The sequence below is a fragment of the Aegilops tauschii genome, chromosome 2, assembly GCF_002575655.3.
Source record: "Aegilops tauschii subsp. strangulata cultivar AL8/78 chromosome 2, Aet v6.0, whole genome shotgun sequence".
Taxonomy (NCBI): Eukaryota; Viridiplantae; Streptophyta; class Magnoliopsida; order Poales; family Poaceae; genus Aegilops; species Aegilops tauschii.
The window spans coordinates 65,597,278-65,669,366 of record NC_053036.3 but is presented as its reverse complement, the minus strand read 5'-3'; the positions used below and the strand labels follow the sequence as shown (position 1 = coordinate 65,669,366).

Here is a 72,089-nt window from a genome sequence, read left to right as displayed (position 1 = left end):
TTGCCTGCAGCACATTCTGGGTTTAAAGGATAAAAGAAAATCTATGAAGAACTTCAGAAATGATTTCACACGAGAAAGGATGTCTTGGTTCCTTTGTTCCTTAAGAAATGTCAATCAGAGAAGCTCAAAACAGCAAAAATGGTAATAGCGTTTTCCATACAACAAAATAAAAATAAGCATTTCAAACAGAATACTATATTCTAAACTCTGCTCTAACAATAAAACTTTTGTCCCACAGGTATTCATGAAATTTGAAAAGGAAGACCGATACACACTATTGGTGCTCGATAGATATAGAAGGAAGCTTCAAATCATCGAACCTAAAGAAACCTCTCTTGAAGAATTGAAGAAGCAAGAATACCTGAAAAATCAACGTGATCGACACGTGCATGATGGCAAACTAATTAAGCAGATTGCTAACATGGAAAACAACGAAGCCATCAAAGAAAAGGAGCATAACAAATACCACAACCATAAAGACAAACTGGTAAGAATTGTAAATAACGCCATCTTTCAGTTTTACAAATTACACTACATGTCTCTCTAAAACAAAAACAAAATGCAATTCCCAGGTTCCAGGTTTAAAGAAGTATACGAAATATTACTGGGTGAAAAATTCGAAAAGGAAAAGACTAGATGGTATGTTGAATTTTTATAGGGCGTTCCAAAGGTGAACAAAGGTGAAACCCTGTTTGTTGTTCCAAGGTTCGCGCATCTCTTTGATGGCAACCACTTCGTCGAAGAGATAGATAATTCTGACGTAAGTTTTCACTTAAAACTCGCAATAAATCTGCTAGATATCATACAACTGCATGACCTAATACTGATGTGGTTTTTCTCCTTTTTTTCACTAAACTTTTTATAGGATGGCACGGAACAATGGAAAGCACAACAACTGTGCAAGCTACTATTTAGCGATCAGAATACAATCGAACCCAGCAAAATGGTCGATGAGATTATAGAAAGATCTACGACGACATCACGGAATAAAAATTTGTTGATAAGCGAATGAGCCTAGCTCCATCGAAACATCAGAAGACGGTTTAACCGCACATCATACTGTAATAATGAAGCAACAGACTATTTTTATTGATGTAGTTCCTTGATTCTTCAGTAACCAAGCATTCGAACACAAGCTGGTGCCCCTAGACACTTCACAACTATCAATCCAGGCGGTTGATGACCATGCCCCAAGTCCGTCCCTAGACATACGTGCATCACGTCGACACGCCGTGACTCTACATACTACTCACGCGTGACCGCCGGTGACTTTGATGTTTCACAAACATTCCCCCTTTCTGAAATCCCTCGAATTGGATCTGACTAAATCCAGGTATTGTGGACATTCCATCGTTTCCATTCCGGAGCATCTTAATCTTAAGTTTCCTGTTTATCAAAGAAAAATTCCATTATCAGCTCACTCTTCATCAATCCCTCTGGATCGATCTAGCAATCATGGAATCTATATTCAGTTTACTAAATCACATGAAATTCTAGGGAACTCCACATACGTATTTCATATATGTATGAAGAAAGGGAAAGCCCAGTGTGTTCGTTCCTCTACTATACGGAATCCTGGATATCTTGCCTTGGTTCCGACTCTAAACCATTCTAAACAGATTCTTTCTGCATACTGATGTTGGCAGTTATGCCTAGGTGATAGATGTATGTTGCTGGGTCCATGTAAATGATCGAGACCTCGCAAACAACAACGTTCCTTCCCCATATGGAGTTCGGGACCCAAGGGCAATCGTTGATAGAAAACTAAAAATCATGAAGTTCCCCGGTGAATCTTTCTCTCGGCAAAGCAGAACAAGAAGCAGCAGAAAGCAAAACAGTATAAGGGTCGTTCGGAGTTCCAGCCGACAAGCGGCGCATTTAAGCCCTAAAGAACTAGCTTCCTGGAAAAAACTCACTCGATCACCGGCTTTCAGGGGATTCCCCCACTTAAGAATAAAGGGGCATAGACTACGAAAGGGCTACGTTCACTTGATGAACGGTAAAAGGTATTCTATTACATAACGAGAGCATACGAGCGGAATACGATACTATCGAGCTTTCCGAAAGTGTGAGCTGAAATTCCAGGGTAATCGCACCCTTCTACAGGTAATTGCAGATATTGACAAAGATGGTGTACATGAAATGGTGATTGCACTTTGACTCAAAAGCACTATTCGATAAGACGCAGTAGAACTGTGCGCCCGTTTTTGTTTGAGTTTGACCGTGTGCTGCCGAATGCCACCAACCTACAGCATGAGTCTGGCGTGAGTACAAACGTGGCTCTCTAAATGAGTATTCAAACAAATGCATGTGGTGCCACCCACTCGCGCCGTTAGAGACCTCACACATGTGCATCCACAATGGTGCCTTCCTACCTCAGTATTAGCAAGCAAGCCTCTCCGGCCACACCACCATGCATCCAGAGGGTTAAGGGCTAGTGATGCCTCTCAAAGCCCCACACCACTCCATGCCTGTGATGCCAGACACGCGTGACTCTCTAGAGGCTTCACAACCGTGACTCCCTAACTGCGTATTCGGAAGCATGCCTCTGGTATCACACTTTTGAACATCCACAGGATTGATAGCTGTTCGCAACAACAAAAAACCCACTTCCGTGCTTCTTGGGTCTTCACCTCCGTGCCTTCCGTAACTGCATCCACGTGCCTAACATGTCATGCCCCGCGACTCTTACATGGTCACGGTACCATGCCCATGTCTCTTCACCAATGTCACAACAGTGCATCTCTAACCGAGCATTCCAACACATGCCTCTGAGACCACACTATTGTGCACCCACAACGTTGATACCAGTGCATCGAGAAGTCGCAATCCCGTGCCTTGCGTACCTGGATCCACGTGCCTCTCTCACATGAAACTTTCCATGACTCTTACATGCCCCATGGTGTCGCACAACCTTGACTCTGCACACTTCCAAACCGTGACCTTGTAACTATGTATTCGGAGCTCAACTCTGCTACTCCGTCCACGTGCCTCCGCCCCTGTAGTAACACACGCCGGTGGCTCTAGAGACTGCAAACCTGTGCCTCTCAAACTGCGTATTCTGACCCATACCACTCTTGCCACTCCTAATGAAGCCGCGCTTGTGTGCACAACTAAAATGTACTCAGCGCAAAAAGACTGCTTTGCATTTTGTTATTTTTAGAGTAAAAACAACATTACTACTTCAAAATCACATGATTGCTGAATAAACAAAGTACTTAGCAAGCTAAATAACTTGCTCAATCACATAAACAAACTACAACTTGACATAAGTGTAGCAACCCGACCTCAAACGGTCAAGTCTCTGTGCTTCAGTGTCATCCCGGGATCGGTAATGCTGACACACACAGTACTTGAGGGAATTATAACAGAGTAGCAATCACACACTTATTACATCGAATGTCTCAAAAGAGAACTTATTACAATAAATATGGCTTAAGGCCATCTAATACGATAACATCGGAAGGCTTGGAAGATAAAGTGAGTCCATCAACTCCAACGGCATAACTGAGCTGCACGGCAACGACCTAACGAACCTTACTCCTCGTCTGAAAAGGCTGCAACATAATACGTTGCAGCCCGAAAACGGGTCAGCACATGGAATATGCAGGCAATATAACACAGTAAAGCAAGAACAGAATAATGCTATCACTACATGCATATTTGGCTGGTGGAAAGCTCTATGGTTATAGTTTTTGCGAAAAGCCAATTTTTCCCTGCAACAAAGGAATAGATTTTATTTAACTATCATGGTAGTTGAAACATTATTGAGAAGTTTCCTCCAACTCAATCCCAATTAAAGTAATTATCAACCCAACAATATTAATTTAGAGTGATGAGATACTTAGGATACTCAAAAAAAAAGATACTTAGGATACTCCAAGTACTAGATACTCAAGATTGTCCATAACCGGGGACACGGCTAACCATGATTAGAGTGTACCCTCTGCAGAGGTTTGCACACTTTTCCCCAGAAGACTCGATCTCCTCCGTTGGATTACTCGCACTACAAGGTGTTTGAGAAACGGATGACCGAGACACAGTCTTTCAGAAACATTAACTCTTTACTCCAGGCAGACCATACCAAACCTACATCCCTCTACCTGCTGATCCACCTCTTTAAGAGCTCATGAAACTTACTCAAGTATGCTAGAGCCCATAATAGCTTGTGGCTGCACACGGAAGTTTCCAGCATGAAAATATCTCAGTTCCCTTTGAGCCTGGGTGGCGGACCTTAGGATGATCACACGGGTACTCCATGATATCCTAGGACAACACTGGATTCTCCAGGTGCCCGACAAGCAATCCACCCAGATGTGTATTAAAGTTGCCACCTTAAGTTGAACCATTAATTAACAATCACACATCTGTCATGGATACACTCAAACCCAATCCACATCTACGAGCATAGCATAGCAATATAAGCAATACGTAGAAGTAACTCCCCAGGTTTGAATATAACAGGGCAATAGGTTCTACCTCATCAACTACTTCCCAACCCACATGTTAATCACATCCTAATCAAGCAATGTTTGAGGATTGAAACTAATGCATTAAAACTGGGTATGGAAGAAGTATGATCAATGTGTTACTTGCCTTGCTGACGATACGCAAAACCTAGGGACTCGTAGTAGCACGCTTCGCACTCCGGGAATTCTATTGCAAACAAACAATAGCATACATAAGCAATCAAGCAAAGATGCACAGGCAAAACTCAAATAAGAAGAATTGACCAGAAAGTTCAACTTAAGAACTCCGGTTTGCAAAAAGAATCAAATCAAACGGAGCAACGAAACTCAAACTGCGAAAGAAACAAGATCCGTTTACTAATAAGAACTAAAGTCAAATTTTACCGTACTAAAATCTTGTTCAAGTTGATTAAACAGAAAGAGGGTTTCGAGACGAAAATCTAGGCGCTTGAATCGCCTGATTCCGATAAACGAGCGAAAAGATAAACTGAAACAAAAATCGGATCAGAAATCACGATCGAAAATAATCGCGGAAATTCCGAGAAAAAGAAAACTGACGAATAGGCTAACGAATGAACGTTTGTTGTCAATAACTAACGAGCAAAAACCGTTCGTTAAAACGAACGTACGGACGAACGTCGGCTATATAAACTAAACCGAGAAAAATGGGCGAACCGATCTAAAAAAATAACGAACTAGGGTTTAAAAAAAACGGTTCGGTTTTAGAATAAAACCGAACGGCGGCGGTGGCGGCGTATACCTCCGGCGAGGCGTGGCTGCGGCGGCAGGGTGCGCGGGGCGGCGCGGGGCAGCAACGACGAGCGGTGGTGCGCGGCAAAGGGCGGCGGCGCGACGCGGCTAGGCGGCGGCGGCGCTGCGGGCGAGGCGAGGCAGGCGGCGGGGTTGGTGGTGGGGGGTCCGGGGCGGGGTATTTAAGGAGGGGGCTTGCTTGGGGGAGGGGGCAAGGCAGCGCGGGGAGGAGTCCCGGCCGGACTCGGGGTCGGGCAGCGGCGGCCTCCCGGTCTCCTGGAAGGAGACGGTGGCGCGGGGCTAGCGGGCCGGCTCGGTTGGGCTTCGGCCCAGTCGAGCGCTGAGATTTTTTTTAAATCATTACGCCGGAACTCAAATAAATCCTAGAAAATAAAATAAAAATCTAAAAATACCAAAACAAATTTTCACTGTCTAAATAAACTATTTAGAACGAGATGAACATTTTTTTGTGCCCTAAAATGCAATTTTGAAAAACGTGCAATTTTTCTAATGCAAGTAAAATAGCAATAAAACCCGAATAAAATCAAATATTTGATTTCAATATTTTTCCTCCAATATTTCAATTATTTTTAAGAAGTCATATTATCTCCTCTCATATATTTTAATATGAAATATTTTCGGAGAGAAAAATAATTAGAATCAAAATCCTCGTTTCAATATTTGATAAAATTCAAATATGAAAACAATGAAATCCCCAACTCTCTCCGAGGGTCCTTGAGTTGCTTAGGATTTTGAGGATCGCGAAACGAAATGCAATAAAATATGATATGCATGAATGATCTATGTATAACATTCCAAATTGAAAATTTGGGATGTTACAAACCTACCCCCCTTAAGATGAATCTCGCCCTCGAGATTCAGGTTGGCTAGAAAATAGTTGTGGGTGGTCTTTGCGAAGATCATCCTCTCGTTCCCAGGTGACTTCATCCTCGGTATGGTGGCTTCACTGAACTTTGCAAAACTTGATAACCTTGCTGCGGGTGACTCGGCTGGCAAATTCAAGAATCCTGATTGGCTTCTCTTCATAGGTCAAATCACTGTCCAACTGAATCGCCTCCAAGGGTACTGTATCTCTTAACGGTATATCGGCCATCTCTGCATGACACTTCTTCAGCTGTGAAACAAGAAACACATCATGAACTCCTGACAGTCCTTCAGGTAACTCCAACTTGTAGGCAACTTCTCCCATACGTTCCAAGACACGATACAGTCCTACAAATGTCGGGGCTAACTTTCCCTTAACTCCAAAACGTTTCACTCCTCGCAAGGGTGATACTCGCAGATATGCTCTGTCTCCAATTCCATAGGTTACCTCCTTGTGTTTCGAATCTGCATAACTCTTCTGCCTGGACTGAGCTACCTTCAGTCTATCTCGGATCAACTTAACTTTCTCTTCAGACTCCTTGATCAAGTCTGGTCCAAACAACTGTCGGTCTCCAACTTCATCCCACATCAAAGGTGTTTTGCACCTTCGTCCATACAGGGCTTCGAACGGTGCCATCTTCAAACTGGCTTGGTAGCTATTGTTGTATGAGAACTCCGCGTAGGGCAAATTGTCATCCCAACTAGATCCATAATCTAGCGCATAGGCCCTCAACATGTCCTCCAGAATCTGGTTGACTCTCTCGGTCTGTCCATCCGTCTGCGGGTGAAATGCTGTACTGAACTCCAATCTCGTTCCCAAAGTCTGGTGCAGCCGATGCCAAAATTTTGAGGTAAATTGTGTTCCTCTATCTGATACGATGGTCCTCGGAACTCCATGCAGACATATGATCTTGGTCATATATATCTTGGCCAACTTCGCACTTGTATAAGTTGTTTTCACTGGGATAAAGTGAGCTAGTTTGGTCAAGCGATCAACTACTACCCATATAGAATCATATCCTGATTTGGTCCTGGGCAATCCGGTGATAAAAATCCATGCCAAGTTTATCCCACTTCCATTCGGGTATCGGCATAGGCTGTAACAATCCTGCTGGCTTTTGATGTTCTTCCTTCACTCTCTGACATACATCACATACGGCTACATACTCGGCAATATCCTTCTTCATACCTGTCCACCAAAAACATTCCTTCCAATCCAAATACATCTTGGTGTTTCTGGGGTGTATCGAGTATGGTGAGTCATGAGCCTCCTGAAGTATTAACTTCCTGATCTCTATGTTATTGGGCACATAAACACGGTCCTCAAACCATAAGGTGTCATGCTCATCCTCACGAAAACCTTTGGCCTTTCCTTTGCTCATTCTCTCTTTTATCTCGGCAATCTCTTTGTCATCCTTCTGAGCTTCTCGAATCTTTCCTAACAATGTAGACTGAACTTCCATTGTTGCAACAAAACCTCTAGGAACAATCTCCAATCGAAGTTCCCTGAGATCCTCTGCTAACTCCTTTGGTAATCCTGTGCTCACTAGGGTGTTAGCATAACTCTTCCGACTCAAAGCGTCTGCTACGACATTGGCCTGGCCTGGATGATAGTGAAGCTTCATGTCATAATCCTTTATAAGCTCCAACCATCTCCTCTGCCTATGGTTCAGCTCCTTCTGTGTGAAAATGTACTTCAAACTCTTATGATCCGTGTACACATCACAACGGTTTCCAATAAGGTAATGTCTCCAAGTCTTGAGCGCATGCACTACTGCTGCTAACTCCAAACATGCGTGGCATAATTCAGTTCTTGCGGTTTTAGTTGTCGTGAGGCATACGAAACAACTCTTCCGTCCTGCATAAGCACACTTCCAAGTCCTAGGCGAGAAGCATCGCAATACACTTGGAAATCTTTGCGTATATCCCGCAGAATCAGCACTGGGGCTGTAGTCAAACGTTTCTTTAACTCTTGAAAACTCGCCTCACATTCGTCCCTCCATTTAAACTTGGTATCCTTCTTCAATAACTCCGTCATTGGTTTCGCAATCTTGGAAAAATTCTCAATGAATCTTCGGTAGTATCCCGCGAGTCCAAGAAAGCTGCGGATCTCGCTAACTGAAGTGGGTGCCAACCATTCAGTGACTGACTGAACCTTGGTGGGGTCTACCGCTATACCTTCTCCTGATATAACATGCCCAAGGAATCCGACTTCCTTCAACCAAAACTCACATTTGCTGAACTTGGCATACAACTAGTGTTCCCTAAGTTTCTCGAGAACTAAACGCAAATGCTCTTTGTGCTCCTCCTCATTCTTCGAGTATACCATTATATCATCAATGAACACCACAACAAACTTATCCAAATATTCCATGAACACTTTGTTCATCATGCTCATGAAATAGGCAGGGGCGTTAGTCAGTCCAAATGACATGACCGTATATTCATACAACCCGTACCGTGTGGTGAATGTTGTCTTTGGTATATCCTTCTCTCGAATCTTCAACTGGTGATATCCTGATCACAGATCGATCTTTGAAAACACCTTAGCTCCTTGCAGTTGGTCAAACAAATCATTGATCCTCGGCAGTGGGTATTTGTTCTTGATTATCACCTCATTTAACACACGATAATCAACAACCATTATTAGAGACTTATCCTTCTTCTCAACCAAAAGCACTGGGGCTCCCCATGGTGATGAACTCCGTCAAATGTAACCTTTCTCCAATAAATCATTGATCTGCTTCTTAATCTCCTCCAGATCATTTGCGAGCATCCGATAGGGTCTCTTTGATATAGGCCCGGTACCTGGCAATAGCTCTATCAAAAACTCGATGTATCGATCCGGTGGCATGCCTGGTAACTCCTCTAGAAAAACATCCGGGTAATCCTCCACTATAGGCACTTCCTCCTAAACAACTCCTGTGAGGGTATTTACTTGGCTCCTCCTAGGCGCATGCCTAGATACATACTTAATCCTTTTGCCCTCCGGGGTGGTGAGATAAATCGACTTACTAGCACAGTCAATTCTTCCCCCATACTTTGACATCCAGTCCATGCCTAATATCACATTCAATCCTTGTGACTCCAAGATTATTAGGTCGGACAGAAAAACATGGCTACCAATGGTTAAGGGTATCGGGTCGCACCATGGACTAGCCATATATTCTGCTCCAGGTGAACTCACTAACAGAGGGGTCCTAAGGGTTTGGGTTGGTAGTTTAAACTTATCCACGAATCCCCTTGATATGTATCAATGCGATGCACCAGTATCAAAAAGAACAAGGGCGGTAAAAGACTTAACCAAAGACTTACCTATAACCGCGTCTGGCTGCTCTTCAACCTCCTCCACGTTAACGTGGTTCACTTGTCCTTTGTTGAATGGATTGGGCTTCTTCCCAGCACTCCCATTGCCATTTCCATTCTTCGCTTCAGGGCACTCCGTGGCATAGTGTCCAGTCTTCCCGCACTTAAAGCAAGTAATGTGACTTAGATCTCTCTTGGCGGGTGTGGCTGCATTGGGGCGGTTCTGATTGTTGCTTGTTCCATTCCCAGTCCTATTCTTAGAACCATTGTGGTTATGCGAACTTCCTCCGGTGTGGTTATGACCTCCATGGTTATGAACAAGTCCTCCCGAGTTCGGGGTTAGGCGTGGCTTCTGCTGAGCTCCTGAGTTATACCTCCCTTGTCCATACTTCCTCTTATGGCTCTCAATTTGCTGCTGCTTCCCTTCAATCATAAGAGCCTTATCTACCAACTCCTGGTAGTTGTTGAAAGTTGCCACCATCAACTGCATGCTCATCCCATCGTTCAGCCCTTCCATAAACTTCTCTTGCTTCGCGGCATCTATGGCCACATCATCAGGGGCATAGCGAGATAACTTGCTAAACTCATCCACGTACTGAGACACAGTACGGTTCCCCTGGCGTAAGTTGCGAAACTCATGCTTCTTCATATTCATAGCTCCAGTTGAGACATGGGTTGTGCGGAAAGCATGCTGAAACTGATCCCAAGTGACGTTGGCTATAGGGAAAGTGGTCGTATAATTCTCCCACCATGAGGCTGCTGGTCCATCCAATTGATGTGCGGCAAAGCGCACCTTCTCAGCATCTGTGCAACCTGCGGTGGTCAACTCCCTTCCAATACGGCGTAGCCAATCATCTGCAACTATAGGCTCGGTGCTACTGGAAAACACTGGCGGCTGCAACCTCAGAAAGCGAGCTAAGTTGTCTAACGGAGGCGGGTTGTTGTTGTTGTTGTTGTTGCCTTGGTTCTGGACTAACAATTGCATCAAGGCATTCTGCTGCTGGATCAATTGGGTAAGCTCTGGCAGGAAGGCAAATCCGGTGTCACGTCTCGGAGGCATCTGGCGGGTTTAGAGGGGAGAGATTAGAATAGAAAAGGGGTCTAGTGAGAAAGCACTACCCATATGCACATGAGACAAACACAATCATTTCACTCAATCAATCAAGCAAGGGCATACAAAAGGTCTAGAACTATAATAAAAGTGCTCAACTACTACTATATACATTGGGGGAAATACTACTATCATTTGGTGGTCATCTAGAAATTTTGATCGGTAGAGGACTCCATGATGTCTGCTCTAGCTTCGTCTTCAAAGTCATCATCACTGGGGTCGGAGTCGGTGTCGTCGATGATGATGTAGTTCTCCGGGCAAGTGGAATCGTCGTCCTCTCCTCCTGGCGCGGGATCTCCCATGAATACTCCGATTTTCTTTATTAGGTCGTCATTCTTCTCCAATAGTGTTGCAGTTTCCTCCTCATATCCATCGCGTGTAGACTTCAGTTCTTCTTCCAGCTCGATGATCCTTGTCTTCGCCTTCTTCAAATCTATCATGTCTGCGCACATCTGATTCTCCTGGCATCGAATGTGCTGGTTTAACTCCTGGATGAAAGCTGCAGTGGACCTGTCCTTCTTGGTGCTGATCATCTCCGATTGCTCATCTCGGCGCCCACATATCTGATAGATAGTGTCCTTAAGATCCTTGTTGTAGACTTCTCCAATGCGTCCCATGGTAATGTGGGCTGCCATGCTCTTGCCTAGACTCCAGGTGGGTGCTTCAAAAGAAAATTCTATGGGCTTAGTGGTTGGCGAGAACGTCCTTCCTGGAACTTGAACTTGAATCATCCAGCGCTCCTCTTCTGGTAAGGTGGCGTTGTACGTCCCGGTGAAGCTTGGTATTCCGATGTTCAAGTACCTAGTGACTTCTTTCAAGTGGCCTCGAAAGGGTGTGTCTTCATCCGGTTGTGCAAACTTGTTCTTCAAATCCGCCATCCTAAAGAGTAGAAAATGGAGAGGAGTCAGAAATGAGTAGAGAAGAGTGACCTATGGCTTATCTTAGTGGTCGTGTCCTACACTCAGCGTGCACTCTGATACCATCTTGTAGCGACCCGACCTGAAACGGTCAAGTCTCTATGCTTCAGTGTCATCCCTGGATCGGTAATGCTGACACACACAGTACTCGAAGGATTTATAACAGAGTAGCAATCACACACTTATTACATCGAATGTCTCAAAACAGAACTTATTACAATAAATATGGCTTAAGGCCATCTAATACGATAACAGCGGAAGGCTTGGAAGATAAAGTGAGTCCATCAACTCCAACGGCATAACTGAGCTGCACGGCAACGACCTAACGAACCTTACTCCTCGTCTGAAAAGTCTGCAACATAATACGTTGCAGCCCGAAAACAGGTCAGCACCTGGAATATGTTGGCAATATAACATAGTAGAGCAAGAACAGAATAATGCTATCACTACATGCATATTTTGGCTGGTGGAAAGCTCTATGGTTATAGTTTTTGCGAAAAGCCAATTTTCCCTACAACAAAGGAATAGATTTTATTTAACTATCATGGTAGTTGAAACATTATTGAGAAGGTTCCTCCAACTCAATCCCAATTAATGTAATAATCAACCCAACAATATTAATTTAGAGTGATGAGAAACTTAGGATACTCCAAGTACTAGATACTCAAGATTGTCCATAACCGGAGACACGGCTAACCATGATTAGATTGTACACTCTGCAGAGGTTTGCGCACTTTTCCCCACAAGACTCGATCTCCTCCGTTGGATTTCTCGCACTACAAGGTGTTTGAGAAACGGATGACCGAGACACAGTCTTTCAGAAACATTAACTCTTTACCCCGGGCAGACCATACCAAACCTACATCCCTCTACCTGCTGATCCACCTTTTTCAGAGCTCATGCAACTTACTCAACTATGCTAGAGCCCATAATAGCTTGTGGGTGCACACGGAAGCTTCCAGCATGAAAACATCTCAGTTCCCTTTGAGCCTGGATGGCGGACCTTAGGATGATCACACGGGTACTCCGGGATATCCTAGGACAACACTGGATTCTCCAGGTGCCCGACAAGCAATCCACCCAGATGTGTATTAAAGTTGCCACCTTAAGTTGAACCATTAATTAAGAATCTCACATCTGTCATGGATACACTCAAACCCAATCCACATCTACGAGCATAGCATAGCAATATAAGCAATACGTAGAAGTAACTACCAAGGTTTGAATATAACAGGGCAATAGGTTCTACCTCATCAACTAGTTCCCAACCCACATGTTAATCACATCCTAATCATGCAATGTTTGAGGATTGAAACTAATGCATAAAAACTGGGTATGGAAGAAGTATGATCAATGTTTTACTTGCCTTGCTGACGGTCCGCAAAACCTAGGGACTCGTAGTAGCACGCTTCGCACTCCGGGAATTCTATCGCAAACAAACAATAGCATACATAATCAATCAACCAAAGATGCATGGGCAAAACTAAAATAATAAGAATTGACCAGAAAGTTTAACTTAAGAACTCCGGTTTGCAAAAAGAATCAAATCAAACGGAGCAACGAAACTCAAACTGCGAAAGAAACAAGATCCGTTTACTAATCTGAACTAAAGTCAAATTTTACAGTACCAAAATCTTGTTCAAGTTGATTAAGCAGAAAGAGGGTTTCGAGACGAAAATCTAGGCGCTTGAATCGCCTGATTCCGATAAACGAGCGAAAAGATAAACTGAAACGAAAATCGGATCAGAAATCGCAATCGAAAATAATCACGAAAAATCCGAGAAAAAGAAAACCTACGAACAGGCTAACGAACGAACGTTCGTTGTCTGTAACTAACGAGCGAAAACCGTTCGTTAAAACGAACGTACGGACTAACGTCCGCTATATAAACTAAACCGAGAAAAACCGGCGAACCGATCTAAACAAATAACGAACTAGGGTTTTAAAAAAAACCGGATCGGTTTTAGAATAAAACCGAACGGCGGCGGTGGCGGCGTATACCTCCGGCGAGGCAGGGCGGCTCCGGCGAGGCGGGGCTGCGGCGGTGGGGTGCGCGGGGCGGCGCGCGGCAGCGGCGGCGCGCGGCAAAGGGCGGCGGTGCGGCGCGGCTAGGCGGCGGCGGCGGCGCGGCGGGCGGGGCGAGGCAGGCGGCGGGGTTGGTGGTGGTGGGGGGTCCGAGGCGGGGCATTTAAGGAGGGGGCTTGCTTGGGGGAGGGGGCAAGGCGGCGCGGGGAGGAGTCCCGGCCGGACTCGGGGTCGGGCGGCGGCGGCCTCCCGGTCTCCTGGAAGGAGACGGCGGCGCGGGGCTAGCGGGCCGGCTCGGCTGGGCTTCGGCCCAGTCGGGCGCTGAGGTTATTATTTTTTACATAATTTCGCCGGAACTCAAATAAATCCTAGAAAATAAAATAAAAATCTAAAAATACCAAAACAATTTTTCACCGTCTAAATAAAATATTTAGAACGAGATGACCATTTTTTTGGCCTAAAATGCAATTTTGAAAAAACGTGCAATTTTTCTAATGCAAATAAAATAACAATAAAATCCGAATAAAATCAAATATTTGATTTTAATATTTTTCCTCCAATATTTCAATTATTTTGGAGAAGTCATATTATATCCTCTCATATATTTTAATATGAAATATTTTCGGAGAGAAAAATAATTAAAATCAAAATCCTCGTTTCAAATTTTGATAAAATTCAAATATGAAAACAATGAAATCCCCAACTCTCTCCGAGGGTCCTTGAGTTGCTTAGGATTTTGCGGATCGCGAAATGAAATGCAATAAAATATGATATGCATGAATGATCTATGTATAACATTCCAAATTGAAAATTTGGGATGTTACAATAAGGAAACTTGTTTAACCTGATACAGATGACATTAGAAACTGCTTCGTTCTAACAGAAGTAAACTACGAACCTGATACAATAGAAAGGACAAGCATAAACACAAGCAACTCCATGACCAGTTTTCTATGTTTTCGTCATCACTAGTATCCGTAGTAAGGATCGTCATAATTCTTCTCTGCCTCTTTTGCACTCTCCAGACCTTCTCTGATGTTTTCAATTCTCTTCCACGACTCGTAGGTGGCGTACGCATCTATCGCTGCATACTCAATGAGGTAATTTGGGAGTGGGCTGATCCCCCACAGTTTATGGTCTTCAACCCTATCAATCTTATCCTTCATCTGTTTGTAGAATGGGTGGATCACACTCCCTGCAACATCAGCCAAAGAGTGGTACCTCTTTCTTCCCTTGAAAGGAACTCTCCATTTGCGCTGGATGTCGATGTACTTGTCAGGGTTGATCTCCAAACCAGAACTTCGCAGCATCTCTTTGTCACCATCAATACTGAAGTCGGCAAAGGTGTAGAACCTGTCCTCCTTCAGGAACGGGCGCAGGCTCTTGGGCCAGTAGGGGGGATGACACATTTAAGGTGGATCCATCAAGTATCGATCAAGTACATGCTTATATAGTACGTATAATTCATGGACGAAAAAATGTCAGAAACTGCTATGTAGAGTTCAGAAATAAAATACAAGCACAGCATGTTATTTTAATTTTTGGTATTTACACTTGAATCAATTACCTATCTACTTCTTAGCCACGTTAACACATCAATTCAATAAACTGAACTACACTAGAACATGAAATATAGAAACTACACTAGAACAGAAAGTACACTAGAACATCAAGTTCAGAAAATAATCTCGTACGTCAAAATCCATAAATTAACCTAGTGCATCAAATACATAAACTGATCTGGTGAGTCAAGTTCAAAATCTATTCTGCTGCATCTACTTCAGAAACTTCACTGATACATCAAGTCAATAAACCAATTTAATCAAATTTTAGGGTGAAAAGCTAATTAAACAGAAGCATGGAGTGGTTGAAACTGTAGGATGGTTCACCATTTTGTTGCCGCGGTGATGTGATATACCAAACAGAGTTCCTCCACGCATAATTGTAGAACCGCTGCCCTCTCCGGAGGTTCGTCCTCCCTGGTATACTCGACATCAACGCCGATGTACTGAGGGTACAAGCCGCAAACCCTCTTCAGGATCATGCTGATCATCTTGTCGGCTTCCTCAGGATTGCTGGTGCATATGACATCCAGATTTTCCTTGCCGTTGATGTCAACCTCCTGGAGGTGCACTTTGTACTCGTGCTTCTGACCGGGGACCTGAACGTCGTCGACCTCAGTGCTCTGGTCGGACGTCTCACCACGAGGACGCTTGGCAGATGGTTCCTCCGCCATTATCCTCCTCCAGCGATGACCGCCTTGACACAGAGATTGTGAGGAGATGCTAGTTGAGATGGAACGGCAATAGTGTTTTCGGGATTGAGCGGCTATGGAAGCGCAGTTTCCCTTTTGTGCCAAGGTCTGGGTCGTGGAGGAGGCGGTTGGACGTGGCCTCGTCGTGGTAGTGAGGGCGGAAGACATGCGCTCGTTGTTGCTGTGCGTCTAGGCAACCGCCGAGTGGTAGTGCTTGCGGTTGCCGGGAAAAAGCAACCGTCAAATCGTCCGATTAAGCACGTAACAAATGTTATTGCTCGCACCTTTCCCGGCGCACGGCGCTACTACCACACGACCAATGCTGCACAGACTTCACACATGTGGACTCACAAGCGATACTCTCTGAGTACTATTCGCACCGATGCCTCTACTACCAAACTTCCCAACGCATCACTCTCACGTGCCCGTGGTGACACACGCTCGTAACTCTAAAGACTTCACAACCGTGACTCTCTGAGTACATCTTCAGATGCATGCCCCTGCCACCACACATTTGTGCATCCACAGAGTTGATACCAGTGCCTCTATAATTCGAACGTCGGTGCCTGTAGAGCCTGGTGTTCCATGCCTCACACGTCTATTAAGATGCTATAGCGAACAAAAAAAAGCCAGGCGACACGAATCTTGATACTAAAATCAGACCGTCGAAGATTACAGAGGGTTCCATCATTTCCATCTCTCCCACCTGCACTACTCTCTTCCTTCTTCTCTTCCACAGCAAAATCTCGAAACATTTCACACTCACACAAGGTCTCCTCCTAGGTTCAGTACATGGGGCCAAATTCCAAGTAGAGTTCCCCTCGCAAAACAACCGCCACCACGCTTCGCCAACCACCCTCCCACTTCGAGATACACACCGTCAAACGGGGCGCCCAACAACACAAAGTACCCACCCGACGGCGATGAAGCAAAGACTTCAACACCGCCGGCGGAGATCACAACAAAAAAAGACGAACAGACAGAATAGACTGATGGAAGCGAGAAGCCGAACACAAGCAACCGAATGTAAATAACAATCTATCCCATTGCATTCCCCGAGGTAGATCATAGTGATTTGTCCATTTCCAGGGACAACAATCCCAGCCACCACAAAAATCCGAGTTTTGCACTATCCAAAATCAACTTGTCTAAAAAATTGAAGTACCGTACACATGACATTTAATAACGCTACTGCTCCCCGCTACGGAATTTTCACAGCACGATATGTGCTTAAAAGTACTACTCCTGCCACATCACTAACTATAATACCTCAAACGATTCAAATACTACGAGCATACTGAGAGCTCAAACTTGGTAATTACACCAGATTTTTTACGCCCGTTGTCCCTTGATTGATTGTAACTATTTTCAAGTTAAGTGCCTCATGTCCGTCACTGCAGTGTTTTTACTTCAGTGCCTCCTGTACCAGAATCCGTGCCTCCTGTACATTCAAAGGCCTGCCTCATGTGCGTACACCCATGTGCCTCACGTGTCACTCGCCCAGACTCTAACGTGCCCCGTAATACCACACCTCACGAGACTTCACGAACGTGGTTCTGTAACCGAGTAGTCGGACCCATGCCTCTGCCGCCACACGTATGTGCATCCCGAGAGCACACACCCGTGACTTGAGAAAACACACGTACGTGCCTGTTGTGGATTCACCCTTTCTGCCTTCCGTGCCTGAACCAACGTGCCTCACGTGCTTAACGTAACATGCGCCGTGACTCTTACATTGTCCCAGTTCCACGCCCGCGTCGCTCCTGAAACTTCACAACCATGCCTTTTAACCGAGCATTCTAACACGTGTCTCTCCCAACGCACTCTTGTACTACATCCACTGGGTTGATACCCGTGCCTCGAGAAGCAGCATGTCCGTACCTGGGTTGGCTTCCCGTGCCTCCGCTGCTTACATCCACGCGCCTCACGCGACACTGGCCTCCAGTGCCTACGTCTACGTGCCTGTAGAACCTACACTTCCGTGCCTCGTGTGCCTCCATCCACATGCCTCTAGAGAGGCTCCACTTCAAAACTACCACGTGACTTCACAAACGTGGTGCCTTCATTTCTGTCCATACATGTACCTGCACCCACGTGCCTCACGTGTCACTCGCCCAGACTCTTACGTGCCCCGTAATGCCACACCTCACGTGACTTCACGAACGTGGTTCTGTAACCGAGTAGTCGGACCCATGCCTCTGCCGCCACACGTTTGTGCATCCAGAGAGTGCACACCCGTGACTTGAGAAAACACACGTACGTGCCTGTTGTGGATTCACCTTTTCTGCCTTCCGTGCCTGAACCAACGTGCCTCACGTGCCTAACGTAACATGCGCAATGACTCTTACATGGTCCCAGTGCCACGCCCACGTCGCTCCTGAAACTTCACAACCATGCCTTTTAACCGAGCATTCTAACACATGCCTCTCCCAACGCACTCTTGTACTACATCCACAGGGTTGATACCCGTGCCTCGAGAAGCAGCATGTCCGTGCCTGGGTTGGCTTCATTTCCGTGCCTCCGCTGCTTACATCCACGCGCCTCACGCGGCACTGGCCTCCTTTGCCTGCGTCAACGAGCCTGTAGAACCTGCACTTCCGTGCCTCGTGTGCCTCCATCCACATGCCTGTAGAGAGGCTCCACTTCAGCACTACCATGTGACTTCACAAACGTGGTGCCTTCATTTCTGTGCATACACGTACCTGCACCCACGTGCCTCACGTGTCACTCGCCCAGACTCTTACGTTCCCCGTAATGCCACACCTCATGTGACTTCACGAACGTGGTTCTGTAACCGAGTAGCCGGACCCATGCCTCTGCCGCCACACGTATGTGCATCCAGAGAGTACACACCCGTGACTTGAGCAAACACACGTACGTGCCTGTTGTGGATTCACCTTTTCTGCCTTTCGTGCCTGAACCAACGTGCCTCACGTGCCTAACGTAACACGCGCCGTGACTCTTACATTTTCCCAGTGCCACGCCCGCGTCGCTCCTGAAACTTCGCAACCATGCCTTTTAACCGAGCATTCTAACACGTGCCTCTCCCAACGCACTCTTGTACCACATCCACAGGGTTGATACCCGTGCCTCGAGAAGCAGCATGTCCGTGCCTGGGTTGGCTTCATTTCCGTGGCTCCGCTGCTTACATCCACGCGCCTCAAGCGACACTGGCCTCCTGTGCTTGCGTCTACGTGCCTGTAGAACCTGCACTTATGTGCCTCGTGTGCCTGCATCCACATGCCTGTAGAGAGGCTCCACTTCAGCACTACCACGTGACTTCACAAACGTGGTGCCTTCATTTCTGTGCCTACACGTACCTGCACCCACGTGCCTCACGTGTCACTCGCCCAGAGTCTTACCTGCCCCGTAATGCCACACCTCACTAGACTTCACGAACGTGGTTCTGTAACCGAGTAGTCGGACCCATGCCTCCGCCGCCACACGTTTGTGCATCCAGAGAGTGCACACCCGTGACTTGAGAAAACACACGTACGTGCCTGTTGTGGATTCACCTTTTCTGCCTTCTGTGCCTGAACCAACGTGCCTCACGTGCCTAACGTAACATGCGCCGTGACTCTTACATGGTCCCAGTGCCACGCCCGCGTCGCTTCTGAAACTTCACGACCATGCCTTTTAACCGAGCATTCTAACACATGCCTCTCCCAACGCACTCTTGTACTACATCCACAGGGTTGATACCCGTGCCTCGAGAAGCAGCATGTCCGTGCCTGGGTTGGCTTCATTTTCATGCCTCCGCTGCTTACATCCACGCGCCTCACGCGACACTGGCCTCCTGTGCCTCCGTCAACGTGCCTATAGAACCTGCACTTCCGTGCCTCGTGTGCCTGCATCCGCATGCCTGTAGAGAGGCTCCACTTCAGCACTACCACGTGACTTCACAAATGTGGTGCCGTCATTTCTGTGCCTACACGTACCTGCACCCACGTGCCTCACGTGCCACTCGCCCAGACTCTTACATGCCCCGTAATGCCACACCTTACGTGACTTCACGAACGTGGTTCTGTAACCGAGTAGCCGGACCCATGCCTCTGGCGCCACACGGTTGGGCATCGAGAGAGTGCACACCCGTGACTTGAGAAAACATACGTATGTTCCTGTTGTGGATTCACCTTTTCTGCCTTCCGTGCCTGAACCAACGTGCCTCACGTGCCTAACGTAACATGCGCCGTGACTCTTACATGGTCCCAATGCCACGCCCGCATCGCTCCTGAAACTTCACAACCATGCCTTTTAACCGAGCATTCTAACTCATGCCTCTCCCAACGCACTCTTGTACTACATCCACAGGGTTGATACCCGTGCCTCGAGAAGCAGCATGTCTGTGCCTGGGTTGGCTTCATTTCCATGCCTCCGATGCTTACATCCACGCGCCTCACGCGATACTGGCCTCCTGTGCCTGCGTCAACGTGCCTGTAGAACCTGCACTTCCGTGCCTCGTGTGCCTACATCCACATGCCTATAGAGAGGCTCCACTTCAGCACTACCACGTGACTTCACAAACGTGGTGCCTTCATTTCTGTGCATACACGTACCTGCACCCACGTGCCTCACGTGTCACTCGCCCAGACTCTTACGTGCCCCGTAATGCCACACCTCACGTGACTTCATGAACGTGGTTCTGTAACCATAGTCGGACCCATGCCTCTGCCGCCACACGTTTGTGCATCGAGAGAGTGCATACCCGTGACTTGAGAAAACACACGTACGTGCCTGTTGTGGATTCACCTTTTCTGCCTTCCGTGCCTGAACCAACGTGCCTCACGTGCCTAACGTAGCATGCGCCGTGACTCTTACATGGTCCCAGTGCCACGCCCGCGTCGCTCCTGAAACTTCACAACCATGCCTTTTAACCGCGCATTCTAACACATGCGTCTCCCAACGCACTCTTGTACTACATCCACAATGTTGATACCCGTGCGTCGAGAAGCAGCCTGTCCGTGCCTGGGTTGGCTTCATTTCCACGCCTCCGCTGCTTACATCCACGCGCCTCAGGCGACACTGGCTTCCTGTGCCTGCGTCAACGTGCCTGTAGAACCTGCACTTCCGTGCCTCGTGTGCCTGCATCGACATGCCTGTAGAGAGGCTCCACTTCAGCACTACCACGTGACTTCACAATCGTGGTGCCTTAATTTCTGTGCATCCACGTACCTGCACCCACGTGGCTCACGTGTCACTCGCCCAGACTCTTACGTGCCCCGTAATACCACACCTCACATGACTTCACGAACGTGGTTCTGTAACCGAGTAGTCGGACCAATGCCTCTGCCGCCACACGTTTGTGCATGGAGAGAGTGCACACCCGTGACTTGAGAAAACAAACGTACGTGCCTGTTGTGATTCACCTTTTTTGCCTTTCGTGCCTGAACCAACGTGCCTCACGTGCCTAACGTAACATGCGCCGTGACTCTTACATGGTCCCATTGCCACGCCCGCGTCGCTCCTCAAACTTCACAACCATGCCTTTTAACCGAGCATTCTAACACATGCCTCTCCCACTACACTCTTGTACTACATCCACAGGGTTGATACCCGTGCCTCGAGAAGCAGCATGTCTGTGCCTCAGTTGGCTTCATTTCCATGCCTCCGCTGTTTACATCCACGCGCCTCACGCGACACTGGCCTCCTGTGCCTCCGTCAACGTGCCTGTAGAACCTGCACTTCCGTGCCTCGTGTGCCTGCATCCGCATGCCTGTAGAGAGGCTCCACTTCAGCAATACCACGTGACTTCACAAATGTGGTGCCGTCATTTCTGTGCCTACACGTACCTACACCCACGTGCCTCACGTGCCACTCGGCCAGACTCTTACATGCCCCGTAATGCCACACCTCACGTGACTTCACGAACGTGGTTCTGTAACCGAGTAGACGGACCCATGCCTCTGCCGCCACACGTTTGGGCATCGAGAGAGTGCACACCCGTGACTTGAGAAAACATACGTACGTTCCTGTTGTGGATTCACCTTTGTGCCTTCCATGCCTGAACCAACGTGCCTCACGTGCCTAACGTAACATGCACCGTGACTCTTACATGGTCCCAGTGCCACGCCCGCATCGCTCCTGAAACTTCATAACCATGCCTTTTAACCGAGCATTCTAACTCATGCCTCTCCCAACGCACTCTTGTACTACATCCACAGGGTTGATACCCGTGCCTCGAGAAGCAGCATGTCTGTGCCTGGGTTGGCTTCATTTCCGTGCCTCCGATGCTTACATCCACGCGCCTCACGCGACACTGGCCTCCTGTGCCTGCGTCAACGTGCCTGTAGAACCTGCACTTCCGTGCCTCGTGTGCCTGCATCCACATGCCTATAGAGAGGCTCCACTTCAGCACTACCACGTGACTTCACAAACGTGGTGCCTTCATTTCTGTGCATACACGTACCTGCACCCACGTGCCTCATGTGTCACTCGCCCAGACTCTTACGTGCCCCGTAATGCCACACCTCACGTGACTTCATGAACATGGTTCTGTAATCGAGTAGTCGGACCAATGCCTCTGCCGCCACACGTTTGTGCATCGAGAGAGTGCACACCCGTGACTTGAGAAAACACACGTACGTGCCTGTTGTGGATTCACCTTTTGTTGCCTTCCGTGCCTGAACCAACGTGCCTCACGTGCCTAACGTAACATGCGCCGTGACTCTTACATGGTCCCATTGCCACGCCCGCGTCGCTCCTCAAACTTCACAACCATGCCTTTTAACCGAGCATTCTAACACATGCCTCTCCCACTGCACTCTTGTACTACATCCACAGGGTTGATACCCGTGCCTCGAGAAGCAGCATGTCCGTGCCTCAGTTGGCTTCATTTCCATGCCTCCGCTGTTTACATCCACGCGCCTCACGCGACACTGGCCTCCTGTGCCTCCGTCAACGTGCCTGTAGAACCTGCACTTCCGTGCCTCGTGTGCCTGCATCCGCATGCCTGTAGAGAGGCTCCACTTCAGCAATACCACGTGACTTCACAAATGTGGTGCCGTCATTTCTGTGCCTACACGTACCTACACCCACGTGCCTCACGTGCCACTCGGCCAGACTCTTACATGCCCCGTAATGCCACACCTCACGTGACTTCACGAACGTGGTTCTGGAACCGAGTAGACGGACCCATGCCTCTGCCGCCACACGTTTGGGCATTCAAAGAGTGCACACCCGTGACTTCAGAAAACATACGTACGTTCCTGTTGTGGATTCACCTTTGTGCCTTCCGTGCCTGAACCAACGTGCCTCACGTGCCTAACGTAACATGCACCGTGACTCTTACATGGTCCCAGTGCCACGCCCGCATCGCTCCTGAAACTTCACAACCATGCCTTTTAACCGAGCATTCTAACTCATGCCTCTCCCAACGCACTCTTGTACTACATCCACAGGGTTGATACCCGTGCCTCGAGAAGCAGCATGTCTGTGCCTGGGTTGGCTTCATTTCCGTGCCTCCGATGCTTACATCCACACGCCTCACGCGACACTGGCCTCCTGTGCCTGCGTCAACGTGCCTGTAGAACCTGCACTTCCGTGCCTAGTGTGCCTGCATCCACATACCTATAGAGAGGCTCCACTTCAGCACTACCACGTGACTTCACAAACGTGGTGCCTTCATTTCTGTGAATACACGTACCTGCACCCACGTGCCTCACGTGTCACTCACCCAGACTCTTACGTGCCCCGTAATGCCACACCTCACGTGACTTCATGAACATGGTTCTGTAACCGAGTAGTCGGACCCATGCCTCTGCCGCCACACGTTCGTGCATCGAGAGAGTGCACACCCGTGACTTGAGAAAACACACGTACGTGCCTGTTGTGGATTCACCTTTTCTGCCTTCCGTGCCTGAACCAACGTGCCTCACGTGCCTAACGTAGCATGCGCCGTGACTCTTACATGGTCCCAGTGCCACGCCCGCGTCGCTCCTGAAACTTCACAACCAAGCCTTTTAACCGCGCATTCTAACACATGCCTCTCCCAACGCACTCTTGTACTACATCCACAGTGTTGATACCCGTTCGTCGAGAAGCAGCATGTCCGTGCCTGGGTTGGCTTCATTTCCACGCCTCCGCTGCTTACATCCACGCGCCTCAGGCGACACTGGCCTCCTGTGCCTGCGTCAACGTGCCTGTAGAACCTGCACTTCCGTGCCTCGTGTGCCTGCATCGACATGCCTGTAGAGAGGCTCCACTTCAGCACTACCACGTGACTTCACAAACGTGGTGCCTTCATTTCTTTGCATCCACGTACCTGCACCCACGTGCCTCACGTGTCACTCGCCCAGACTATTACGTGCCCCATAATACCACACCTCACATGACTTCACGAACGTGGTTCTGTAACCGAGTAGTCGGACCAATGCCTCTGCCGCCACACGTTTGTGCATAGAGAGAGTGCACACCCGTGACTTGAGAAAACACACGTACGTGCCTGTTGTGGATTCACCTTTTTTGCCTTCCGTGCCTGAACCAACGTGCCTCACGTGCCTAACGTAACATGCGCCGTGACTCTTACATGGTCCCATTGCCACACCCGCGTCGCTCCTCAAACTTCACAACCATGCCTTTTAACCGAGCATTCTAACACATGCCTCTCCCACTTCACTCTTGTACTACATCCACAGGGTTGATACCCGTGCCTCGAGAAGCAGCATTTCCATGCCTTCCGTGCCTCGTGTGCCTGCATCCGCATGCCTGTAGAGAGGCTCCACTTCAGCACTACCACGTGACTTCACAAACGTCGTGCCTTCATTTCTGTGCCTACAGGTACCTGCACCCACGTGCCTCACGTGTCAGTCGCCCAGACTCTTACGTGCCCCGTAATGCCACACCTCACGTGACTTCACGAACGTGGTTCTGTAACCGAGTAGTCGGACCCATGCCTCTGCCGCCACACGTTTGTGCATCGAGAGAGTGCATACCCGTGACTTGAGAAAACACACGTGGATTCACCTTTTCTGCCTTCCGTGCCTGAACCAACGTGCCTCACGTGCCTAACGTAACATGCGCCGTGACTCTTACATGGTCCCAGTGCCACGCCTGCGTCGCTCCTGAAACTTCACAACCATGCCTTTTAACCGAGAATTCTAAAACATGCCTCTCCCAACGCACTCTTGTACTACATCCACAGGGTTGATAACCGTTCCTCGAGAAGCAGCATGTCCGTGCCTGGGTTGGCTTCCTTTCCGTGCCTCCGCTGCTTACATCCACGCGCCTCACGCGACACTGGCCTCCTGTGCCTGCGTCAACGTGCCTGTAGAACCTGCACTTCCGTGCCTCGTGAGCCTGCATCCGCATGCCTGTAGAGAGGCTCCACTTCAGCACTACCACGTGACTTCACAAACGTGGTGCCTTCATTTCTGTGCATACACGTACCTGCACCCACGTGCCTCACGTGTCACTCGCCCAGACTCTTACGTGCCCCGTAATGCCACACCTCACGTGACTTCACGAATGTGGTTCTGTAACCGAGTAGTCGGACCCATGCCTCTGCCGCCACATGTTTGTGCATCGAGAGAGTGCACACCCATGACTTGAAAAAAAACACGTACGTGCCTGTTGTGGATTCACCTTTTCTGCCTTCCGTTCCTGAACCAACGTGCCTCACGTGCTTAACGTAACATGCGCCATGAATCTTACATGGTCCCGGTGCCACGCCCGCGTCGCTCCTTAAAATTCACAACCATGCCTTTTAACCGAGCATTCTAACACATGCCTCTCCCAACGCACTCTTGTACTACATCCACAGGGTTGATACCCGTGCCTCGAGAAGCAGCATGTCCGTGCCTAGGTTGGATTCATTTCGGTGCCTCCGCTGCTTACATCCACGTGCCTCACGCGACAGTGGCCTCCTGTGCCTGCGTCAACGTGCCTGTAGAACCTGCACTTCCGTGCCTCGTGTGCCTGCATCCACATGCCTTTAGAGAGGCTCCACTTCAGCACTACCACGTGACTGCACAAACGTGGTGCCTTCATTTCTGTGCCTACATGTACCTGCACCCACGTGCCTCACGTGTCACTCGCCCAGACTCTTACGTGCCCCGTAATGCCACACCTCACGTGACTTCATGAACGTGGTTCTGTAACCGAGTAGTCGGACCCATGCCTCTGCCGCCACACGTTTGTACATCCAGAGAGTGCACACCTGTGACTTGAGAAAACACACATACGTGCCTGTTGTGGATTCACCTTTTCTGCCTTCCGTGCCTGAACCAACGTGCCTCACGTGCCTAACGTAACATGCGCCGTGACTCTTCCAGGGTCCTAGTGCCACGCCCGCGTCACTCCTGAAACTTCACAACCATGCCTCTTTAACCGAGCATTCTAACACATGCCTCTCCCAACGGACTCTTGTACTACATCCACATGGTTGATACCCGTGCCTCGAGAAGCAGCATGTCTGCGCCTGGGTTGGCTTCATTTCCATGCCTCCGCTGTTTACATCCACGCGCCTCACGCGACACTGGCCTCCTGTGCCTCCGTCAACGTGCCTGTAGAACCTGCACTTCCGTGCCTCGTGTGCCTGCATCCACATACCTGTAGAGAGGCTCCACTTCAGCACTACCACGTGACTTCACAAACGTCGTGCCTTCATTTCTGTGCCTACATATACCTGCACCCACGTGCCTCACGTGTCACTCGCCCAGACTCTTACGTGCCCCGTAATGCCACACCTCACGTGACTTCACGGACGTGGTTCTGTAACCGAGTAGTCGGACCCATGCCTCTGCCGCCACACGTTTGTGCATCGAGAGAGTGCATACCCGTGACTTGAGAAAACACACGTGGATTCACCTTTTCTGCCTTCCGTGCCTGAACCAACGTGCCTCACGTGCCTAACGTAACATGCGCCGTGACTCTTCCAGGGTCCTAGTGCCACGCCCGCGTCACTCCTGAAACTTCACAACCATGCCTCTTTAACCGAGCATTCTAACACATGCCTCTCCCAACGGACTCTTGTACTACATCCACATGGTTGATACCCGTGCCTCGAGAAGCAGCATGTCTGTGCCTGGGTTGGCTTCATTTCCATGCCTCCGCTGTTTACATGCACGCGCCTCACGCGACACTGGCCTCCTGTGCCTCCGTCAACGTGCCTGTAGAACCTGCACTTCCGTGCCTCGTGTGCCTGCATCCACATACCTGTAGAGAGGCTCCACTTCAGCACTACCACGTGACTTCACAAACGTCGTGCCTTCATTTCTGTGCCTACATATACCTGCACCCACGTGCCTCACGTGTCACTCGCCCAGACTCTTACGTGCCCCGTAATGCCACACCTCACGTGACTTCACGGACGTGGTTCTGTAACCGAGTAGTCGGACCCATGCCTCTGCCGCCACACGTTTGTGCATCGAGAGAGTGCATACCCGTGACTTGAGAAAACACACGTGGATTCACCTTTTCTGCCTTCCGTGCCTGAACCAACGTGCCTCACGTGCCTAACGTAACATGCGCCGTGACTCTTACATGGTCCCAGTGCCACGCCCGCGTCGCTCCTGAAATTTCACAACCATGCCTTTTAACCGAGAATTCTAAAACATGCCTCTCCCAACGCACTCTTGTACTACATCCACAGGGTTGATACCCGTGCCTCGAGAAGCAGCATGTCCGTGCCTGGGTTGGCTTCATTTCCGTGCCTCCGCTGCTTACATCCACGCGCCTCACGCGACACTGGCCTCCTGTGCCTGCGTCAACGTCCCTGTAGAACCTGCACTTCCGTGCCTCGCGAGCCTGCATCCGCATGCCTGTAGAGAGGCTCCACTTCAGCACTACCACGTGACTTCACAAACGTGGTGCCTTCATTTCTGTGCATACACGTACCTGCACCCACGTGCCTCACGTGTCACTCGCCCAGACTCTTACGTGCCTCGTAATGCCACACCTCACGTGACTTCACGAATGTGGTTCTGTAACCGAGTAGTCGGACCCATGCCTCTGCCGCCACATGTTTGTGCATCGAGAGAGTGCACACCCATGACATGAAAAAAAACACGTACGTGCCTGTTGTGGATTCACCTTTTCTGCCTTCCGTTCCTGAACCAACGTGCCTCACGTGCTTAACGTAACATGCGCCATGAATCTTACATGGTCCCGGTGCCACGCCCGCGTCGCTCCTTAAAATTCACAACCATGCCTTTTAACCGAGCATTCTAACACATGCCTCTCCCAACGCACTCTTGTACTACATCCACAGGGTTGATACCCGTGCCTCGAGAAGCAGCATGTCCGTGCCTAGGTTCGATTCATTTCGGTGCCTCCGCTGCTTACATCCACGTGCCTCATGCGATAGTGGCCTCCTGTGCCTGCGTGAACGTGCCTATAGAACCTGCACTTTCGTGCCTCGTGTGCCTGCATCCACATGCCTTTAGAGAGGCTCCACTTCAGCACTACCACGTGACTTCACAAACGTGGTGCCTTCATTTCTGTGCCTACATGTACCTGCACCCACGTGCCTCACGTGTCACTCGCCCAGACTCTTACGTGCCCCGTAATGCCACACCTCACGTGACTTCATGAACGTGGTTCTGTAACCGAGTAGTCGGACCCATGCCTCTGCCGCCACACGTTTGTACATCTAGAGAGTGCACACCCGTGACTTGAGAAAACACACATACGTGCCTGTTGTGGATTCACCTTTTCTGCCTTCCGTGCCTGAACCAACGTGCCTCACGTGCCTAACGTAACATGCGCCGAGACTCTTGCATGGTCCTAGTGCCACGCCCGCGTCGCTCCTGAAACTTCACAACCATGCCTCTTTAACCGAGCATTCTAACACATGCCTCTCCCAACGGACTCTTGTACTACATCCACATGGTTGATACCCGTGCCTCAAGAAGCAGCATGTCCGCGCTTGTGATAGCTTCATTTCCGTGCCTCCGGTGCTTACATCAACGTGCCTCACGCGACACTGGCCTCCTGTGCCTCCGTCAACGTGCCTGTGGAACCTGCACTTCCGTGCCTCGTGTGCCTGCATCCACATGCCTGTAGAGAGGCTCCACTTCAGCACTACCACGTGACTTCACAAACGTGGTTCCTTCATTTCTGTGCCTACACGTACCTGCACCCACGTGCCTCACGTGTCACTCGCCCAGACTCTTACGTGCCCCGTAATGCCACACCTCACGTGACTTCTCGAACGTGGTTCTGTAACCGAGTAGTCGGACCCATGCCTCTGCCGCCACACGTTTGTGTATCCAGAGAGTGCACACGCGTGACTTGAGAAAACACACGTACGTGCCTGTTGTGGATTCACCTTTTCTGCCTTCCGTGCCTGAACCAACGTGCCTCACGTGTCTAACGTAAAATTGCACCGTGACTCTTACATGGTCCCAGTGCCACGCCTGCGTCGCTCCTGAAACTTGACAACCATGCCTCTTTAATCGAGCATTCTAACACATGCCTCTCCCAACGCACTCTTGTACTACATCCACAGGGTTGATACCCGTACCTCGAGAAGTAGCATGTCTCTGCCTGTGATAGCTGCATTTTCGCGCCTCCGGTGCTTACATCAACATGCCTCACGCGACATTGGCTTGTCCCATGGTTCTCTACGTGCCTGTAGAATCCACACTTCTGTGCCTCCTGTGGCTTCATCCACGTGCATGTAGACCCTGCACTTATGTGCCTCGTGTGCCTGCATCCACATGCCTGTAGAGAGGCTCCACTTCAGCACTAACAGTCTCAACACTAAAATAATAATAATACTGTAGCACACAAAAAACCCGAAGCCAAGCATAATGAATCTTGATTCCCAAACGGACGGTTGAAGATTAGAGACGGTTCGATGGTTTCCATCTCTCCCTCCCTCTTATACTAGCTTGCTTCCCCTTCCGCAAAGTAAATCTCGAAACCTTCATCACTCCCGCACGCTCTCCTCCTTCCTTCTGCACACAAACACAAGCTCGAAATCGAGTTCGCCTCACCGGACAACCGCCACCGCGTTCGCCAACCACACTCAAATCCGACATACAAACAGCCACACTCTGCCCGCGACAACACCAATAACCCCGCCGACTGCGGCGACCGACGGTGAGGACTTCAACAGCAGCGGCGGTAATCGCAACAAAAAAGGAGCAACGACACAATAAGCGGATGTAAGCGAAGAACACCGCACAAGTAACTGAAGGTAATTATCATTCTATCCCACTCCATTCCACCGGGTAGATCGTAGTTATTTTTCCACCTCCAGGAACAGCAACCCTAGCCACCGCTACCAAGGAGTTTTCTAATAAGCTAAATCAATTTGCCTAACAAATTGAACTAGCGCAGAGATGAGATTTAATAGAAATGCTACTGCTCTCCGCCCTGGGATTTTCGCCATACGATTTGTGCTCAAAGGTAAAAAACCTGGAACATCAGTAACTAGAATACGTCGATAGATCCAAACCCCACAAGCATACTGAGAGCCCAAAACTGATAACCGTACAAGATTTTCTACATCCCTTGTCCGGTCAATGTAACCGTTTTTCAAATTAAGTGCCTCTGGTGTGAAATACCATAAACAAAGAATAGGTGTACCCTGTGCTTCTAGGGTAAAACAACCCGTGCCTCCCTATCCATGCAAATTTGTTTTCACACCACGCAGGTTTTTTTCCTGTGACACTCGACTCTGCTTCTAACACCTGCCCATTTTTTACGCAGCAATGACAAATCCTCACGAAGAAGCTAAAACCCAGCAAAATACTGACGAAGACCCTGCTGAAGAGCATGCAATCCAGCAAGCTCCTGTCAAAGGTTTGAGCAGAAAGTCTCCACTGTCCATCTACAAAAAACTATATTGAGATATTAATAACTTAACTGCTATCCTTGACAACAATAACTTAACTATGTCTACAAATAAAACTACCTGCCACTTTTTATATATTTCTTTATAGAAAACATTAAAAATGTTTGCACAATATCTTATTTTTAATTCAAAAACAGTTTAACTTACCCAATAAATCTTGAACTATCATTGATGATATTCCTCCCATTATGAAATATCACCTGGAGTGTGCATTTTTGTCTCAGAAAATGCTTCACCCTAACTTCACTACCCCAGCTGCACTCATAACCATAATTAATATTTTCTTCCATCCCCTGATTAGCTCAATCGGTAACAATAGTAATAACCTATCTTAACCCAAGAAAAGAAAAGTAAAAATACCCTTTGGGAGTTTCACATTCCTTATGCATAATCATGGAAGATATATATTTTAAATGTGTATCTATTATTTTCGGACAAAAAGAACATCCTTTTTTGTTACCTGGTCATTATACAGGACACGAAGACGGTGATATTCAAAGCGCAGAAACAGGCAGCATCTCTCCTCATTCATCAGAAAAGAACACAGAACAAAACATGAGGAACAAACCACCTGCGGAAGAAATGATAACTTACACCAGGCTCAATAAGATTAAACATCTAGCAACAAGAAAAAAAAGAAAATCAGATACAAGCACTGTTTTTACTCCTGGAGCAAAAAAGCAAAAGCAAAAGGACAATGCTGTAAACATCGTCGACACTAGTACCTTGCAGCATCAGCCATTACCTCTAATGGTACTCCCGCCAACAGCACCAACCGCCACGAAGAAACAAGGTGAACGCAAGAAGAAAAACAAACGACAAAGGGTAGAAAAAGAACAAGACGATACCAACAGCAAAGGTTCAAATACCAACGATGACGACGATGACAGGGAACATGATGCAGATTTCATTCCTATAGACGGCGATGATGCTGAAGAGCATGACAGCGACGCAGAACATGACGACGATGTAAAAACACACTTATGTACTAATTTTGAATACCACTATTCAGCACTCAGGATCTAGCGTTCCTTTCTAACGAAACCCTTTCTTTTTGTCTTCTGAAACAGAACAAATCAGGACAGAAGGACAGAAAGAGGAGAAAGACAAGCGGAAAAGAATTGGCAGCACCAACAGTTGACGAAGAACAGCAAGAAACAAACCAAGAGAAATTCCAAATCAAGGCAGGGGCAGCATTCGCTCATGTCAAGAAAGCATGGAATTTACTTAAAGACCGTCACAAGCAAGATATTAGGACGACAGGATTTGGCAGCATAGAGAACTGCAAAATAATGGGCTCCATCTGCAGACCACTTGCAGCACACATCTACGACAACCTGGACACAGAAAGCATGACAATAACCTTCGGTGATGGTACCGAAGATAAGAAACTCAAGATTACCAAGGAAGCTATACACAAGGTGTTTGGATACCCAAACGGCACGGAAAAGTCAGCACCAAGGCCAACGAAGAGCCCAACTTCAATGAAAGAACTGATGTCAGACCTTGGCTTCAAACATACAGATTTCAAGCCAAAAGAACTGTTCACGAAGCTAGAAAAATTGGTGGAACTAGATGACGAACAGTCAAACAGGAAATCAGTCAAAATATTTTTCCTTATTTTTTTCCACAACGTTGTCTGCGGGTCAAGCGCCGCTATCTTTGCCCGACAAGCTATAATGGTAGAGGACATGGACTATCCAGAGATGGCAAAGATGGATTTCTGCGAGGTAATCGTCGAATGTATTAAGGAAGGAGCCAAGATATGGCAGAAACACAGAAATTTGCCTCAGGAAGAAAAGAACAAAAAGCATGTCAATGGTTTGGCACAGGGGCCAGTAATCATGTACCTCGAGTCCCTGCTGCTGCCAACCGACACAAAAGAAATGCGGAAGATTGCAAAGACAATGGACAAGACCTCCTTACCACAAGCAAACCATCTCAAAGAGAGTGACCTAGCAAAAATAGCTAGAGCAGACATGAAAAGGGACGGAAAAGCACGACCAGATGACTATGAATTTGGCAAAATACAGGTATAGCTATATTGTACATAAATCAGTCCTTCCCTTTTTGAAAACGGTTTCCATTCTAATCAACTACATTCCACCAAAACGATGCAGACATGGAAAGGAACAACAGAAAGGATCTTCTATGCCAACACAGCATCAACTTCGTCTTCAATTCGCCAGATAGCAGGAGAACATCGCAAACAACAGCAACACCAGAACACGACCAAACTGCTACCACCTCCACCCAAACGCCGGCGTGAACCACGTGTCGGCACCAGTGGAAGCAGGGAACCAAACAAAAGCATCAGCACAGGAGCAGAAGAAAGATTCCAAAGGATAAACAAATTGTTGGAAAAAGTACTCCATGAAGCAGAACAGATACCCGCAGACACCACCAAGGATGAAAACCAATGCAACGAAAAGGAAAAGATATTGGATGAAAAAAACAAGAACCTAGTCGTGCAACAAACAATTTCCCTGATGGATTCATTGGAACAACTCAGACAATTTCAGGACATAGTCTGCACAAGGTACCTGACAGACAACGCGACCCTGCAGACACTAGAGCAAGCAGATCCAGCAGCCTCAATTAGACTAGCCGACGCCGACCGCACGAATGAAATCGTAGCCACAACAGAACCAAGAGAAAGGAGAAAAAAAAGAAGAAGACGAAGAGAGGAAGAGAAGAACAAAATCAAGGGACATAGGCATTGACAAGAACAAGATAAAGCGGCAAAAACAGGTAAGTAAATACTAATGCATGGTGCCATACGCACCCTAAAGCAAACCCCTGTTTTCATACCTAAACTGAAAAGAACTGCCTCAATGCTTTCAGGAACGTACCAATAGAACGCCAGGCCAAGATGAACTCCAACAGCAGGATGGTGTCAACAACCCCAAAAACACGAATGAACGCAACAAACAAAGCAACCTCACAACAGACAATGCTACAACAACAACTACCCCAACACAAGCACAAGATACGATCGACGTCAGAACCTGTGAAGAGGTCAGTATGAACATCCATTTTTCCTTTGAAAACCGGATAGAGTTATAAGTTAACTGACAAACCTCCAACAAAATATAGGCTCAGCTAAAGAACAATCAAGTCAGCAGCCCCGCCAACCAAATGCAAGAGCCTAACCCACAATCAACCGTTAGCATAACAAATGACAAAGAAGAAGAAAACAACAAAGAGGAGGTAAACTTCCATAGCCCACTATTACCCACACCGAAAACTCATAAATGGCAGGAAAGAAAGTGAACCGCAAACTCATATTGTTTGATCTCCAGGTATCACGAGCACTGCAAGACCTAGAGACAACCCGTGTTGAAATTGAACCCCATAGTGAACCTCAAACAGACGAAGGCGTCAGAGAACAGGAACATTGTGTACAAGAGATTTCCAGCGCCACAACATTGCACATCACCATCACGAGTACAAAGGAGAAACAAGAGACTGTTATACCTGACAAAGAAACAGTAGATGCAGGCACAAATAACCCAGTCATCAACACGGGGGTAAAAATTCAACAACAACAACCACTTTTCAAAATATTTTTATGATGTCTGAACTACCTAATACACCCCGCCACGTCAATACAAAGATTATAAGGGATGTCTCACCCTTTTCTTTGAACAAATGCAGGAAACAAATGAGTACGCTGATCTCGAAGATCAAGAACTTCAAACAACAACATCCGAAGAGGTGAGGTTACAAAGCTCAGACACAAATGAAGTTCAATCTATAATTTCAATTTTTATTAAACAGGAAGAGGAAGCAAGCAAAAGCACTGGCATAGACATTCAACAAGAAAAACTAGAGGACAACACGAGACAAGGAGAAGCCGTAGTACAAGCAGTAGACAGTCCTGCAACTCCAGAGATAGAGGTCTTATAAAAAATTGTAACTGAACAGTCAGAAATGCACCCATTTCTTAAATATTTTTTGTGTTGGTGCAGGCACAAGATCTCAAGAAACCATCAACAATCAAGACCATCAAACATAACCAGAGGAGCCCAATGAAGAACCCGAACATGTTCTTCAAACAATAGACAATAATGCCACTGAAGACCAAGCCACAAAAAATTCACTCACCAAACAACAGGTAGCAGAGACAGCGGCAGCGTCAACGACTGAAAAGGTAAACTTACGAAACCTGCAACTATGAAATTATAAAATTGCTGCGTGCACAATCAAATAAACTCCAACCTACCACATTTGTATTCACTCCAATGGACTCTCACTTTGCCGCCTCTATGTTTGAACAGCTGCAAGAAAAAAAACAAGGTCAGTGACGATGAACGGCAAAATAATGAGCAAGAGAAGGACCCAAAACCACCACTGAACGAACAATCAGCAGTAACAACAACAAATACAGAGGTGAAATCACATAATACCTCTTCATGAACTTATAGTTCAAAAACACGCATTTGACATTTCACTACTTTCCTGCATAGCAGAGAGAGGAGACCAATGAGCAAAAGGAGGACACTGAAGAAGGGCAACATGTTCTTCAAAAGGCAGTCATCAACCTAACAGAAGACCAAGCCCAAAAATATTCACTCACCGAAAAACACGCAGCAGAGACGGCAGCAGCAACAACGATTGAAAATGTAAAGTTACATACGTTGATCCTATCAAAGTATAAAATAGGTATGTGGAACCTCAAATAAACTGCCACTTAGCCACCTGTGTGTTTCAAAAGCTACAAGACAAAAACGAAGGCCGCGGCGATGAACTACAAAAGAAAGAAGAAGAAGATGCCCAAGAACCTCCACTCAACGAAGAACAAGCACAACATTCAGCAACAACGATTGAGGAGGTCAAGTTACATAAGCTGATTCTACGAAAATATAAAGTAGTTCCATGAGAACTAAAATGCACTCAAACTTAGCCACCTTTATTATTGAACAGCTGCAAGACAAAAACCATGACAGTGACGACGAACACCAAAACAAAGAACAGGAGGATACCCAAGAAACTACACTCGACGAAGAACGGGTGGAACAGTCAGAATCACCAACGATAGCTCAATAGGTGAAGTTGCACAAAATATATCCACAAAATTACACGACTTAATCACAATCATAATAGCTCAAACAACGCACCAAACGCTTCGCTGTTTTCCCATAACAGCTGCTATAATTGAAATAAAGTAGCAAGTTAAATTATTTCAATGCTTTTTCAATGATAACGCAGAAACACGAAGAAGGCGACCACGGAGATACAAGCAATGAAGCAGACACACACATTGTTCCAGAGAAAGAAGCAGAAACCATCGAAGAAAACCCTACACCGTCGTACGATGCCCATTCCCCTGGAAGAGAGGTCAGTGCCAACCAGGTCGAGACTCAAAAACAAGACGGAAAAGACCACCAGCAAGACACGACGGTTGACAAGGAAAAGCATGATGCTAAGAAAGACACAGACGACTCAAATGAGGATGCAGCAAAAACTGAACAAAAGGGTACAATGCAAAAAGAAGAACATAACATGCCGCAAGAAGCAGAAGAAGAACAAGAAAGGAACAACACTGGACATGACATATCTTCTAGCATTGAAGCAGGCAAGACAATATAAACTTAATTGCTATCTTGTGATCTTGTGACTTGGAATTATTTATATTAAATTCAAAATCATCGCAGGCACAATGGAGAAAGGGGACAAAGATAGTGATTCCGTCAACAAAGCCATCGAAGACCTGTACAACACTGTATGCAAGCCATGGACACAGAGAGAAATGTAAGTTCATGCAACTAACACAAAACACATTATTACACACAGTCATTTTGACTGTATCATGTGTAAACTAAAACATTTTTCTAAATATACTTTGCAGGGATGAGCTTTTCATTACAACGAACAAGTTTGATGTCAATCTAGGCCATGTCGCCGAAAGCTTCAAGGTCGGTAAATCAGTACGCACCGAAGCAATCGAGCCCATGCTAACAATCTTGAGAAAACAACTAAATGGCACAGGGAGAAAGATTCTATCGTTAAGCAACACTGTAAGTAAAGATCATGGCAAAATAATCACGTTTAAAACAATATATATGACTTTATAAATAGATAAACTTCCCCTATAACTGAACTGACAAATTCCCTTTGTGTATCTGTGACAAAACAAGCAGCACTCGATGAAGGAAGCCGACGACGAAGATCCAATGTGCTATAGAAATAATGATCAAGAACACATTAGAAACAAATTACTACCTGCCTGGCTTACATCATTTTTCAACATGCAAGAAGACGAAAAACTGCAAGATTATAGCATGGTAAGCAGATCAGCTTGCGTATATGTTATGAAAAGTTCTCTTTTTATTTTATGTTTCTAAATATAAGAAGATTTCCAAATATTTTCTTTTTATTTTTTGTTTTGCAGTTCCTTCTACCATGTTCGTTGCGCGGGTTTGAGCAAGACGAAAATACAAGTCATTACTTCACCATTACAGTTAATATGCAAAAACAGGGCTTTGAACTCCTTGACTCTTCAACTGCATATTGAGGCACAATAGAATTCTTCAACAATGTAACCAGCAAATTAATGAAAATATGGAAGCACGTAAGCACAGAGCTACAGCTTTCACAAAAAAGCATCGACCATTTCAAAAGGGTCAAACTGCAGGTGCCACTTCAAGGAGAAGACATGTAAGCACTTCCAACATTTCACTTCTTTCTTTTTTTCAATGCAAGATTCAATACTACAATTACTGAAATAATGCTATTCTTTCGTGTTTTCAATGCAACAATTACCACTACCATTGCTCCAACACTTCTCTTCTTTCAGTTTCTTGAATGCAACAATCTTACTAGTACCATTCCTCTACATGCAGAATGGACTGCGCATTCTATATGTACATGAACCTGAAGCACTACTCCAATGATGGAACAGCAGCAAACTTAGAGCCAGAACAAGTACCAGAGTTGAGGAAAAATTTCTATATCAACTAATCAGTCAACACAGTGGGAATACCAAACTGTCATTAATCAAGTGTACAACAGGTTAGTCTTTTCAGAAACTAATCCTTACAATTTTGTCACACTAGAAGAAGTAATATTCTTTTTTTAATTATTATTTTTTGATTCTAACAGATATGCTGAAGTATGAAATCGATATGGGAGACAAGGAAATGCAACAGACGGAATGTTGTGTACTAGAAGAGTTTCCACCAAATCCCGAGCCAAAAGAACATATTATGCATGCGACAACCACAAAAGAGCATGAAGTTATTGATATATCCAGTAAACACAAAGAGGTTATGGATGTCAGCAGACACGTCGTCGCCCAAGAATCTTGCACAGACCACGAAGAAAAGGATCCACCAATAGAACCAGATCAACCACCACCAGACGACAAGATACCACACCATGCTGAAGAGCAAACGAACGAGCAAAATATCAACAGCAATACCCCGAGCACAGATCAACTTGAACAAACAGGCACTGATTTAAAAGAGGATGGCACAAGCAACGACGTACCAAATACACAAGAACAGGTTTCCGAGCAAAAGAAACAACATGTTCTTCTTCAAGAAGAAACAGGCTCGACAAGCAATCAGCAAGGCACCTCCAACACCATCTCTCTAGAGTTCCTAAAACCCAAAACAATGGAAAAGCACGATGAAGTTGATGAATTTCTTTCAAGCCTTAACCCGCTCCAACTAGAGGAATACAACGAGCATGTAAAGATGGGCGTTGAATTCGATGTAATCAAAACATGGCTGAATGACCATGAAAGCTATGAATTCAACAAAAATCCCACGCCGTATCTGACAATCTTGCAGCAAGAATCAGGAGAACATTCAATGCCTCAATCATCTGAGAACAGCTCAGACAAGAAAATCTCGGTCAAGAAGAGACCGGTAAAGCCTTCAAGAAGGCTACATGGAAAAATTCCTACTTTTGTCCCAGGAGATCTCAAATTTATGAACCAAGACAGAGCACTTCATGAATACCTATTCAGCAAGAAGGACATGACGAATGCGGAGAGTAAGTACTTTCTCTTGTCACAACAAAAAAACAAAGAAATGTTGCCCCTTTTTAAACCAACCTAACCAATGTATAAAAATTTTCTGCTTGCAGTCTAAACGTATATATTAGCTCGAAGCGACCCGATTGGATTACAGAAAAACAAATAATGGAACAGCTACGGAAAGGAGATCATGGACAAATGGAGGGATCCATCGCAAACGCATTGTTCGAAGAATGGACAGTGCAGCAACAATACAACACAATCGATAAAGCCATACTTCCCGCAGAATTTGCAAACGTATGAAGTCCTATTTGACAAAAACACTTGCATCATTTCAGTGATTACAAAGATTGTACTAAAAAGTAGAAAAAAATTTGGTCGCAGATCGTGCTCGGTGTTAAAATTGGAGGAAAAGGAGGACTAGCAGAATTCAATGAGGACGAAGCATTGAAACAGTTTGCACCCCTTGTAACAGGGGAGGAACTTTGAAAGAAAAAGCTGGTAAGTTAACAGAAATATAGAAACATAATTCATTTTTCCTACAGATTGCACATTTACATGTCATTTAATTCTCCTGACAAGAATGAACTTTAACTCACTCTGTCTCCAAACACCGCAGATTATGATACCTCACAACACAGCTAAACACTACACACTGTACGTACTCAACAAGTACACGAGCTCCATCGACATACTTGACTCACTGAATTACAGAGACGGAGACGGAAAGAATACATGGAAAACACACCATAAGGATCACCCAGAACTGGTACGTCAATTCAACCTTGTTTTCTAATTGGTTTTCCAATTCCTGCATTCCCTTGTTTAATGCCAAAACCCAACAATAACACCAAACCGTAATCACAGATTAAAAGGATGCACGCACTCATGAAGAAGCATTACGGCGAAGCGGAGCTACGAGCCAACGGCGAACCGAACTGGTCGAGGATAGCAGAAACACCTAACAGAGTTTGTGTGCCAAAACAGCAGGGTACCCAATGCGGACACTTCATGGTTCAATTTGCAAAATACTGGAATGGCATTGATCTCATAAAAGATGATGAGGATTTCGATGTAACTGAATAGTACGAGAGCAACAATTTTAATTTTTACAAGCAGCACTACTTGAATACTTCAATTATCTCATGAAAGAAAAATAAAAGAATATCCAATGACCTCCATGTAGCAAAGCGACTTAGATGCCGAGTGGAAACCAGAGTACCTTTTTAAAGCCATATTTGGTGAAACAAACCAAGTAAAGTGCGAGAAACTACCTGGAAGAATCAAAGAATTCAAACCAGAAACTTCTAAGTTATTTTCCATCAACAAAGGTAAGAAAATCATTTCTACTTATCTTTTTTTTTGTAATAACCTACCCATCCCACGGTTCACATAAGGTAGCTATTTATAGGATGCTCATGCCTCTTATAGTAATACAAGCACAATCACATAAGGTAGCATACCTCAGCCATCATGAACACATCCATTGCCTCGTTATACGTGTTCTTCTTGATAAGAACATTTGCTTTTTGATGAAGTATTAGAACCATCTTTTAAGCATTAGAGATAACACAAATAATGAGATAAATGTGATAAACTATATGAGAAAATCATTGGAGACAAGATTAAATATATTACATGATAACACTTGCAAATTTCAAAAAACATATATTTTTATGTCCACTTTCATCCTAGAGATCTAGGTTGGATATCTTCTACGTGGAAGGAACCATTTGAATGCTTTGAGATAATGCTTTTGCAGCATCACTACACAACCATAAATTTGATCATTGAGTTAAACATGTAAGTTCACAACCATAAATTTGATCATGCTTCAGTAGAAATATTCCCACACTCCTAATTTTCGTAATCAAACAATAACATCAGGACCCTAATTTTTGAATGCCAAGCGAACATCCTACTGATGGCATCTATTGTTTATCCACCGGGAGCAAGGAATGGAAGAAATTTCCAAATCCATACAACCCACAAGATTGAATCAAAAGGAGCGAAGCAATCCTTACTAAACCTTGATGATGAGCCTACTAACATAATCCTCCGTCGCGCAGCCACGACATCAGCCGAATCGTTTGCGGACGAAGATTGAGGCGGTGGGAATGGCCGACGAAAAAAAGAGACATGGGCGCCATGCCATCCATGCGATGGGCCAGGTCGTGGACTAATAGGAGCCCCCCTGCGATCTAAAGGAAACAACATCATTGACTAACAGTTGTTTGGATTATGTAAAAATAAACAGTTGTGTGGATGCAAGTCTGCGCTTGGGGAAGCATGTCATAGAGGGGTCACTCCTGGACTGCACTCGCGATAGCTCAGCTAAAGGACGGGATGCTCCTGTAGCCGGTATAATCCCATCTCGAGGCAGCACGAAGCACTTCACTCCTTGCATGAAGTTTGTTGATGAGCTAGTCAGGTCGTAACCGTTCCTACTGTTTTCACAATGGTACAGCTGTAAAAGAGCAATGAGTTTATACACAAGGTCAGTCGGGTGATTAAAGACAAGGCCTTCTTGTCAATGATAAGTTAACTTACTACTCAGCATTCCTCCCTTCAGTGGGAGATTGGGCACCTAAAACCCGGGACATCCCATAGACAACAGAAGATTCTTCACCGCATTCGGAGGAGGCATTTAATCAAATGACACATAGGGAATTAGGAAACACTCTGCATATATGGAACAAGGGCTTAAACATGTTGTAAACCGACATAGGACCGACTCCAATCCATGTATGCCCCATGCACCAACATGGAAACCTTCCATAAGTTGTGCTATATAAGGGGTACAGGGGAGCATAGTAGAGGGGTAACTTCTCGCACGCAATAGTTTAGCTGAGATTTCCTAGACCACCTAGAAGGATAACCGCGCTTAACACCCAAATATCCACCAATATATCTCATCAAGTCTCTCTGTCTTGTCGAGATCCTACCCTGGCACTGTAATCTCTTGTACTCTTCACATATATATAAGAAAAGGGGAAGGTGGAACTAGGGCTTTTACCCACATCGGGGGCATGAACCTTGGTAAATCGTGCGTACTTGTAATTTTTGTTCAAGAACATTTGGTCTCCTAACATGATGTCCCCTCGATTACAAATTCCACTTGCTCCCCCTTGTACCGATGTTGGGATCCATGAAAAGTCCCTCGGCACTACCATTAAGGCCTTATTTCAAGCATTCCATAAGGACCACCGAAGCCATTTTTCGCTCCTTTCCATAAGTCTCTTGGACAAGGTGATGGAAAATCGGTAAACCCTACAGGGTTCCAACTTCCAAGAGCAAACATGTGGTGTCTTTAATCACAATCCACACAAAACTTTGCCCCAATGCAACAGAACAATATGTGATTGCAATTCTCGTCGTGGACGCAACACACACGCGCGCGCGGGGCCCTGAGAACATGCCCTTTGAGGAATTGATACTTGCTCGGAATCCTATTCCTGGCTACCTGCCTGAGAAAGAATTTAATCTTTGTGAGGATCCTAGCTTTCCAAATACCTCTAATCTTGCACTGTTAATTGCCGACATGAAGATTTCTCTATAGAGGGAGCCCGTGGAGAGCTCACCTGAGGGCTCAAGTCTCCATGAAATAGTATCGTCCTCCTCAGACAGCCTCACACATGTGCCTCATCGGCAAGCTTCTAAAAGCCCTTCACGACCCTCGGCCCGATGACCACGGAAATCTAGGGGTCCAATCGTTCCCCACCAACATGTCCACCACTTTGGGCCTAGGGGTGACCAACAACCTCGAGAATCTATCATACAATGGTGCATCACCAAGCCACAAGTGCAGCTAGAAATTGGCCATACGCCCCTCAAATTTAAGCCCGCTCCGTTGTATGGAAGTGTTGAACCATACCACTTGCTTCTGCGAACTGGGATTTCTTAGAAAGCACCCCCCCCCCCCCCCCCCCCCCCCCGCAGTTCACGTTGACCAGCGGCTCATCCTGATAAAGAAGATGTGGTTTCTTTGTTTTAAAACCCATGGAATGTGTTATGTTTGCAAAGAATTTGTACGCTCCCTTTCCTCCCGGCCGCTCGCGTGAGCGGCTCTGGAGAACGAAATCGTAGCCCAAAAAGAACTTCTCCTCGTAGTGCTCCCCTAAGAGCATCTCCACTAGTTCTGCCCCCCTGCGCATCCGGCGAATGTGTTTTCGCGTTTGCGCTTGCAGTTTTTTCGCCCTCGGGCGATCCAGTTGCCAGCTGCGCCCCCAGGTTTCGGCCCCCAGACGCCCATAAATTCAAAATTATCTTTTCCGTTGCCAAAAAATGCCACAAGTTCGGTGATCATCATGACACAGTTGGGCGATCACCATGCCATAGTTCGGCGACCAAACATACACGAAAATTCAGCGATCAAAAGGAAGGACGTGTAGACAAAGGAACGCATCAAACGGCGGGCTCCTCTGGCGTGGCATTGCCGGGGTCGGCGTGGACGCAGCCGTGCTCGGCATCGACGTGGCTTCTGTGCTCGGGCTGGTGGTCGGCGTCGGCACCGCTTCATCGCTCCGGCTGGGCGTCGGCGTTGTTGTCGGCGTGGGCGTTGGCCTGGGCATCTGGTTCAAGATAAGGCCGAGCTCCGCCAGGTACCATGCCTTGACCTGCTCGTCCATCATCGACATGTCTACCGCCATCAAGAACGCCAGGTCGGTGTTCCTATTCTTCGCGGCTACGTTGGTCCTGAGAAGGTCGAGCTTCACGTCGTGCTTCGTCATCAACACCGACCACCGAGCGTTGGATTTCTCCTTCCTCTTTGCGACACTGTTCTTGGCGTCGGCGATGCACTGCTCGATCGACGATTGCAGTCGTTCGGCAGCGGAGTTGTGTCCCTCGCTGTCTTTGCTCTTTTGTTGCCATCAGGGCGCCCATTCGCCGCCCCCGAGGCGGGCGCATCCGGCTTGTACGTCTCCTTGGCCTTGGCGAGGGTGAGCCAGACCTCCTTCCACTTCTCGCATGACTCGATCCAGGAGAACACGTGAAGGAACTTGAACTCTTGGTCGCTGCTATCCTGGCGATACATGTTGAACGTCTGAACCATATGCGCAGCCGAAGAACAAGTGTTGGCAATGTACACGGCGAAAGAAGTGAGCCGGCGGCTGGACATACCTGACCCTCGACGTTGGCGCCGCTTTCCGGGCGAGCCCCGATCACCTGGACGATCCCATGCCATGTGTTGCAAGCTGCCTGGATGATCACCCAATGGTTCGACATGGCCTTGTCGCCGTGCTCCATGTGGATGGTAGCGAAGTAGGGGTCGACCATCTTGCGATCATCGAACACCGACTTGATCCGTCTCCAGAGTAGGTGTCGACGTTCTGATTCGAGCCGGTGATCGGCTCGGTGCTGACGGTCTTCCATGCTTCGGCGAGGCACTCGTCTTCCTTGGACGTCGACTTGACGCGCGGCTCGCCCGGCCTGGCACTGGCCGACCGCCTCTTCTTTCTCCCTTCCTCGCCGGCGCCGGCTCCATCTTCTCCTCCGCCTCTTCTTCCTCCTCCCCCTCCTCGGCGTCGTCGAGCTCTTCATGCATGTCGACGGCGGTGTCCATTGTTTCGTCTTATGCGTGGAACCCGGGGTAGGAGGCGACGGCAACTGAGATGCTCCTGATGATCTCGCCCATGTCGGCGTCGGTCGCGTCAGGGTTGCCGAACTGTGGCGCCGAGGCGTGTGCGAAGAGTAGGGTGCCCCGGCGCAGAGGTGGCATCGGCGAGGTTGAGTACGTAGGCGGCGAGTAGTTGTACTGGGTGTGCAGGCCGGCGAACGTGGGGGAGGGAGTGCGCTGGTCGGGGTTCTAGCCGGAGGGAGAGGCACGCGGCGGCGCGCCATGCGGGAAGGTGATGTTGGGGTTGAAACCACCGTGCGCGTCACCGTCGGAGTAGCCAAGCGAGGGTGCTTACCCCAGGGCGGTGGCGGCGGCGAGAAATTGGCTGGCGACGCAATGCTCTGTTGGCTCCCCCACGTAGTTTGTGCGCAGTGGCCGGGCGGGTTGATCATCCCCGCGTGAGACGCGTCTGCCTACTTCGCCGCCGCCGTTGCCGCGTCCCTGACCTTCTTGGGGATGAACCTGTTCCGCCGGTCGGTGGTGTCAGCCTCCCGGCGCTGAACCTCCGCCCTCCACTCGGCGTTGGACACGCCCGGTGGTCTTGCCATCTGCGCCCTCGGCTTCCTCTACTTCGGCTGGGTGGAAACGACAGCGGCAGCGGGGCGAGGGGCCGGATACTTCTTCGGCAGCATGGCGGTCGGATGGCAGGGAGCGGGAGGAGAATGGCGGGAGCGGTGGGGCAGAAGGGGGAAGCAATGAGGAAATGGAGGAAAAGGAGGGACGGCGGGAATAGGCCTGTCTGTCGCCGACAAAGCGGGCCCACACGCCTTTTGGCGTTGGACGGCCCCAGGCACCCCCGGGGGCTGGGTTCGGGTCAGGTTCGCCGGCTGTTATTTCGGCCCATATATACTGGCAATAAACAAGGACCTGGGGGCACGACTGAGCCGAGTTTTCACCGCCGGCGAGGGGGCCTGTTGGAGGAGCGAGTGGAGATGCTCTAACCGCTTAGCTGGCGAGCATGGTCAGTGCGCCCGGACTGGCTTCCTCATGAACTTCCCTCACGCGGAGGTGAGACATCCGGTGGGTGCGGATGGGGTTCTTTTGATGTGGCGGCATATGACGGGGAACACAGAGGAGTGGCGGAGCTCGGCAGGGGGGTCGCGGCGGAGGTCTGTGGCGCACAGGTGTGGGCTCATGATGAGCCTACGAGGGATTCGGTGGCAGCGGCGCGGCTGGGCGATGGTGGTCATGGCGCTGTTAGCTCAACTAGGTGATGGCACTGCACAAGCAGCGGTCGGGTGTACGTGGTGCCTATAGTGTGGTGTTGTCCTTTGCTGGGACCGGCGCACGTGATCGAGGTGGTGGCGCGCGTCTGGATTTCTAGGCTGTCCGATGCGTGGCAGTCCACCTAGAGTTTGGTGGCTAGCGGCTGCATGCGGTGCCGGCGGACCATGGCCATGCTGGAAATGTTGGAAGGTCCAAAATTGCGTTTTTTTCTCGGTCGAGTGGGAGGTGGGAGTTGGGCTGCGTACCCTCAGCTATGCAGTGTTGGTGTGCTGCGATGTTAATGGTCACAAGGACGAGGTGAAGCTGCGGCAGCGAAGTTGCCCATCATGGACAGTGTGCATCAATCCACTGGGGAGAATTAGAGATGTGCGACATAGATGAAAATCATGTCCTTCTTCTGTCGGTACTGACGGCGACGACGCCTGTGGGTGTCACTTCCCTCCTTGGAGGCGTAGCTAAGGTATGTGGGCATCTCCCCCTTTTAGTTTGGGTTTCTGTCCCCGGCAAAAGCGTAGGTCTTTCGGACCGGCGTTGGTGGTGTCTTGGTGTCGTTCCTCTGTTGGGAGTATCGTATGGGGAGACATGACCTGGAGGTTCTATATTGAGATTCTTCGGTGCTCGCCTATGGTCCGAGTATATCTTGTTCGGTGCAATGCACGGTTATGTCCGCGATTCAAAATGATGGCTTTCTCGGGGACCGAGTCCTGCCACCCACTCGCCATCTCCTTTTAGGCATTTAAGGGTGGTTGGTGTGCGTAGGCAAGTGAAGTCTGGTTGAAGTTGTTGCTCTCCGAGGTGACCGGTGTTTGTCAGAGACGTGACTTTGATGTTCTTTGCATTGTGTTTGTAATGTGTGCGGATGGCGCCTTATCTTCGGATCAACTCGGGTGTGGAGTTGACTACACTTGATGTTCGCAATGAAAGGTAATCTCTTATAATTGTCTTCTTCCTCCTAAAAATATGGTACATCATTGTAGTACTCTTGAAAAAACATATTCCGCGACAACGTGCGGGGTATCATGAGAATTTACATACAATAACAAAACACCACAAATCTTTTTTTAGTTTCAGTTCTCGTATTATACTCTACATATTCATGTTTCATACAACCATTTCTCACTGAATACATTGCAAAATATTCCCGCAACAACATGCGGGGTATCATCTTGTTAAAACAATGACCATGCCCACACTAACCATCTGATGACACCACAAGGACGACGAAGTTCTTCAGGAAGGGAGCGACACTTAAGCGTTGTCGTCACCTGATCCAACCACCAATGGCTAGATTCTAGGTTTTCACCCTGAAGAACCAATCCAAACATATCCAAGCAATGCTTTCAACAAGATAATAACGCAAAAACATCGTCATTGCCAGGTATAATCATTTTCGGTTAGACCTAGATTTAAAACATGAAGCTCGAGACCGGGTGCACGAATAGCACCACCATCGAAGTCAATCATATGTTGTCGCCGCCACTTGCTCATGATCCCAGCAACTACATGCAATGTGCAGCCATACGCTCTGCACGAAGCCGTTGCCCATAAGTTGCATCTCACGGCCGAAGGGAAACACCGGATCTGCAGCGAGGAACCCTAACAAAGACCTTTCGGTGGTCGCTGCAATCCATAGCGAGGCAGTTGCCATACGTAGGCTGAAGTAGGCATCGCATGGCTCAACAAAAATGTGAAGCACACTACCTCCGATTGCTCGCTCACCGGAGAGAGCTCTATAGAATCCCGTCGACCCTAGGGCCAATATGGCCAGATCCAGGAGCACAAAAGGAAGATCAGTCTGGCGGCCAAGAACCAATGCGCCACAACCGTCCTGGCTGCAATTCCCACAGCTCCAGGCCCACCATTTCGTCGACTCCAACAAGGGAAGCTGCAGCCTCCAGCCACAACTCCTGAGCGGAGCCACCTTGTATGATCTCATGTGGGCGCTCGCACACAAGCATGATAGGACAATGCTGAGAGGGGGGAGGGGTGTGGACCTCGCTACCTGTGCAGCCACGGCCAACTGCTTGAACTATCGCCGCCGCTCGCCGGTAGGGCCACCACCTAAGGTCAATGCCATGATTTTGGAGCCCCCGGTGAGAGGACGGGGCAACCAGATCCTCACTGGCCACACGGCAAGCCGGCGGCCACCTCTTGTATAAATGAGGGAGAGGGGAAGCGGGCTAGAGGGCCAGCATGGGCCAAGGTTGTCGTTGTCTGAGTCACTCCTGTGGGAGCGACGTGGGGGGCGATCCTATTGTTTGGCCGGAAGGTGTCCTCCCCGGCGGTTTCATTTGCCAAAAAGGCTTTTGCCCCTCTTTATATATAAAGCAAACCATCACAAGGACAACCAAGTCACATCAAGGTACCAACACACACACACACACACACCAAAGTACAGAAACAGGGAGTACTACATAGGGGGTTCTACTAAGGGCACTGGTCCTAAAAAGAAAAGAAAACATGGTAACAGATGGAGCCAAGGAGCTAGTCAGGCTCCGACGGTGGCGGGGGGAGGGGCGGCACCACCGGAGAGCCAAGGTCCTAAACCCCGAAGTGAGAGCATCAATGGCGCTACGCTCTGGTCCACAGCTAAGCGGCTTCCACGTAGTCTGTAAATAGCATCAGCAGGGCACCGCATGGTAGTACACTCGATAACTGGCTTGTTGTGAATTGTCCACACGAGAACCCCAATCCCCAACCACCTACTGTGGCGGGATCCCATAATGCAAGGTTGCAATTCCTCAAAGAGGTCGGGGAAGTTCATGTGGCACCACCTACAAGTTCCGTGAAGCAAATCCAAAGGAATTGAGCCGTATCATAACAGAGAAACTGTTGTTAGAGTCCTTGTCCGTGTCGCACAGGGGAGCAAATACCATCCCCGGGGCCATTCCGTTTGAGTACCTTCACCCCTGAAGGGTCTCTTCCAAAAATCCATTGACATAAGAAGATTCTAATCTTCAAAGGAAGCCTAACCTTCCAAAGTCGGGAGAGGTGTTCTGGCCCAGGCAGGGCGGTAGTGGCCTGGTAGAGCGACTTAGTCCCCAACAGATTTAGTTAGTTAGTACTAAGATGCTCTAACTTTTTTCTGGATCGGATCTATATAGACGCATTTTAGTCTATTTGTTCATATTGAAATATCCTAAAACATCTTATACTAGTGCACGGAGGGAGTAGGTAGTATCCATATTAGAACAACCAATCATGTGGTAGTAAAAATGTTTTTTTTCTTTACTCGAGGCACACATCTCAAATTTTATGTATCCTCTATTCTGTTGTCTCAGATAGGTGCGGCCTTGTTCGTGTTTTACACATCATGGCCGAGGACATCGGCTGATAAAAAATTGTCAGCAGCAGCACTATTTCTCTTCTCCATTGGGGGCCTACGATATGTGCTAAAGGTCCAGTCTCTCAGGAGCGCCAGCTTTGGTACCATGTCCAACAGCTCTAATAAAGCAAAGAAGAGTCCAGATAAAGATAGGGAAGAAGATACCAGGGAATACATTAAACGTGCAAATGAAATTGTCATGAACAGTCGTGTCAAAACAGTAAGCCAGAAAGTTCGAGACAAGCACCAACTTAAACTTAGCGAAGTGGTCGACAAGCTATTTGTTGACGTCTATGTATATCCCTATTCTGAGCGCCTTGCTCGCCTCAAATGTTTTTGGGAACTTAAGGAGGAAGAGGCTTATAAGGTACTGAAACACGGGCTCTGTGATATTTTTGATATTCTCTACACAAGAAGTGCTGTTAGCCCCAGGAATACACTGTTCATGAAGCAAAAAAAAAAAAACCTTTTGCTTTTGTATTTAACATGGGCATTAGGTACAACACTGTTAATTTTGGCCTTCATTTGGTTCCGCAAAAGCCAGAGAGGAGGATACAACCATCTTGATGTCGTGCTTACATTTATGTTGTTGTCCATCATATTTGTGCAAGATTTTATTGCCTACCTGAGTTGTTATCAATTTGAGCTCTGGCCTGAAACAGTTGCACAACACAGCATCATAGGAGACTTGGCCATGAACAAAAAGGGTACCAGCACCATCAGGAGATGCATGGAGTATCTTTACAAGTACTGCTTCTTGGACTATTGCCGCTCGTCAAAGGATATTATAGGGTTGGTCCGGGAACACATCAAAGCTGGGTGAAATAGATACATAAGTGATGCTGAGAGTTACAGGGTATTCAATGATATGAGGGGCCAGTTCACACTACTTCAACTTCAGGGATGTCCTGATTACGAATACATTCGCCGGAGCTTAGAGAGGCCATTCGACGAGAGCATCGTTCTCTGGCACCTAGCCACGGATTTCTATGAAGCGCAACAGAGCGGTTGGCCCGGACGGCTTTCCTGCCGAGTTCTTTCAATTTTTCTGGAACCTCATTTGTAACGATCTCCTTAGGCTTTTTCATGACTTTTATGAGGGCAAGATTAACATTTCAAGGCTTAACTACGGTGTAGTCACTTTGCTTGCTAAGGGGCAGGGGGCTGATAGGATTCAAATGTACCGCCCCATTTGCATGCTGAATGTACCTTTTAAATTTTTTACAAAAGTTCTTAACAATAGAGCCATGAAAATTGCTGATAAAACAATTTCTAAAGCGCAATCTGCGTTTATAAAGGGTCGCTACATCCTGGACAATGTGCTTATGCTTCATGAAGCTATCCACTCTTTACATAGAAATAAATGTTCTGCTGTGCTTTTTAAGGTTGATTTCGAAAAAGCTTACGATAAAATTAACTGGAGTTTCATGCTTGATGTCCTAAAAATGAAAGGCTTCCCTGATCGTTTTGTCCGGTGGACAAAAGATGTCGTTAGTAATGGTAAGGTTGCCATCACTATTAATGATGTTATTGGCCCGTATTTTGTTACCGGGAAGGGTTTGAGGCAAGGGGATCCGTTTTCCCCCTTGCTTTTCAATTTGGCGGCTGATGTTCTTGCTACCCTGGTGCAAAGGGCGCAAGAACAAGGATTTATCAAGGGAGTGTTGCCTAGGTTGTATTCAGGAGGTCTAAATATTTTGCAATATGCGGACGATATTATTTTCTGTTTTGAAGATGACCTTGAGGGGGCTAGGAACCTCAAAATAATTCTATGTGTTTTTGAGCATTTGACCAGTCTGAAGATTAATTTTTTTAAAAGTGAAATTTTCTGTTTCGGTAAAGCTTTGGAGAAACAAGTTGGTTACGCTAGCATTTTTACTTGTGCTATTGGGGGCTTCCCTTTTAAGTATTTAGGTCTTCCCCTGCATTATAAAAAGCTTTGTAATGCTGACTGGAATCCAGCGGAAGAAAAAGTAGAGAAAGGAGCTGCACCGTGGGAAGATGCTTGGAACCACAACAAGCCTCTGTGTCAACTTTTTTCTCGCTTGTACAAACTTACTTTCCATCAAAACATTACGGTTGCTAAAGCATTTGAACAAGATTTTAACTGCATTAGATTTAGGAGATGTTTATATGGGGGTCTTACGGTTGGAGGTCTTACGGCGACCACAGAGTCGCGGGCGGCAACGGTGAGGATGTCGGCGCAGGAGACGGTCTACTTGCACATGGTCTCGAGCTTCGCCTGGATGCTCTCGATGACTTCGAAGCCTCGCAGCGACTGCACGTTGGGGAGAGCGTTTTGTTCCATGCCAGACAGCAGAACAGACGCGTCACAACCCTGCACATGTAGTTAAGCATCATGGTTAACTATGGACCCTGGTGTTTACCACACAACACTGCAATGAAAACAGGTGCGTGCCGGCGATCAGGCTATGTACTAGTATTTGAAGAGCTTACTTGGACGAAGCAGTCGTGGAAGTGCAGCCGAGCAGCGACGCGCCCATGCGGGGGTCGCTGCTCACGGCGGCCTTGATGGTGGCCAGAGCGTTCGGGCACGTCGTTTGGTAGAACGTCGGCGACAGCTGCGCCGACACGGCCACGGCCAGGCACAAGAGCAACACGGCTGATAGAGACCAAATACAGGCCATGGTTTCTTGCTAGCCAACGTCTAGTGAGGGACACTAGCTTAACCGTGATAGGAAGATACACTTGTACTCGATGATGCAATGCCCTGCATTCCATGCAGATATATATAGCCGCTTGCAGGCTTGGCAATTATCGCACATGGCGATTGTAGTGGCCGCTGTTAAACATTGTATCCACGGTGTGTGTATAAACCGTGTTAGTTAGGATGTGTGGCGTGTGTTGTATTTAGTTAGGTTAGGTTAGGCTGTTGTGATCTGATCCTAATAGTTAGCTTGGAGATCAATCCACACCTAAACCTAACCTAACCTCCTCTGTAATCTGCGCCTCCCCTGGCTATATTAACACGCAACGCGCCCCTGCTAACACATCCGCTTCCAGCCTCGTTTCACATGGTATACCGAGCCTAGAACTTCCAATACATCTAGGTTATGTCTTCCTCCTCCTCCTCCCTCGCCATGGCCACGCACTCTCTCGCCTCCCTCGGCCACACCATCACGGAGAAGCTCACCCGTGAAAACTTCCTGGTGTGGAAGGCGCGAGTCCTCCCACACGTGAGGGCTGCGGCGATGATGGGTTACCTCGACGGCTCGATCAAGGAACCTGCTACTGTCATCGTCACCGAGAAGGAGACCGCCGGGAAGAAGGAGACCACCTCCACGCCGAATCCAGAGCATGCGATCTAGGTCACCCAAGATCAACAGGTGCTCACTTTTTTGCTTGCCTCCTTGTCCCACGAGGCTCTGATAGCATGTGAAACGAGGCTGGAAGCACATGCGTTAGGAGGGGCGCGTTGCCCCCTGGTGGGCCGGCTGGGCGCACTACTGCGCTGTCTCCCGCGTGGGATGGCGCGCGGTCCCCTGGCGGCCGGCTGGGTGAGGCCCACGTGGCATCAGCGAGGCAAGGCGCGCGGACTCCGGTGCGGCGCGACCCCCCTCCCACCCTGTGGCCACATCGGAACTCCCAAGTGGCAGTTCGTCACCGGCCGCCGCACTGGATTCGTGAAAGATCGTGGATGTCGCCTAGAGGGGGGGTGAATAGGCGCTTTAAAATAATTACGGTTTAGGCTTGAACAAATGCGGAATAAACCTAGCGGTTAATTTGACAAGCACAAAACCTACAACAACTAGGCTCACCTATATGCACCAACAACTTATGCTAAGCAAGATAAACAACTAAGTGATAGCAAGATATACGACAAGAGACAATATGGCTATCACAAAGTAAAGTGCATAAGTAAACGGTTCGGGTAAGAGATAACCGAGACACGCGGAGACGACGATGTATCCCGAAGTTCACACCCTTGCGGATGCTAATCTCCGTTTGGAGCGGTGTGGAGGCACAATGCTCCCCAAGAAGCCACTAGGGCCACCGTAATCTCCTCACACCCTCGCACAATGCAAGATGCCGTGATTCCACTAAGGGACCCTTGAGGGCGGTCACCGAACCCGTACAAATGGCAACCCTTGGGGGCGGTCACCGAACCCGTACACTTTGGCAACCCTTGGGGGCGGTCACCGGAACCCGTCAAATTGCTCGGGGCGATCTCCACAACCTAATTGAAGACCCCGACGCTTGCCCGGAGCTTTACACCACAATGATTGAGCTCCGAACACCACCAACCGTCTAGGGCGCCCAAGCACCCAAGAGGAACAAGCTCAAGGGCACCAAGCACCCAAGAGTAATAAGCTTCTCAACTGTAACTTCCACGTATCACCGTGGAGAACTCAAACCGATGCACCAAATGCAATGGCAAGGGCACACGGAGTGCCCAAGTCCTTCTCTCTCAAATCCCACCGAAGCAACTAATGCTAGGGAGGAAAATGAGAGGAAGAACAAGAAGGAGAACACCAAGAACTCCAAGATCTAGATCCAATGGGTTCCCCTCACATAGAGGAGAAAGTGATTGGTGGAAATGTGGATCTAGATCTCCTCTCTCTTTTCCCTCAAAAACTAGCAAGAATCCATGGAGGGATTGAGAGTTAGCAAGCTCGAAGAAGGTCAACAATGGGGGAAGAACACGAGCTCAAAAGATAAGGTTCAATGGGGAAGAAGACCTCCTTATATAGTGGGGGGAACAATCCAACCGTTACCCCCACTTCAGCCCCGCAGAGAGCGGTACTACCGCTTGCCCCTATAAGCGGTACTACCGCTCCCCCTCGCGGTACTGCCGCTGAGCCCAGAGCGGTACTACCGCGGTGGCAGGGCGGTACTACCGCATACGAGCGGTACTACGGCCCCCACTGCCGCGGCTAGTACCGTAAAACCCGACACGAAAAAGACCCCTCGAATCGAGGTGGTACTAGTACGAGACCGTAGCGGTACTACGGCTGGGGCCACCAGCGGTACTACCGCTCTGGAGCGGTACTACCGCTTGTAGCACCCAAGCGGTACTACCGCTCCGGCCCGCGGTACTACCGCTAGGAAACCAAAACTGCCATAACTTCTGCATATGAGCTCCGAATTGAGCAAACTCAAGCTTGTTGGTTATAGTAAGAAGAGGCAGGGGAGGTATGCCAACAAATAGAGGAGTGAAACCTCCAACCGAGAAGAACCGGCATAACCTCCAACATCGAAAACATCATAGAAGATGCGAGTGAACTCCGTTTTCGATGAACTCGAGCTTGTCATCAAGATGACCATAAGCTCCAAAACTCACAAAGAGAAGAACCAAACAAAAACCAACAAAGATGATGCAAGGATGCAATGGTTTGAGCTCTCTATGAACGATACGATCAAGCTACTCATCGAGAGCCCCCCTTGATAGTACGGCAATCGATCCTATAACCCGGTCTCCCAACTACCATCATGAGACCGGTAAAATAGAAAACCTATCAAGAGCAAACCTTTGCCTTGCACATGGTCCACTTGAGCTAGATGATGACGATCTTGACTCCCTCAAGTTGGACCACCTTTCTTGGTTGTGTTGGCTCGATGAAGACTAGTTGATTGCTCCCCCATACTCCACTATGGGTGAGCCACTCTTCCGCACATCTTCACAAGTCCATTGTCACCACAATGGACGGCAAGCTTCAAGCATTTGATCTCTTCATGATGCTTCACTTGAACTTGCACACCGCAACATCTTCACAAGTCCATTGTCGCCACAATGGACGGCAAGCTTCAAGCATTTGATCTCTTCATGATGCTTCACTTGAACTTGCACACCGCAACCTAACCCCACAAAGAACTCTCACGAAGATCATGGGTTAGTACACAAAGCGTAATCGACAATGCTTACCACACCATGGGATCGCTTGATCCCTCTCGGTACATCTTGTGCGCTTTGTGTGTTGATCAACTTGATTCACTCTTGACTTAGTCTTGATCAACCTTGACTCTTTCCAACTCTCTTCATTTGGATGATGTCTTGAAGGTAAACATGAATGATCACACAATCTTCTTCTTCAAGACATGCTTGCAATAAGCTCTACTCTCGCATGACCAATCTTTGGATAATTCCTTAATAACACCTTGGTCACCACATAAACTCCTTGAAACCAACACATGGACTTCAAGAAATGCCTAACTCTCTGCAACCATTAGTCCATAGAGATTGTCATCAATTACCAAAACCAAACATGGGGGCACCGCATGTTCTTTCAATCCGCCTAACTCTCTGCAGGAGGTGGATTCGAGATTTTCTGCGGTTGCATCCGCTGCATCCGACTCTGCTGTGTCTTCTACACAAAACCGCCTCCGACTACAGCAAGCTCGACCAGCTCCGCCCCCTCCTACCCGCTCACACACCCGGTCACAAAGTGGTATTGCCAAGCCTAAGGTTTATAAAGATGGTTGTGTTCGTTGGGGTTCTTTTTGTGCCACAGGTGAACCAAAGAACATGCAGGACGCTCTTGGTGATCCCAAGCGGAACAGACAATGGATAAAGAATTTTCAGCCCTCGTAGAGAACAAAACATGGGGCTTGGTTCCACCAGTCAGAGGGAGAAACATGATTGACTGCAAATGGGTGTACAAGGTAAAGCGGAAATCTGATGGCACGATTGACAGGTATAAGGCACGTCTTGTGGCCAAAGGTTTCAAGCAAAGGTACGAAATTGATTATGAGGATACCTTTAGTCATATGGTCAAAGCTGCTACTATCAGATTAATTCTTTCAGTTGCAATATCTAGAAATTGGTGGATGCGACAACTAGATGTAAAGAACGCGTTCTTACACGGTGTTCTGGAAGAAGAGGTTTTTATGAGGCAGCCTCCTGGGTATGAATGTTCAGCTTTACCACGACATGTCTGCAAGCTTGATAAAGCAATCTATGGTTTGAAACAAGCACCCAAATCTTGGTAGTATCGTTTGTACTCCAAGTTACAGTCTCTTGGTTTTGCTGCTTCCAAGGGAGACACCTCGTTATTCTTTTATCATCGACATGGAGTAGCCATTTTTATGCTTATTTATGTTGATGATATTATTGTCACCAGTTCCTCCTCTAGAGCAGTTGAAGCTCTTCTTAAGGATCTGCGCATGGATTTTGCGCTCAAGGATTAGGGCAGTCTTCACTTCTTTCTTGGAATTGAGGTAAAGAATGTGGCTAGTGGAATTATTTTGTCTCAAGAAAAATATGTGCAAGATATCCTTGAGCCGAGGACTCGACCAGGTACAGGAGTGTTGTAGGAGCTTTGCAGTATTTGACTTTAACCAGACCAGTTATCTTGTTTCCAGTCAACAAAGTTTGTCAGTTCCTTCATACACCTACTAGTACTCATTGGACAGCAGTAAAAAGAATTCTTCGGTATCTCTAGGCAACCAAGAGTCATGGCCTCAAACTTACTAAGTCAGACTGTACACTTGTCAATGCTTTTTCAGATGCAGATTGGGCAGGTTGTCCTGATGATCGGAGGTCCACTAGAGGCTTTGCGGTGTTATTTGGTGGTAATTTGATTTTTTGGAGTACACATAAGCAAGCTACTATGTCTAGATCAAGTACAGAAGCTGAGTAAAAGGCCTTAGCAAATGCTACTGCTGAGATTATTTGGGTCCAGAATTTATTAACAGAGTTGGGCATTCGTCACTCATCTGCAGCTTCACTTTGGTGTGACAATCTTGGTGCTACCTATCTTTCTGCCAATCCTATTTTTCATGCTAGGGCGAAGCACATTGAGATTGATTATCATTTTGTTCGTGAGAGAGTGGCTAACAAGCTTTTGAATATTCGGTTTGTTCCTACTGGTGATCAAGTGGCAGATGGCTTTAATAAACCACTATCACTTCGGCAGCTGGAGGTCTTTAGACGCAATCTCAACTTAGATAGTTGTGATTGAGGGGGAGTGTTAAACATTGTATCCACGGTGTGTGTATAAACCATGTTGGTTAGGATGTGTGGCGTGTGTTGTATTTACTTAGGTTAGGTTAGACTGTTGTGATCTGATCCTATTAGTTAGCTTGGAGATCAATCCACACCTAAACCTAACCTAACCTCCTCTGTAATCTGTGCTTCCCCTGGCTATATTAACACGTAACGCGCCCCTGCTAACGCATGCGCTTCCAGCCTCGTTTCACAGCCGCATGCCCACATCTGCCGTTGGCGTGCCAAATTTCCTCTTTTACGGGCCGTTATGGTGCAACTTGGTGCATGCATGGAATAATACTGCAAAGTCGCAATCATCAAAGGGATATTCAGGTGACTAACGACGCGTTTGGTTCGGCTCCATTAACGTATTGATATTATCATATCAGGAAGCTCCGTTTCCGATTAGTTTTATGGAAAGCGCGCTTCGTTTGGTTGATGCAGATGCGTTTTGTTTTCCCAATCAGCTCCGATATGGGTGTTTTCAGTTTTGTGAAGCTCTGTATCGGAAGCCACGGCTACGAAAGACAGCGCCAGCGTACCAAACACGATGGTATGGTTTCAGGAAGCATTGAAATCGAAAGCCGCTGTTTTTCTGCGAACCAAACGCGTCGTAAGTTCTTCTACTATGATAGAGCATGAGCTCGAGCTAGTATATAGCTTGACGTGTGGGAAGTTTATATTTTCTAGCAGATGACTGCCATTTTTTCTGCTATGCACATGGCCACACATGATATTCATTGATCGAATGGGGTATCCTTGAGTTGTGCAGCGCCAGACCTATTTGCTTGCTGCACTCGCAAAAATCTCACGGTGTCCCAAGCCCTATAAGATGGCCGTTGGATCAGACACCTGCATCGCCCTCTTACGCCAGCAGCTGTTATCCAATTCACAAAGCTCTAAGAGGCGGTTGCTGATGTGCACCTGCTGCTGGGAACTCCCGACTCAGTGATCTGGAGATGGACGCCGAACGACGCCTACTCTTCGGCCACTGCATATGCCGTGCAGTTCGAGGGGTGTACGTACTTGCCTCGCCGGTCAGCGTCACATATGGGCGGCTGATGCTCCGCTAAAATGCAGAATTTTCGCTTGGCTTGCGATCCTAGGGAAATGTCTTACAGCGGATAACCTGCAGAAAAGAGGATGGCCGCACGACCCAATTTGTTGTCTCTTCCGGGCGGCGGACGAGTGTGCTGATCACCTCCTAGCATGCTACTCCTACACCCAAGCTCCATGGAGTCTGTGCCCAACCGCTGCAACCTCCCCACCACTCTTGCGCCGACGGCGGCGACAACCAGCCTTGCTAACTGGTGGGAGTCCAACGTGGTGAACGCTAACCTGGCCAACTCAAAGGGCTGGGGCGGTCTGGCAATGGCAATCTGGTGGTTCACGTGGTGCGAGAGGAATGCCCGGATTTTCCAAAGCAAGGCGTCTACCGTCAGCGCGGTCTTCAACTTGATGATTGATGAATTTATGATATGAAACCAAGCTGGGCGTCATAGGATTCAGCTGTTTTTGGACAGACCTCGAGAGCCGGACTGAATTATGTGCTGATGTATGTTGCCGGGTTGCCGGCTGTTGGCATAGTTGATGTATAGCGGCCTGCTCCGACCAAGTACTTGTAACACCTTTCCTCTTATAAATGAAAAAAAAAAAAAGCTGCTCCGACAGCGTTTCGTCAAAAAATATATTCATTGATCGATGCTCTGAGCCACCGCGGTTCATGGCTAGATATGAGCCCCAAATTGAGCGCGAAACGAGATCATGGTTCTTCGTGCACCTACGTGGTGCACTGGTACTTTTTACTGGTAGTACTTTAATGCATGCGATATAGATCTCAGAAAATGTATGTGGTATTCCACTATCCGTCGATCATGGGTTGAGAGTTTTGCTGACGGTTGCAGCAAGTGGCTGGTCGTGCAAAAATCCCTCATCTATCTTTCCCTCAGACGATATCCATCGTCATTCAAAATGCAATAGGGTAAGAGGGTTGGGGTACTCTAAATCCAAGATATTTAAGTCAGCAAGTAAGCAATTTTATGCACGCGAGCAAGGGAAAACAAATAGTTTTCTCCACTAGACCCAGTATTGCATGCCAGCCATTCAGCAAGGGATTGGTCTTGGCTCGAAACTCCGTACATGGACTGGTAGCTGATTTCGTTAATCAAATGACCACCACATGCATCCACATACAAATGGAAACCGAACTGTGCCGGCTAGTACTAGTCCGCAGATATGGATGCTGCATATGTTTAATTAGTCGTGTTTTGTTGACTGGGTTCTCCAAAAGAGTTCGAGCTCAGCGCTTCTACTCGCGCGGCGGCGAGCCGGTGCGCCGCCGCGCTGCGGTCACACCCCCACCGGAGGAGACGCCCACCAGATCAATGGGTTTTCGGGTATTTATGTTTGGGACCCGGCTGTCAGCACGACGTGTGGGACGGGCCCGGATCGCCTTATATCCGCCCTTTATTTGGGCTGGATATAAGGGGTGTCGGTCAGCCCGGGCGTTCGAGGCCGATTTGAGGTGCCCAGGTGGGTCAAGCTTTTTTGAATGGTCAATGACCAGGCCGACCACGCGGGCGTTTGTGAGCGGTTTGAGGCACCCGGCTGTAAATGCTCTAATTCCTTAAGAGCATCTCCAACAGGCGCGTTTCGTATCGGCGCGGTATAATTCTTTTACAACGCCAAAATAGCCTTTTTGCGCGCGAGAGCGGCGAAGAGGTTTTTAGATGCACAAAAACACATCACCCAATCCGGCAGCCCCACCTGCAGCAGCCCAGATTTTGCAGCGCGCGCACCAAATACCCAGCGTGTAATGCAGTTTTTCTCAGTGCGTTGAATCTTGTTTACCACACGTGGGATTATAGTGCGGCTCCTGGAGCGCTACTTTCGGCCCCGCGCGCTATATAGCAATTTTATCCAGCGCGCGGCTTATTTAGCGCATCTATTGGAGATGCTCTAAAGAGTTGACCATTCAAGGTCTCTTTTTAGGATGGGTTAGAGTCCCTCTTAGGCGTTGAAATCATTTCCATATGATTTGCCGTATGGTGGTGTGCACCGATGATAACCCATGACTTTTCTCAAAGTGTAGAGTTCGTCAGAAACAAAAGTGATTATGTGCAACTGGTCATGATTAAGCAAAGGGAAAAAATACGTATGCAACTCATCCATTTGCACGACGGCCCCTTGAGATAGTCAGATACATCACGTGACACTCCATCTTCCCACACTTGATGATGATCCGAGAAATGGCACAAGGATCTTGTACATGATCAGTACAAGTACAATAACTCCACAGCCTTAATTATTATGTCCGCCTTTGATCGCCCCGGATTTTAGACAGGGTAGCTTAGTTCACCCGGGAGCAGCTGAGCCTGACCTGCCCCTGCGTCCCGGTGAGCGGACTGATGTTCCCCATCCTCACCATGGCCGCCGTGAAGTCCCTGTTGAACCGTGCCGACCCCGACGAGTACGTCCGGACCAGGCCCGCGGTGCGTCCGTCGTTGATCAGAACCAGGTCGGAGTGCAGGAGCCCCTTCTGTGACATCAAGTTGCGGTAGTATGCGTTGTCGAACGCGTTGGGCGTCGTCGTGTCCAGCGGTGCTAGGCTGCCGTCACCGGACCCGGTCGTCCGGGGGCAGTTGGCCTTGAGAGATGTCGAGCAAATTGGCTGCAGTGGCCTGGATCCAGGCCGCTACAGTACTACTTAGTTTCTTAATTTACTGTCAAGCAAATTGGCTGCAGTGGCCTGGATCGATCTTACGGCGACGACGGAGTCGCGGGCCGCAACAGTGAGAATGTCGGCGCAGGAGATAGTCTGCGTGCACACGGCCTCGACCTGCGCCTTGATGTTATCGATGACGTTCATGCCTTGAATGGAGCCGGCATTCGGAGCTGCCCCTGGTCGCCGGTGAAGGTGGCCGTGTCGCTCAGCAGTACGGACGCGTCGCAGCCCTGACGCATCGATCGTCACACACACATAAGAAATTACTTCCGTCAACATAGATTTAGTATTCCCGCAAAAAAAAACATAGATTCAGTGCATTCTAATTCCATTAGTTGATTTGAACTGAAAAGTCAGTGTCAAAGTGCCAAAGAAAAAAAATTGGAAAGTCACTGTCAAGTGAAGAGTCTGAAGCTAGTCATAGTGGGAGTAACTTAGCTAGTAACATAGCGCACTCTATTTTTTTTTGCTTATGTGACATGTTGTTAATGAGAAGTGATAGCATAATATGTTACTATAACATAATGTTTTCCAATACAAGATGGGTCTACAAGCTAATAAATGAAGTCCTCTATGACACTACTACTATATTACTTTGCACTATGAAGGTAGTAATTTAGACTAATCTCATATGCATGACACTAGTATAAGTTACTTCCCACTATGACTAGCCTGGAGAGGAGTAAAGCTACATCTATGCAGAACAACTTAAGTGATTTAGCTAGAGGGTAGGATTATCGGTCCAAAGAGTGTCAACTTATCAGTAGTTAGGTACCCATGTAGTGATCCAGTCCATTAACTTTTTGATAGTGTAATGACTTTGACTACAGTTTAAACTGAGACCTTCTAAATTAAGTACTCCCTTCGATCCACTAAATCAGCAACAATTAATATGGATTGAAGAGATTAGCAGCAGTGTATGCAGTAGAAACTACAATAAGTAAAGAGAGAAGGCGTGAGGAGCTTGCTTGGACAAAGCAGCCGTGGAAATGCAGTCGGAGCAGTGACGCTCCCATGCGGCGCTCACTCATCACGGCGGCCGCCACACCCGTCCTGATGATGGCAAGCGCCCTCGGGCATGACCTCGCGTAGAATCTAGGCGAAAGCTGTGCCGAGGACGATGCCGCCAGGCACAGGAGCAACAAGACCGACAGAGAAGAGGCCATTGCCATTGCCATCAGTGAACCTCCGTGTGCAAGTAGTCACTAATCCTGTTGAGATGAAAGCTCTAGGGCACGTTTTGTTGCCTAGGGTGAATAGTTTCTGCATTTGAGCCACGTCTCAACCCAGGCTGGTTTAGCAAAAACAGGCAACAAACCAACATCTGCATGTTGTTTGGTTGTCTACATTGTATCAGTGGCCACTTTAGGCCAGACTTTTTGGTTGCCCACATTTGTGCTTAAGGGATAAGCAGATGCAAACGACAGCTATTTGGCTGCATACACGTTTGTGTTCTGCTCACCCCAATCAAATGTGGTGGCCTTACCACCACATTAGGCACAACAGTAGGTAGAGAACTACAAACAACACAGAAACTAGTAGCTAAATAAGCTAACAGCAGATAAACAAGCAAATAAACAGTAGATAAGGGCAGATAAACAACACATCTGCTAAACAGACTTAAGTTTAACGCCACTAGGGGCATCACATGCCCCCTGCTTCACCATAGGGTGCTCAAACCTGGACAAAATATTAACAGTTCATGATCACCGATGCAGCAAACTAACTACGAGTCCATGGAAAGTACTTCAGAAGGCAACGTCAGGGTCATTGATGCAGCTGTGCCTGCTGCAACGAACCCTACACCCGATGAAGCTGTCGTGGTTTTTGATTTGGACCTTGAGGCCTAGGCCGGAGATGCGCAGCATGACGAGGTCGCTGGGAACAATCTTGTGACGATGGCAGAAGTAGTGCCAGTCCCGGCCAAGCACCATCTGCCCCTCGAAGGTCTGGACTTGCACCCAGAATTTGCACCACTTGTTTGAAGACAGCATGACGACGTGCTTGGTCTTGAGCACGAGCTACAGCCTCATCACCTCCTGGAACTTGGGAAGGATGATGAGCACGGCCAGATCCTCCTCATCAATGATTTGCATGTAGAAGTGAAGTGGCTCTCGGCCCCCCTCCTCGTGGCCGGTCCTAGGAGCTCGTCCCCTTGAACATGGCTGGCTCATGAAGGCGACCCTGCCAGGCAGGTACACCCTCCCGAGCCATTGGTTCGTGGGGATGAAGTCCACGGCGGCCTCGGCACCGGCGACGACATGGACTCCTCCACCGGCTCTGTCCCACTTTGTCTTCATCACCTTGTCAAGTAAGATGACATGGATTACTAACAGGGCATTGGCAGCATGCTACATTTCCTAAAGTAGCAAACACATTGCTCCTACCTACCATGAGAACCATGCATGTAAACCTAGCATGCACATCTGTACTAGAACCCTAAGTAGAAACACCAATATAGATAGCATGCATGCCCTTGAACCCTAAGCATGAACATGAATAGCACACCAATCTAGATAACATGCACATGAACAAGTAGGAGGAACATCAAAGACAACAATAATATGGCTAGCATCATGAACTAATTGTTGCACATGAGCAGTAATGGTGAACATCAAACACAATCTACCATGGCTATGAACAGATTGTACATCATTAGCACTAAGCACACACCAATCTTGCATGCCTATGAACACTAGTTGGCATGAACATCAATAAAAAACCTATCTACCATGCCCAAGAACACCTTCTACATCATCAGCACTAAGCACAATCCAATCTAGCTAGCATGCCTATGAACACTATAGTAGGCATGCACATGAAACACAGAACAAGCAAGAACACTACCCTGCCTATGAGCAGTACCGCACAAGAAGAAATTGATTCGATTCGATTCCAAACGAATCGAATCGTATCAAATCGATTCACATCTCACCGGAGCATGCTAATGACGAAATCACTAACCTAGAAATCTACGAGCAGAAGGAATGTTCTTACCGGAGCGGGTGGAGTTGGAGCGTACGCAGGCCGGGGAGAAAGCCCCGGCGAGAAGACGATGGCGGGCGAGGAGGAGGGGGAGCCGGCAACGCCGACGGCCGTCGGCACTAGCCCGGTGCTGCTGCCCACGCGCGCGGTCGAGGAGGAGGAGGTCGCCGTTGTCCATGGGCTGTGGCGATGCCCGAAGCAAACCCTTGGATGGGGGTAACCCCCCAAGCACAGGGGTTCCGTGCAGTGTCGCGTTGCCGACCCCCACCGGCGGCACCACCGAACCCAGGACCTCGAGGTCCGATAACCAAGGGTGGACCTACGTTTTTTTGCATGGTAATATGTGTCGCATTTATATAGAATAAAGATCAAGTTACAAGGCACGTAAGCACTGACCATACATAACTGAAAAGATAGGAAAATCCTATGCAGAATACCAGCGCATGTTCCTTTCCTTCGACACCACCGAAGCGGCCACCGAAGGATAAAAAGACAGATCACCTCTTCACCCAAGCTCGATGCGGCTCCATTGCTGATCAGCAGCTTTACGGACCTCCAAAGTAGTTTGCTAGAAGCAAAACCATAGCCGTTGAAAGAATCAGACCGGGGCAACATGTCCCCGGACACGCCATCAAACTTCAGAACCGACACCCCCGCATGACAACGACGTCGGAGGAGGAAACCAGAACTGTCAGCCTTCGACCACAGACCCAACACAAGATACACCATCTTCCAGTTGTCACTTGCGTAGACAACCATCTGCGCGTACTCCTGAACAACAAAACCTCCCTGCTCCACCATGACGTCGGAGACAACGCCACAACAATGGGGACAGAGCAGAAGGAGACACACACCTGATGGAGTCGCCGCCGCCGCCTCGCCAACACCATCCATGAACCTAACGCTACCGATCTGAGTGATCTCACAGAGACACGATGCCATCAACTCCGAGACGCTGCCATGAAAGACACCGCCACTGTGAGAGTGGAGTTAAGGCAGATTTATTTGTTCAGGCGTCGCTCCCACCACCCCAACGACGCATCACGACCTACAAATGCAAACCCTAACTACAGAGCGGAGGAACGGGCCCCCCTCCCTCCTGCCGCCGGAGCAGCGGCCCAAGGGAAAGGGGGCCAGCGCCCCGGCCGGTGGAGATCGGAGGAAATAGATTGCCTCACCCTAGACGCCTGGCGGTGGCGGCGGCTAGGGTAGGAAGGGGGCGGACCTACGTTCACAGGACACCGGGTAGAAATTGCGCTTACGTGTATACTAGTTCGTATTTGAGGCTTGGACACCCGTAAAAAATAAATCTGGACCCCCGTTGGACGATCGTTGGAGCGAGCTCAGGCGCGGCCCATCTAGTTGAAGGCCCATCTGGCTGTCGATCATCTCGATGGAGCAAAGAAAAGAAGATAGCTATCGATTGGATCCTACCGCTCACATACGTGTGTACCGCTAAAAAAAACATACGTGTGTATCCTGCGCTAGTTCGGTTGGTGCCTGCTCGCCTCCTTCCGTCGCGCCGCCGCCCCTCATTCCCTGAGCAATCGCCACTCATCAGCCGCCCTCCCCTGCGCTTGTCCGATGGCGGCTGCAGATCGCTAAATAATTGAAGGAAATAGTATGGCTCTCGGTAAGGTCACCAATTTCTCTGAAACATATCTACATATCTCAATTTTCTCTAATTCTTTACCTAGATTGTATGGCTACTGTTTTCAAATGCAAGGGTATTACAACTGAGATTTGGATTCTGGGATTTGATATATTTTTCTTAGTGATTCACATCTATTTGGAACTTTGGATTATTTGTCGACCGCGCGGCAACATTAAGACACAATGTCAAGTAAGTTTAACTTCTTTTGAAAAAAGAAAGTAAGTTTAACTTCACAACCATACCGTTCGATCAACAAGCTTTATTTGTTGTTTCTATCTACAAACACAAATAATATAACTCTTTGTCCACTTGCGATAACATAATAATCATCGAATTACCAGGGAATTCATGTTGATCATATTTGTTCCCATTGTTTGGAGATCTTATGTTTTATTGTATAATTTACACAACGAACAAGAATTTCAAGAGGAACACTTCGTTTTGATATTACTATTGGACATTTTGAGCTATTAAGTGGGTTAGTTTTATGTATATTATTGCTTAGTATAAGTCGTTAATGGCGTACACGTGGACATCGGAACTTTTTATTCTAGGTCCGCCCCTGCTGATAACGGCGGCGAAGGCGGAGCGGCCGGCACCGGATTGACCGGACAGGGCGGCCTGCTGCAGAGAGGAGAGGGCGCGTGCAGAGCCCACATCAAATCGACCCCGGAATTCACCAAGCCGGCAACCCACCGCTCGTAGATGCGGTTTGTTGCAGGAGCTGATGGGGGTCAGCGAACGGCGCGCCGGAGGGCGACCCATTGGAGCAGAGGAGAGGAGAGGAAGGGGCCGGCGGTGAGAGGAGAGTGAGGGGGAGTGGTGTGAATGGGAATGGGCAGTGACAGGAGAGGGAGGGGGAGTTATGAGACGTCCCGTCTCGTCTTCCGCGCTTCCTGAGGCGTGCGGCGAGGAGCCACGCGTGGCCGCGCTCAGCCTAGCTGTGGAGAAACTGCCAATTCGGCAGCAGCTCGCGGGCCTGGCCCGGGACTGCTTTAAGTTCCGTGCAGGCCGAGACGTGAGTGCAGCCCAGGCAATCAAACAACTGGTTTTCGTCCCGCGCGGACCTGGTTGGCTGATATACGAGCAACCAAACGCGTCACTATGCAATGGCCTGCATTACCATGACTACATACACCCGTTTATATAGCTGACACATTACAAGCGATTGTGCAGCCCGTGACAGTCCATTTGGTGTAACATGACAACCGGTACTGTTTATTTTTGGTTGGAGATGGATATAGTACGGTTGGTATGGTGTTCCTAGTGCAACGCAACTATGAACAATGGGAAATCTATTGGCTAGCTAGTAGGCTAGGGTTGTGGTAGCGGCACCACAAGCTCAGAATTATCGTAGCTCACCAAATGGTTCGGAATATTAGTTGGTTGGCCCTGGCAGTGTTCATCAATACATATGCCCCTTGCAGACCTGCGTTGAGGTTCCGAGCATTTGTCTTAATCATGAGCTAGCAATACTGTGTCCGAGAAAATGAAGTTTCAGTTCTTCCACCCAATACATGTGGTTGTTACTAGGTAGGATGCCAGCCATGCAAAATTCTGCAAGAAAGGTCAATACTTGATTTTAAGTGATTGAGGTGTGTAAATGGAGACAAAGAAAATACTATACTGCATGGTGTACTAATCTGCAGAGACGTACCATGCATGACTTTTTATTTTTTTAAAGATACAATGTACTATGTGTTTATCCTTCTTCTGTTGACTGCATGTACCCATCCGTCAGTTAATAGTCCAATTGTAATTTTATTTTTTTGACAAAGTGGTCAGTGAAGTCTGACTGCTACTATTGATCACTGAATACTGATGCACCACTGATACACCACTGATATACCACTTGTAGCAAACATATTTGCATCCATACATCCTGAGATGAGATGGATGTCACTGTGTTTCTAGTTTCTAGACCTTCGACGGTAGAGCAATTTTGTACTGTCAATGCACCACCTGAAATACAGGCAAGGTCAGCCCTATTACTCAAATGTTTAGACAGCTAGACACTTTTCTATGTACTCCCTCCGTTTTCAAATATAAGTCTTTTCAAAGATTTCAATAAAAGATTATATACGGAGCAAAATAAGATGAGATGGATGTCACCGTGTTTCTAGTTTCTAGATTGTTAGAGATATATTTGGGTTATTTGTATTTGGTAGTCTAGAATTTGTAATCTGTCTCCTGTCTTAACTCCAGAAGAGGCTTCTTGCCCTTCAAGTCTTGTACTCAATATATACTCGCCCTCGAGGCTTAATAATACATCCATCATATTTCACCAAATCCCCCTCTCCCTTCTAACATGGTATCAGCCTAACCGATCCAACCCTAGCCGTCGCCCGACGCTTCCGCCCGCGCGCCGCCCCCGGGGCGGTCGGCCTCCATGACCGCCGCCGGGGGCCGCGCCGCTCGTACCTAGGGTTCGTCCGCCGGTCGTGTTGACCGACTGCCCTAGAGAGTGTTTTTCCTGAGCCCTTGCTCCGGTTTTTTCTGTTTCTTTCTCGCCGGTCGTTTTGATCAACGTTTTCTTTTTGGTTTTTCGATCTATGCTTGATTGGTTTGCGTCGCCCGCCGCCGCCGTCGACACCAACGCGCCTCTACTCCGACCCTGGCGCGACCGGACGGCCTCTCCTCCGACCCGGCGGCCACGCGCGCCGAGGCGGCTCGCCAGGGCCAACCGCCATCCACGCATCGGCTGTCGTCGCCCTGCAATGGCCGTCGCCGCCCTACTCCGACCGGACTCCTGCATCGCCCCAACTCGGCGGTCTCGCGGGATGCGGCGGCCCATCACAGCCGTTGTTCGCGCACCGGCCCGCCTGTCGATCCACGCTGTCCATCGCCACCCGCCTCCGCCGCGTCTGCACGGCGGCCCTACGGCGTGCCTCGCCAGCCTCGTCCCCGGTTGCGTCTGGCCGGCTTCTTCAGGCTCGTCGGCTGCCTCAGCTCGGGCGCCGCTGCTACGTTGGTTGCTCGGGCCTCGCTGCTCGGGCGTCGGCGCTACTTTGGCAACCCGGATACCGGTGCTTACGTGCTCGTCCGCACGACGTCCCACGCCGTCCGTTGTCGCCGACTTCATCTCGGACTCCGCCGCCACCTGCCTCCACCGAGCGGCGTACCCGACCTCGCGCGCGATCGGCTTGATCACCCGCTCGCTGCCGCGATCCGCCCCATCTACGCAGCCAGACCGACCTGGCCCGCCGGTTGCGCGCGCCTCCGCAGGTCCCGTGACAATCGTCCCGAGTACAGCGCGCCTCTCCACCGATCGAGCATCGGGGTGCCACTGCGTCGCCCCGTCGAGCTGCAGCGCCGCCGCCCCATGGTTCTCCTAGCGGCTGCATCGACTCGCGCGTCGCCACTGTGTCGCCCCCTTGGGCCGTAGTACCGCAATACGCGGTCCCCACCGCCGCCCTCCAACGGTAGAGCGAATTTTGTACTGTCAATGCACCACCTGAAATACAGGCAAGGTCAGACCTATTACTCAAATGTTTAGACAGCTAGGCACTTTGCTACGTACTCCCTCTGTTATAAATATAAGTATTCTTAGAGATTTCAATAAAAAACTACATATGAAGCAAAATGAGATGAGATAGATGTCACTGTGTTTCTAGTTTCTAGACCTCCGACGGTGGAGCGAATTTTGTACTGTCAATGCACCACCTGAAATACAGCCAAGGTCAGACCTATTACTCAAATGTTTAGACAGCTAGACACTTTGCTACGTACTCCCTCCGTTTCTAAATATAAATACTTTTAGAGATTTCAATAAGAAACAAAATGAGTGAATCTACGTTTTAAAATATATTTATATAAATTCGTATATAGTCCATAGTGGAATCTTAAAAAAAATTATAGTATTTCGGAACACAGGGAGCACCTAACAAGCCTGAATTTTGCCCCGTGTGCATGCAGTGTTGCTGTCACACGTCGACTACCAACTGCTAATGGTATTCATTGAGGGTTAGTGAACAGTCCCAGCATTTAAGATGTTTGTAAGTTAGGGATGGCCAATTAACTGCAGTAAGGGACCTGGACCTGGAACATATCCTGAATCATAAGAAAAAGAAAATTCCAGTTCTTCCACTCAACACATATGGTTGTTAGCAGGGCATGCCAGCCAGACAGCCATGCGAAATATTTGTCTGGGAGTTCAGATTTCTGCAAGAAGGGTCAAGAACCGATTTGAGTGATCGAGATATGCAGGTGGAGACAAAAGTAATATACTGTGTATCGGTACTAATCTACAGGGACGTATATCCTACTTTTATTGACTGTATCAGTCCATCTTTTGTTGACTGCTAGAAACTTGGAATCACAAGTTTATAACTGATCCATTGCAGGGTAGAGATGTATTTCCATTTTTAATAAATGATATATAAATATCAAGGGGATATCAATTACACCGGTCTCTGCATTTGGGGCTGGACCAAAAAACCCATAGCTCTTGAGTTAAAAATGAGGGCTTGATAGCGTGACTGGTTAAGCTCGTAGTTCGATTATAAATTAACAGAATCAATCATTGCTTTCAGCTCACTAAACTTAGCAGCCTTAACGAACAAGCTAACAAGTTTCAAGAGTAACTTGTTACTCTACGCAACAAAGATTTTTATCTTAAGTGCCAGTATACCATTATAATTAGTTAAACCCACCCATTCAATTTAATTGACAAAATTCAGCCCATAGGATGTAGCAACTGACACACATCCTTCATGGTCATTGTCTTGTAAACACCCCTTACTCTCATCCCACAGGATGCAACACTTCGTAGCTGAACCAAAATAGGGTAACGCTTGTTAGTGAGCGTTGCTAGTTTAACGAGTTTCAAACCCTAAATCCGTCGCCACAGCTGGCCGGCCGACTACATTTTCCAATAGTCAGTTGGCAAAACTGTTTCAAAAAACTATTTGTCAGTTTGCAAAGGCAAACAGTGCAAAACAATCCATCCGTTCAACAACGGCGACGCGGACGCGCCGATCGATCTCGTACCAAATATGCACGCACGTATCCATAATCCGATCGTTTTCAGCACGCGGCCCTGCTCGTCCGGCTCTTCAAATTTTCCACCGGAGCGGACAGAAGCGGCGGCGAGCGACGACGAAGGGCCCGGTTGGCATGGCGCGAAAAGGGCCAGATATTGTCAAAAATAGAACGACCCTCTAGTGGATACTGGATAGTGAGTGAGTGCGGCAGTGACGTCGCGCGCAGCAACAAAAAAGGGCTCCTCCATCGTGTACTACTTGGCACATATGGCCACTTGCACTTCGTACGTTAACTATTCTGAATGTATTTAGGTATCTGTCAAGTCTGCACTTATCAGTTCTTTCTTTCTAAATGCTAGTGCTAATATTTCTTCTGAAAATTGAGCCGTGCGGGAGCTTCTGGTTGAACAGCTGAAACACGTGCGTACGTGTTCAACTTTTCAGTCTCGAAAATCCATAAACCTCTTGCTGCATCCCCGTAGGCCTGTTTGTATTTGGTGTTCCTGATCTGTACGTATTTGGATTTTCTTATGATACCAGTGGCCTCATCCTCATCGGATGCCAATCAGCAGCTTCCTACTGAGTTTTCCGTGCGTGCGAGAGCTACGGCGTCGTCGGGGCGCTCTCTTTTTCAACGGAGCGCGGAAGGCGGCCAGCGACGTCCCGTGATCCTGTCTGAGCCGTATGGGTCCAAGGATCCTTCGCCATTCACGCCGGCAAACTGCAGCTATCTACGAATGGAAGGAGGGCTAGCTAGTGTGTGTGGCACTAACGGTGAGCGTGCATGCGTGGGTTGGGCACACGTCGGTTTCAGGGTGGCACCCGTGACGCCGGCCGCCGGCAAGTGGTCATCTTGTGGCCACTTTTGGAAGCAACCGAGGAATTCAAATCGGGTCGTTGGGCTCGATTGGCGCCTCTAATTGATCTTTCAGTCGTCGTAATGAGTGGACACCGGCGAGCTTGTGCTGGTGTGCCCGTACCATGACTATTCGCTTGAGGAAGAGAGGATTTGCACGAGCAATCTACACTTGTAAGTCATGCAGAGAGAGAGAGAGAGAGAGAGAGCCCTTCGAAGTAAAGTCATAGTGGCTCTTTTGACTCGCATCATTCTTGTTAGGAGAGAGAGAGAGGGATTTGGTGGGATATTTCGTTGTATTGCTAGAGCCTCGTGGGCATATATATAGGAATACAATGATCTACTTGGAATAGAAGACAAGGCAGAACAAATCCTAGTCTATCTCGTCTTTCCTAATAATCAATATACTCAACATCCCCCCGCAGTCACAACGGTAGCGACACAGACGGTGAGACTGGAGAAGAATCCGAAGGCAAGCCGACGGACACCCCCCACAGTCGTAACAGTCGATGCATCGCGGAGTCATGGCTGGAGTGGCAACCGACGAGGTTGCTCAAGCAAGGCGGTAGCCCGTTGTGCTGTTTGTCGAGGTAGCCGAGAGCGTGGGTGGTGGAGCCGTGGTCGAGGTAGCCGTGCGAAGAATGCCGTGGTCGATGTCGAGTCGGGGTAGCCGATGTGGAGGAAGTCGCCGTGGAGCCGCGGGCGCAAGGAGGTGCCCTGTTAGTCATGGGCGCAGTGGTGTCGAAGTAGTGGTGCGCCGGGGAGAAGACGTTGTTGACGACGCGTCGTGGTGGGTTTGCCAAGCCGGGGACACATCGTAGACGAAGGCACGCGTTGGTGCTGACGAGTTGTACGCCATGTTGGAGAAGTCGGAGAGGCCAGCAGAGCAGAACTCGATGACGGTTGTGGCGTCAATCAGCTTGGGGCCGATGTCGCCCGCGGTTGTCGGAGTAGACGAAGTGGTCGGGGTAGACGACGGCGATGCTGCCGATGGGCTGGTGCTGGACGAAGACGAAGGAGGTGGACGGGCGGCGGCGGCAGCGGCCGAAGAAGAGTGGCGGCGGTGGCAGCAGCGGCCGAAGAAGAGCGGCGGCGGCGCCCTGACGGCGACGGCTAGGTTAGGAGCGTGGCGATGATGCTCGAAGGAGGCGAAGAACCCGACAGCGTGACGAAGACCGGCGCAGATGGTGGCGTTCCCGCGCCAAGGAAGACGGTGCGGCGCATATCACAAGAAGTCGACGCACGAGGACGACGAAGTGGACCGCGGGCCGCGGCG

The 72,089-nt window shown here is 48.2% G+C and overlaps 2 protein-coding genes and 1 pseudogene across 2 annotated transcripts; all 3 read right to left on the bottom strand.

Moving 5' to 3' along the window:
• Positions 1-14,431: 14,431 nt before the first annotated feature.
• LOC141040744 (uncharacterized) lies at positions 14,432-14,872 on the bottom strand. Its single transcript, XM_073506859.1, has one exon. The coding sequence runs from the start codon at positions 14,870-14,872 to the stop codon at positions 14,432-14,434; it is 441 nt and encodes a 146-aa protein (XP_073362960.1).
• A 24,525-nt stretch (positions 14,873-39,397) lies between these two features.
• LOC109765365 (uncharacterized) lies at positions 39,398-44,663 on the bottom strand (annotated as a pseudogene).
• Positions 44,664-59,621: 14,958 nt separating this feature from the next.
• LOC109765364 (peroxidase 2-like) lies at positions 59,622-61,502 on the bottom strand. Its single transcript, XM_073509527.1, has 4 exons — positions 61,364-61,502; positions 60,376-60,566; positions 59,992-60,282; positions 59,622-59,735 (listed from the first exon to the last, which is right to left on the bottom strand). Exons 1-4 carry the CDS (start codon positions 61,500-61,502, stop codon positions 59,622-59,624), a joined length of 735 nt encoding a protein of 244 aa, XP_073365628.1.
• Positions 61,503-72,089: the final 10,587 nt, after the last annotated feature.

Coding starts and splice junctions, on each gene's coding strand:
- LOC141040744 (XM_073506859.1), bottom strand. CDS start 14,872: ATGTGTCATCCCCCCTACTGGCCCAAGAGCCTGCGCCCGTTCCTGAAG.
- LOC109765364 (XM_073509527.1), bottom strand. CDS start 61,502: ATGGCCTCTTCTCTGTCGGTCTTGTTGCTCCTGTGCCTGGCGGCATCG. Junction 60,567..61,363: donor TGTGGCGGCCGCCGTGATGA/GTGAGCGCCGCA, acceptor TCGATGCGTCAG/GGCTGCGACGCGTCCGTACT. Junction 60,283..60,375: donor CCCGCGACTCCGTCGTCGCC/GTAAGATCGATC, acceptor AGGCCACTGCAG/CCAATTTGCTCGACATCTCT.